Source organism: Enhydra lutris, unplaced genomic scaffold (genome assembly GCF_002288905.1).
Source record: "Enhydra lutris kenyoni isolate GAN:26980312 unplaced genomic scaffold, ASM228890v2 scaffoldscaffold55, whole genome shotgun sequence".
NCBI lineage: Eukaryota > Metazoa > Chordata > Mammalia > Carnivora > Mustelidae > Enhydra > Enhydra lutris.
The window spans coordinates 9,470,335-9,539,513 of record NW_019154139.1 but is presented as its reverse complement, the minus strand read 5'-3'; the positions used below and the strand labels follow the sequence as shown (position 1 = coordinate 9,539,513).

At 54.0% G+C, this 69,179-nt stretch overlaps 3 protein-coding genes across 5 annotated transcripts in view; all 3 read right to left on the bottom strand.

Moving 5' to 3' along the window:
• Positions 1–223: 223 nt before the first annotated feature.
• LOC111157606 (dynein axonemal light chain 4) lies at positions 224–11,757 on the bottom strand. Of its 2 annotated transcripts, XM_022519162.1 has the most exons (5): positions 11,658–11,757; positions 4,053–4,263; positions 2,342–2,425; positions 925–1,023; positions 224–554 (listed from the first exon to the last, which is right to left on the bottom strand). In XM_022519162.1, the coding sequence occupies exons 2-5, from the start codon at positions 4,119–4,121 to the stop codon at positions 327–329; spliced, it is 480 nt and encodes a 159-aa protein (XP_022374870.1). In that variant the 5' UTR covers positions 4,122–4,263; positions 11,658–11,757; the 3' UTR covers positions 224–326. The 2 variants fall into 2 exon arrangements, with proteins under 2 accessions (XP_022374870.1, XP_022374871.1); XM_022519163.1 differs by having other exon boundaries at positions 224–1,023.
• Positions 11,758–22,762: 11,005 nt separating this feature from the next.
• LOC111157470 (neuronal pentraxin receptor) lies at positions 22,763–58,608 on the bottom strand. Its single transcript, XM_022518889.1, has 7 exons — positions 58,486–58,608; positions 46,891–47,000; positions 45,095–46,376; positions 32,204–32,429; positions 29,996–30,243; positions 27,323–27,502; positions 22,763–26,958 (listed from the first exon to the last, which is right to left on the bottom strand). The coding sequence occupies exons 1-7, from the start codon at positions 58,606–58,608 to the stop codon at positions 26,734–26,736; spliced, it is 2,394 nt and encodes a 797-aa protein (XP_022374597.1). The 3' UTR covers positions 22,763–26,733.
• Positions 58,609–64,270: 5,662 nt separating this feature from the next.
• LOC111157605 (chromobox 6) overlaps positions 64,271–69,179 on the bottom strand; it is a 7,301-nt gene continuing 2,392 nt past the window's right edge. The window contains exon 5 of one of the 2 annotated variants that reach the window (XM_022519160.1): positions 64,271–66,395. In XM_022519160.1, the coding sequence (XP_022374868.1) occupies positions 65,391–66,395 (1,005 nt within the window). In that variant the 3' untranslated portion in view covers positions 64,271–65,390. The remainder of the gene's footprint in view (positions 66,396–69,179) is intronic. The other variant, XM_022519161.1, reaches the window with a different exon arrangement.

Here is a 69,179-nt window from a genome sequence, read left to right as displayed (position 1 = left end):
AGGGAGTCTCGGTCAGTGTCCGTGTGGCCCCAGCAACAGCCTGTGACCCCCAGCCAGGACGCAATGGCGAGGGAGCAGGGCCTGGGAGAGCGGGGCTGTGCCTGGGCACACGTTCCAGGAGCCTCGCTGTTCAGCCCGAAGGCTTCCTGGGCTCCCTGGACCCACCACGGCCTCGGGATGCTGAGCCCATCCCCCCAAAACCTCAAGAGGCTATAGATCAAGGTCCATTTTTGGTCACTTTAATTGTAAAAACCAAGACATTTATATAAATAAGACCGCTGTGTAAAATAGGATTCACCCTTCTACTAAAACCCTTCTCCCCACGCTCAAAAAAGAATATAGAAAACCCAGCAGAGATAAGAAGTACAAATTACATGCGGTCCCTGATGAGCGGTAGCCGGCAGGCCAGGATTCCCTGCAAACAGGCCTCGCAGCGAGTGCACTCCTGGCCCCGGAGCCTCGCAGAGGCTCAGTGATGTCCACACCCTCCGCCCCGGGCTACCAAGTGCAAGTACAGGGGTGGAGGCAGGTACAAAAGGCTCACAGCCTGGCAGCTGGGGATGGCGAGAGGAGAGGACCAGGGAAGGCTGCTTGGTCCTCAGGCCAAAGCTGGGGGACCAGGGTGCTACCAGCCCCATGAGATGCAGTGGTTTGTTCAGCCTGGGGTCAGATCGGGGAAGGGGCTTCTGGGGGGCGGGGGGCATCACTTCTCCAGAGGACAAGGGGAGATGCTGCCAGTGTCCCATGAGCAGACAGGCTCCTCCTGGGGCCATCTGCCTATGGCCAATAAAGACCGGAACAGTGACACCTGCCAGCAGTACTGGGCCCTGCGGGGCCGGGGGCTGGGAAGGGGCCGCGTCAGGAGCACTTCCAGACACACACGGCCAGGGCCCCCCCGAAGTACAGGTACAGCAGGTTCTTCACCTCATGTGTGATCTCCAGCCCAAAGCCCTCGCCGATGACCACGTGCCACGAGGAGCCGAACTTCTTGTCCATCGTCTCCTTGATCATCTTGGCAGCGCTCTGGAGTGAAGCGGACGTTCATCAGGAGGGGAGGGGGGGCACGGGTCAGCCCCCTCTCTGGGAATCTTGGCAAGAGAAGAGCCCGATGCCCTACTATTGTTCTCCTGCTCCCAGAACCTTCAGGAAGGGTTTCCACACTGCGCCACATGCACACCCACCCGCCCCGGCCAGGGGCTATTACACAAGAACAGAAGAACAGACACGACCCCAAGCATCAAGAAGACACTGGAAAGGGAGGGGAAGCAGACACTGGTCCGCGGACAGAGCCGTGGGTCCGAGTTTGGGCTCTGCCACGTAGCGCTTGTCTCTGGCGTCAGCAGCGGCAGGCCGCGCTGGGGACAGGACACTGCGCGGCGACGCGCCTGACAGCGCTCTGCAGACTACATGCGACTGTCCGCATTGCGAGCCGCCAGCTTTGTCTTCAGGGAACAGAGAAGCTTTCCCCTAATGGGTTTGAGGGGCTCCTGGAAGAGAAGTTGGACTGCTTCCCTCACTGATGGCAACAGCCCCCACTCCTTTCTGTGCTGGCTCTTTCAAGAAGCTTCTTTTGAGAAGAAGTCTAGGGAGGGGCAGAGGACCTAGCCTTGGAGGGTGCTGAGCGCCCCCCCCAGCGTGCCAGGCGCTTGGCCCGCGCCCCCTCGGCACACACCTCCTCCCAAGTGCCCAGCACGGACACAGCATCTGACTCCCCACTACAGATCAGGACACCGGGGCGCAGAGATGAGAAATGGCTTTTCCCAGGTTAAAGAGCCAGCAAGGGCTGGAGACAGCATACGAACTTAGGCCTGGATGGCTCAAAGCCCAGGCTCTCATCGGCCAGGGCCTGCCTTCCTCTCGGCCGCCATGCTACTTTCTCAGTCATCGCCAGACTGACGAACAACGTTCCTACATCAATGCCTGCTGGCCGTGTCCCCAGCACCTAGAACAGCGACTGGTGTGAGAAATGGCGTTTCACATCTTTTCGAAATGGATGAATGGATACACGAATGGATGCCTGGCTGGGTCCTGTTCTCTACTGGGATGGAGCCAAAGGGAAAAGGTAGTCTATTGGGCAGAGAAACACCTGCCTGAGACAGGAAGCATGGGCAGGGGCATCACGGAGAGCCCTCTAGGGCTGGGTGTGACCAGCAGACCAGTGCTGGGACACAGCACCAGACTCTTCCCTTCCCGGCCTTCCTTGGGCTTCAAATCCTTCTAAGGAAGGTGCTAGCCAGGTCCCATTAGGGCTCTCTGGAGCTGGATGTGGGGACGGGGGCCACTTGATTCACCCACAGGGGTCACCAAAGGCACAAGAGGCCGCCTGTACCAACGGCAATACCTCATTGTTGTTGGAGAATTTCTCACAGGCCGTGACACATAGCTCCATGGTCTCCACTCGCATCTCCTCTGGCATGTCCGAGTGCTAGGGACAGGGCAGGGGGACAAACAGAGAGAAGCTTAGCCCATGACCTGGCCTTGTGGTCTGGGCCTCTCTGTCCCAAGCTTAAGGCACAGATACTGGGGAGCTGCCCCAGAACAGCCCTGGGCGCAGCCCAGAGAGGTGACCCATCTCCAGACTTGGGGCGTGGAGTCCAGTGGAACCAAGCGGGCTCTCACACCCAGGCCCCTCTGCAAGGGCATGAAGCTTCATGAGCACCGCGTTCCAGCCAGCAGCCATGGGGAAGCAGCCTGGCCCGGGCAGGAAAGAGGCCGGTTATGGAAAATACTTTAGAAGCAGGCCCAGAATGCTGCTGGATCTCACTCCGAAAGCCCGAAGAGACACCTCGGCTGCTCTCGATGGTTCTGATTTTTCTTCCCATGGTTGCTCTTTCTCGCCAACTTTGCTGGATCTCCCCTTGACCACCCCGATTGCAGGACAGTCCGGGGCTTCATCTCCACCCCTCTCTCTTCTCCAGCAATCTCCCACCCCATCCTGTGACTCTATCTTCTACATGCAGAGGGTTCCCACATTTTCATTCCCAGCTACAACCTCCTTTGGGGTCTCCAGACTCCGACGTCAAGCTGTCTACTTGACCAGCTCCCTGAGATGTCTAAAAGATAACTCAACTCTCCCCACAAGCATTCCCTTCCTCCACCTTCCTTCTCTTGGTAACTGACACCATTTTCTCTCCTAAGTTCCAGAAAAAGCCAACCCTGGGAGTTATCTTGACTATCACATGCCCTTGTACCTGCCACCCAAGGCGCCAGTGTCTTCTACTGCCTCGACCTTCAAGATCTGTCCTGAGTGCGACCACGTGCACCTCCACACCATGACCTGGACCCAGCCACCCCCTCATCTCTCTGGGCCCCTGCAGTGGCGCCCTCACCGGTCTCTCCACTTCCACTCTGTTCCCTAAAATCCATTCCTACCAAACTGGAGAGAGCTTTTAAAAACATCAAACGGATCCCGTTACTCCTTGGTTTAAAGCATCCACTGTTCACCTTTGAAGTCAGGACAGAATCCACGTTTGTCACTATGTCTGTCGGGGTGGCTGGCCCGCCTGTGAGGCCTGGCCTGTCGTCACTCTGGCCCTCACATCCCGTCATCCATCTCAGCACTCCGATCTTTCTGTTTCTCCAAAATGCTGAGCTCACTCCCACCTAGGGTTTTCTGTGCTCGCTGTTTCCCCTGCTTCAAATGCTCTTCCCCAGATATCCCCAAGGCTACCTCCCCAGCTTTATTCAAGTCAGAGATCAGAGAACTCCTTCCAGAAACTAACCTCTCTCCACTAGCTCCATACACCTGCTTTATTTCTCTCTACAGCACTGATTACCTGAGTTACGTTCCTTAAGCCTCTCTTTCATGTGACCCAGGCCCCTGGCTTGTTCACTGCAGTGCCTAGACTACGTAGTAGGGGCCTAAGGAAAGACTTGTCGAATGAATGAATGGATGACAGAACGAAGCGCTGTTGGCCCCCAGACCTCCAGACCTAAGCCCAAAGAGCCCTTCCTTTCCTCCTCCTGCTGTCCTGCGGGGAATGAGCTCCTTGTCTCACTATGAGGCTGCGCAGGCCCTGCCGGCCGCCCTGCCTCCCTCCCCTGCGGCTTACCCTGACCAGAGGGAAGGTCTGCAGTCGCTTATAATCAGCCTCCTCTTTCTTCCCTTCTGTTTCTCCCATGATCCTTCCACTGTGACCACTGGAGGGAGAGAGTGGGGCTTTCAGGAGGCGCTGGCACGGGCAGTTAAGACACACCCGGGAGATTCAGGAAACAGGCCTTGCCAACTGGGTGGGAGCAGAAAATGTCTTTCCTCAAGGGGTGCTGTAGAAAACAGGAAAAACCAGGAGAGAGAGTTGGCTTTAAACCCATACATCACAAATTAGAAATGTCTCATTGAGAATGTGACACCTCCCCGTCTTAACTCCTCCACATCCTTTTCCAAATGGCCAGCAAGACTGCAGACGGGAGGATGAGTCAACACGAGCTGCTGGGACCGGTAAGAACACACTGGTATGCTGCTAGAAGCCCACACTGTCATTATCAAGACAAATACTGACTGCGGGCCAGGCCGAGGCTGGAGCTGGAGCCGGCACTTAGCAAATGCAGCAAGTCTGCGGGAACCCTGATGCACGTGGGCCTCACTTCCCCGCACACGTGGTTAGGAAGTTAAGTGTCAAGGTCAAGATCGACCGTCCTGGTCTTGTGGACAAGCAAGTACCTCCTTCTATAAGCACCCCCTCTCCGAGCTTTTTAATCTGATTTATAGAAGGAACAGGAGCAGAGATGATCTGTGTCCTCCTGGGCATGGCCAGCTCCCAGCCCAGCCCAGGTCTCCCTGTTCCGGCCGGCTGGTCCAGAAAGTGGAAGGCGTGGGCATTAGTGCTGGTTCGACAGGTCACCAGCAGCGTGGTCCTGGGCCTCCAATGCCTTGGCACTAACACAGGGGTAAGTCACATCTGTCTCTTGGGGCTGTAAGAGATCAGATGAGACAATGTATGTAAAGAGGCTAACACAGGGCCCGGCACGTGGCCACATACATGAGAGAACGTGCGTGCACATGAACCGAGAGGGATAAAGCCTAATACATATGTTTGGATTTTTTTCTTTGCAAATCTAGTTATATAATAACAGATGGGACTTTTCCTAAAGAGAGGAGCCTGGATCCTAAATGTCTGGGAGCATTGCTAGAAATCCTGGTGTTTCTCTTTATTCTACAATTCAATTTATCCTGTAATTCAAAGAACTTTTTCATCTCAGAAGAAGTACTGATCTGGGGCTCCTGGGGGGCTCAGTTGGTGAAGCGTCTGCTTTCGGCTCAGGCCATGATCCCAGGGTCCAGGGACCGAGTCCCGAGTCCCGCGGTGGGCTCCTTGCTCGGTGGGGAGTCTGCTTCTCCCTCTGCCCCATGGGGGAAAAAAAAAGAAGTACTGATCTAAACGCATCTAAACCACCGTGCTATGAACCCTATTTAACCATCCAGGCTGGACAGATACAGCCCGCTAACGTTACTCCAGCATGTCTCACAGTCCCAAATAGGTTTGTTGTCATGGCACAGCCACCAAAGCCGGAAGATGCCTCGCAGAGTAACTCATGGGCAGTGACGATGGGTGACATCTGCTAGGCTTCCGGTCCCTTGCGCCCCGCTGCTGCAGGGACCCCGTGGGGAGGCCTGCACGAATGGAGGCTTGAAGCCATCCCGTCATCGGCCCAAGGTCTCAGCTAGTGAGCAGCAGGGCTGGGGTCTGACTCCCAGCAGGTCTCTGGCCTGTGCCCTCCTCACAGCACTGTCGCCTGGGAGGTGCCCACGAACCCACCTCCAGCCAGCTGCCGTGAAGTACACGTTTGATGTCCGGCCTGTCCGTGACCAGTGTTCTAACGTGAACTCAACCCTTGCACGGCCGAGTGCTGAGCTTTCTGCGCCCCCTTTCCGGGCCACGCCCACCATTTCCTCCCTCTGATGCCTCACAGGCCGTCTGCACCGCCCCATCTGGTGGGCTCCCTCACAGAAGGCTGGGAGCCCGCCACCGACTCCGCCACCCGATTTCCCCGTGGACTGACGGCTCCTCTCCTCTCATCAAGTCTGCGCATCTGGAGTGCTCAGATATTAGCAATTTTTGTCTCTCCACAGAAGCTGGCCATCGACCAGGCACCACCTCATTGTACTTTCTGCTCGTGTTTCCTATTTCACAAAATCCAGGGAATCGTTTGGTCTTTGCTCCTTAATATGGAGGCCCATCTCCAATTCCATCCTCTCTGCCCCGCTTTCTTTCCCCAAGGCCACTTCTTGCCCACCCCCACCCCCACAGTATCCAGGTTCGACAGAAGTGGCGGCCACAGCAATGATCAAAGGCGAAGGGCTTTCAGGTTTGTTGGCCTCCCAAGATTTTCAGCTGCGAATGCTGAACACCGGGTCCTCCACAGCTGCTGGGGCCTCTTCTGCCTAAATAATATTTCAATTCGATCCAATTCCTCCTCGGGGCTCACAAGCGCGGGCCTGGAGTGGCCTGGAAGGGAATCCAGAGGCGAGTGTGGACGTGCGTGCCCTGGGGGAGGGCCAGGGCGGCAGCGGCTGGACTCTGTGGATCCGAGAATACAGAACCCTGATGGGTCGGAGGTACTACCAAAGCCCATTCTTCAGGAACCAAGGGGGAAAGCCACCCAGATAGGTATTTTTTGGAGGCGGTGGGGGGGCAGGGGGCGGGTGGCCTGTGAGCATTTGGAAATGGCAGAGCTCTGCGCACTACTCTCACAGCGGGGCTCTTACCGCCGCCCTGCCATTAGCCAGGACTTCATCAACAAGATCCAAGCACGTTTATGAAGGACCACGATTGCAAATGGCTCTCCCTAACCACTACCTGTACTTCTGGGGATCCAAAAGGGATGAGACTTGCAGAATAAAAAGGAACAGTTATAGATGATGTGCTACCAAATACAGAAAAGTAAGAGAATCTTTTATGATGCCGTATCATTATAGTACAGCTATAGTCATTCCACCGCAATTTAAAACCCGGCTGGAAGAACGCTACCAAAAATAGCGGACCCAGAGGTTTTAATAACCTTATCCATCTTCCATGCAAATGAGTATGTGCCTGACAGCTCCAGGCCAGAAAGAAGTCCCATCAGGCCTAAAAGAGAGTCCTTTAATAATGCACATGTGCCCACGGCCAGGGTCCTGGAATCTGCTGGGTACCAGTCCCAGGACGTCCTGGTGCACCAAGCCCGTAGCAGCTGTGCCTTCTCTCCAGCCTCCAGTTCTCCTCCCCACCCCAGGGCGCCTCCGTGAGCTTCTCCCAGCCTCGCTCGTGTCTGCCTCGAGGCTTCTCCCAAGCAACAGGAGGCACAGACAGGGCTCTTCCTGTCATCGCCTCGAAACAGCCAGTGCCCCTGTCCTGCTGTCTGTGCCTTGTTCTTTTGTGACACTGACCTCAGTTGCTATGTATTATGTCGCTTCTGAAGCATTTCAGAAGAATCCTGAAGAGGCCTAGGGGATGTGAGAGGGATGGGGGAGACAAAGGCCCAAAGTGTCTGCCAGTCCTCTGGGGGTGTCCCCAGCCATTAAATGCCCAGATCACTCCTGGCCTGTGGACCTTGGGGTGCCTCCGGGTACCACAACCAGGATCTGAGAGATGGGAAGACACGTAGAGCAGGACACGGCGGTGGCTGGGTGTAGGCTCCAAGGGCAGGTCTGATTTCACATCGCATGTCTTAGACAAGTGTTTCTCTCTCTAAGCCTTAGTTTTCTCATCTAGAAATTGGGGCTGAAGCACAGACTACTCCAGAGTAAATGTCAGCTCTTGTTACTGGTGCACTTGGAAGGGGACCTGTGAAGTCTTTTTTCTCTCTCTACCTCTATGCGGGCTCATGGAACATCTAAACATTCAGCCAAACCAACCCATACTTACTGAGTTGTCACCCTGCAAACCACAGTATTAGCACAGATGGACAAAAGTCACAAGGAAATTCTGTAGAACAAGTTGGGGCCAGCGCTAGTGGTGTGGGTGCACTGGGTGTTCTCCTTCATGTCTCATTTCACCCCACAACAACCTGTGGGGGCAGCATCCACGCCCCGTTCTCAGATTAGGCACCTGAGGGCTCAGAGAGGTTTGGGGGCTGGCCCAAGGGTACACAGCCAGTAATGACAGAGCCAGGATCCAAACCCGTATCTTCTAATTCTACCTTTTCTACCTATTTCCCCAGTCACAAGCAAGTAGGAGACAGACCGAAATGCAAATAGCTTCACTTCTCAGCATCTCCCAGTCCAGCACCTGTCCAGGCACACCTCCTGCTTCCAGCAGTATCCAGGATACACACTTGTGTACCTTGGTCATCTTCCTGCCTTTCCGGGTAACATCTACCGTCTGCCTTCTGGCAAACACAGAGCAAAGCTGGCAAGAGGAAGAGAGAAGAACCTGAGGGCCTGTGGCCATTCACCCAAGATGATGGTGCGGTCAGGAAACAACATGGAAGATCTGCATTTCACAGATCAGTCTAGAAAGGGGAAAGCAAACGTAGGATTGCATTTTTAAATTATGCTAAGCAAGAGCATTAAACACATTATCTACTAAAAAGGAAGATTTTAATACTTAGAAGGAGATGCTTGCAGAAAAAAGGAGAGTCCTCAGAAAAGCCATTTACCTTTCACAAATGCAGGAGCGCGTATGTGCATGCGCGCGCCCGCACGATGTTGCTGCTGTTGGTCTTGTTTTTAACACTGCCCTTATTTTTTCTCGTTTTACTGAGGTCCAGTGAACGCTTTTGCTATGCCTTAGACTAAGGGGAGGGAGGGAAGACAAAGGAAGGAAGCAGGAAGAGAAAGAAATGGAGAGATGAAGAGATGAAGACCTTTTCTCTATGTGTAACTGATATAATAAGCAATATTGACTCACGTGGTACCCCCTCACCAACATATCCAAATTTGGATGAAATCCCAAACATTTTTTGTCAAGATACAAAGTACAGCAAAAAGTCATAACTGTCACAGCTATTAACTCTACACAAGAACAGACACTTCCCACAGACAGTGGGTTACGCAGTTTCCCACCCCCTCCTTCCCACTCAAGAGAATAGATTTGAATGTAAGGGACTAAGAATGACATTATTACAGAAATAAATTGTGAGTTAGCACTGATTTATTATGTTTTTTGTAAAGATTTTATTTATTTATTTGACAGAGAGAGATCACAAGTAGGTAGAAAGGCAGGCAGAGAGAGAGAAGGGGGGAAGCAGGCTCCCTGCTGAGCAGAGAGCCTGATGCGGGACTCCATCCCAGGATCCTGAGATCATGACCTAAGCTGAGGGCAGAGGCTTAACCCACCGAGCCACCCAGGCGCCCTATTATATTTTTTTATCATTCACAATTTATAATTTCTGTGACATCGCACAACCAGTCACGACTTAGCCATGTGTCGTGAGTCCAGACAATCAATCACCCCGAGGCTGAAGAACCTCATCTATTCTCCTGTAGACACCCCAGAGCACAAAGACCAGTGCCTGGCACAAGGCAGAAGCCCATCAGATATCTATCTTGTTATTAAGTTACATTTCATTTGGCCCCCTGAGAAGGGAGAGGACCTATCAAATCCATTCGATATTTATTGAACACTGACCTTGAGCAAGGCAACAGGATGGACATCCTACATTCAGGATCTTATTTGCTGTCCGCCCCCCACCCCCACCGCCAATAACTCTGTTAGATAGGTACTCTGTTAGACATGACCATGACGGCTGAGAAAAGGAAAGGGACTTTCTACCCAACTAACAAACGGAGGAGCTAGGAGTCCCTCAGCTGTACAGGACTTGAAGATTATGCCTTTTCAATGACTCCACTATAAGCAAGAGACAGTTTCTACTTTCAAGGAGCTTACAATTGGAGAGACCAACACACATACACAGGAACTAACTATGCTTCATGGCAGAAAGCAGTACCTGTCACGAGGCAGATGCAGAGACAGAGAGAGGAGGAGAGTTCTGGAAGGGGCAGGGGTGGGGGAGAGGATAGCAAGAAAAGCTTGGTGGCAGGGGCAACATTTGAGTGGGAATCCTGCCAAGTGGACAAGGTGGGGCAGAGATAAGAACAAACACAGTGACAACCAAGCAGTAAGCTCAAAGCATTTTCTGGGACAGTCCAATGGTCCAGTTTGGCTAGAGGACAGAACGTGGCACAGAAGGGGGAAAGAAGGCTGGGAAAAAATGTTGGGGTTGGGTTGTGGAAGTACAGAAGGGCTCTAAAACCTAGGCTTGAGAAGTGTGGATATTTTTAGTGGGGAACGAGAGCCCCTTTGGTGGTCTCTTGGGGGTTGGTGGCACTGCATTGTTCTCAGACAATTATTCTGGTGGGATGGGTAAACAGAAAAGATTAAAGGTAGGGAACACCAGCTTGGAAGCTACAGCACTGGCTCAGGTGACAGGCATTAAAGACTTGAGCCAAGATGGCAGCTTCAGGAATGGAGAAGATGGGAAGTCCTCGAGGAGGCAGAATCAAAGGAAACGGACAACCGCCCGAATGTGAGGAGCGTGGCCGAGTGAGTAAGACGATGGCCTCGCCACTGAGAAAGACGGGGCAAGTCATGTAGAACAGATGGACAAGTAAAGAAGGGGACCAGTTTGATTTTGGAACTACTGAGTTTACGTGGCTGGTGAGACATGCAGATAGAGGTGTCTTGTGAGGAGGAGGCAATCACCAAATCACGGATCACTGGTCACAGAAGGGAAGCTGTTGAGTCCAACCAGCACAGCAATATAACTTGGGCTACCCTCACCGCCCGCCCCAAAGCATCCCTAACCATTGAAGCCCCAGAGAAAGATCAGAGCAGGAGATCTGGATTTGAGGGTCACATGAAGAAATGACGGCCGACACTAAGGGCACTGGTGACACTTCTCAGAGGGGGAGAATGTGAGGAAGTAAGAGACAAAGGAATTGAAATAACAAATACTAAATTCACACTGGACTGGGCTCTTTACACTTCAATTCCTATTATCCTCGGAATTCCCCAAGGAGATGCCCTATTGTATCCTGATTTCATATAAACTCAGCCTGGAGCCCAGGGAGGTTAGATAACTTGCTAAGGTCCTGTAACTGGGAATCCAAATTGGGTTTGCCAAGTTCTTTTCACTACACCCGGTAACTGAGGATGGGTAGCACATCCTCAGGGAAACCGATAGCTGGGTCAAAGAATCACATCCTAGAACTTTAGAGTTGAAGAGGCCTTCTATTTACGAAGCCAAGCTTCTATTTACAGATGGGGAAACTGAGGCCCAAAGAAGGAGCTGACCAGCCTGGAGTTCTAGCAAGTCACCAACTGTCCAAGTCAAGCGGTCTGAGCCAATGCGACGGCGACCACCCGTCCAGCGGTGGGAGGGGGGAATTACTCCGCGAAACGTGTGTGTTGGGGCGGGGGCTGTGTGGCGGGGGAGATCAAGGTCCTGGGGGGAGCCGGGTCGGGGAGGATGGGGGACCGCGCAGCGGGACGGGGCCTCGGGTGTGTAGGGGAAGGAGCAGCCCACAGAGTCGCCACCGCTAATCTGTCACGGCCGAGTTCGCAGGTCCCCGAAGTGTGGGGGTGGGGGTTGGGAGGATCTGGGACCAGGACCAGCAGGCAGGAGACTGAGGTGGGGCCTCCGCGGAGGCCGAGACTCCACCCGCCCCGCGACGCCATTCTGCCCCGCTTCGGGCCGGCCCTCCCCGCCCGGCTCCCCGCCGCGCCCCGGGGCCTCACCTGCTCCCGCGGGGGCCGGAGCCGGGGCCGCAGCTAGCGCACCCCCGCCAGGGTTGTCAAGGAGCGAAACAAGAGTGTCTTAGCAACAACAAGGAAGTCCTGCCCCCTCACCGGACGTTGACGGGAATTTCACTTTTTATTGGTGAGTAAAAGTGTCAATCAATGTTAAAGGTCCCTACAACGTAAGGCCTGTACGGAAAGGGGCGTGGCTAGAGGCTATGGAGGCGGAGCTTCAGTTATAGTCGTCTTAAGTGGGCCTGAGGAGCCCACGGAGGTACAGAAGTTCGTGTTTCAGAGCAACGAACTTGGACGGGCGGTGTTACCTTGGGCGCATCTTTCGGCCATTTGAAATTACAAATGCAATTTGTTGGTGTCCTGATACTGAGATACTACTTTATTGGGATCTCAGAAGCCTAATAACAGCTAGCGTGACAAAAACTAGGCTTTGCAAGGAGTCTTTCACCAGATTCTCACAATTTTTTTTAGGTAACGGTATTCGTAACCTCATTTGCACTAAGGTTCAGAGAGGTTAAGAAGCGTGTTAAAGGAAAGAATTAAAGAAAAATTCCCTGAGATGGAACCCGGTGCCCTTTCCACGGTAGCACTCCCCCCATACGACTTCCGAGTCCATATGAGACGCTGTACCATCTAATTTAAAGACACAGTTGTCCAGAGCCTGCCTTTTCTTACATTTAGGAGGGGAAATTAATCCGAAAGTATTAGTACAACTAGGGAGAAGGGAAAGGGGAAAGAGAGAAGAAACTGCAGATTCAGTTACTTGATTGGTGGATCAAAGGGTGACTTCGTAATTTCAACATTTCTTCAGGTGAAACCCCACTTCACATTCACTGGTACTTTTTTTTTTAAGATTTTATTTATTTATTTGACAGACAGAGATCAGAAGTAGGCAGAGAGGCAGGCAGAGAGTAAGGGAAGCAGGCTCCCCGCAGAGCAGAGAGCTCCATGCGGGGCTCTATCCCAGGACCCTGAGATCAGACCCAAGCTGAAGGCAGAGGCTTTAACCCACTGAGCCACCCAGGTGCCCCATCACTGGCACTTTCTGGGAACTCAGTCCTGGCCAGATGCTGGTCATTCAGAGAAGAGTAAGATGAGGTTCTTGGTTCCAGAGAAGACACAGTCCAGTGAGGGGCAGCTGTGTACAAATTGATAAGAAGACTTTTTTTTTTTTTTTTTTACCTGTTCTCTGGTATAGGTGTGGGCAAGGTGCTGTTTCTCTCAAAGGAGGGAGTAACTAACTCTCAGAGGAGGTGGTAATTGAGTTTTCTGTGTCTAAGCTGACTAGTAGGCTAATGAGGGTGGGAGAGCACAGTTCACTGGGGAACTGCCAGTGATGCCATGAAGCCTGGGTTCACAGTGAATGTGGTACAGTGGGAGATGACAGTGAAGAGGGTGGGGGTGAAGATGCAGAGGGAAGGAGCGATCACCAGAGTCAGAAGGGGTTTGAATGCCAAGGTCAGGGACTTGGGTAGTCCCTGGGAGTGTTCCCTGGTGTTCTCTTGGGTGAGAGTGGGGAAAGTAGCTGTTGGGAAGTTTCAAGTAGGTGCCCTACTTGAAAGATAGTCAGATATGAGTCATGGAACGATCACTTGGGCGGTGAATATGGTGGAACTCACTTGGAGTGGGTAGACGGAAGGAGGGCACAGTGGGTTTGGTTTTGTGATTTGGCAGCTTGAGGTATGCTCGGCCCTTGGCGATTCCCAAATTGCCTTCCTGGTGCATTCTTAAGGTCCATGGAATGTCTGACTCAGCCTCCAGATTTCCCTAATCCTCTTTGCCAAGTTTCTCCAGGAGATGGAAGTTGGCCTTCGAGGGGGCTGAAGCTCTCGCCTCCGCCTCTCATCCAAACTTCTAAAAGGGGTCTACGTTTGCCATCTTCTGTTTCTCACCTCCTATTCAGTCTTCAGCCCACTGCAATCTGGTTTCCACACCCACGCTGCCGCCACCGAAATTACCTCTTCCATGGTTACCGGTGACCTCCTGAAGAGTGGAATCCAACAGATCTTTATCTCGCTGGACCCATCCCCTCTGGGGGTGTAAGCCTGTCCACCACACCTGTCTTCGTGAAATTCTCTACTTCAGAAATAGTGCCTGCAGAACTCTTTACAATGTGGATTCTAGGGCCCCATGGCATCAGAACAGTGAAGGGCAGGAATCCATGTCACAAGTGCTCCTGGTGCACATTCATAGTTAAGAGTCACTGCTCTGTCATCTGGGGCACCTCATTCTCCTGGATCTTCTCAAACCTCTCTTCCTCTCTGGCTCCTTTTTTCCTTTGCTCTCTGTACCCACCTTGACTCTATTTTCTTCTTACCAAGGGTCTCAAATTTCTTCCTACCCCAGATCACATCCTGATTGACAAGAGTTTCCTTTGGTTACACTTCCTAGGGTATTTACTGAAATTGAAGGTTGGTGCTTTGGGAAAGCCTCTTTGGTGATTCCAAACCCTCCCAGGGAGATATGCCACCCCATGCATACCTTGTTGAGAATTAACTGCCTTAAGTCTTGTCCTCTGGGGAATCTCATCTACTCCCATGGTTCTGTTGTCAATGTCCTAGATTCTGATGGATCTCTCCAGATTAGGCTTCTCGCTGGAGCCCCAGACCTAAACATCCAGCTGCTCCTGGCCATTTCCACCAGAATGTCCCACAAGCCCTTCAAAGTCAATGTGCCCCAAACTGAATTAATCATCTCCCTCCAACTTGCTCTCCCTGTATCCCCCATCTCAATATATGGCACCAAGTTGCTTCCATCAGAAACCAGAGATCATGTCCTTCATACTTACTTCCCTCTGCCATCGCCCACCTTAAGTCAATCAAAAGCCTCCTGATTCTGGTTCCTATGTCCTGATTATAGTCCCTTCTGGCTATCTTCGTGGAACTCCCCATGTGTACAGTATGGAGATCAGTACAGTATGATCCCATCTGTATTATTGCAACAACTTCCTAAAAGAACTCCCTGAGTCTTGCCCTTTTCCAACACATCACCCAAGTCACAGTCAATGTGATGTGTCTAAACCCCAAATTTCACCACTGCATTCCTCTCTTTAACAACTCCTTCCTTTTCTCCTCAGTTCCGAATAATCTGCCAGGTGATATCCAGAGGCCATGACCTATCATTTGAGGCTCCCCCATGGTGTGGCCTATGGGTGCCTCCATCTCTTTTTGCTACTCCTTCCCCTGTGCTCTGTACCCCAGCTACACCAGCCCTCTTGGCCCTCCGCACCCTCCAACCTGTTTCTCACCTTGCCTTTGCTCACACATCTTCTTGGCCACATTCTCTCTCTGGCCTTCCTCCTTTCGGCTATATGAGCCCATACATATTTGGCCTAAATTGTACACACTTGGATTCCATCACTGGCAGCTAGAAGAGACCTCTGTGCTCCCATCTCCTCTGGTGCCTGCTCTTGTCTTTGCTCTTCTCCATGGTTTAATTCTCTGTCTTCCCCTGTGAGCTCTTGGAGAGCAAGAACCTCGTCCCATTGATCTCTAGTGCTCTGTGTTACATACAGGATCTAGCAGAGAGTAGGTGCTTAGTCAATGTTTCATGAACACTTGTATGCAGAAGTGGATAGGATCTCACCCTACTTCAGACTCACCTCTTGTCAATCCTCAAGATTCAGCCAATATTCCAGCTACACCAGCTACACCATTTCATGTACTGCTCCTGCTCCTGCTGTTCAACATGGCTGATGGGGACACCCTGGAATCAATTAGCAATTGGATCAGCTGTGAGTAAGAGAGATTGGAAAAATAGTGACTTAAAACAACATAAATTTATTATCTCTTTTTTTAAAGTAGTTTCCACGCCCAGTGCTGAGCCCAGTGTGGGGTGTGAGCTCACAACCCTGAGATCAAGACCTGTGCTGAGATCAAGAGTTGGGTGCTTAACTGACTGAGCCACCCAGACACCCCATAAATTTATTATCTTATAGTTATGGAGTCAGAAGTCAGACACGATGGGTCTCACTGGGCTAAAAGCAAAGTGTTCCCAGGGCTGCATTCTGCCTGAGGCTATAGGTGAGACTGTTTCTTTCCCTTTTCCTACTTATAGAGACTTTCTGTATTTCTCTGACCCTAGCTCTTCAACCTCCCCTTAACGTCTAAGAAATCTTGTGATTACAGTGGGTCCATCCAGATAATCCAGGTTAATCCCCTTATCTTCTGGTCATATGATTAGCAGCCTTAATACCATCTGCAATCTTATTTCCCCTTGCCATGTGATATAACGTATTTACAGATTCTGGGGATCAGGATATAGACATATTTTGGGGTATCATTTTTCTACCTCCTGTGGCCAGTTTGGGTGAATTTTTCCCATGTAATTAAAAAGAATATCTATTCTTTTTGTTGCTCTGTTAGGTCAAGTTTGTTAATCATTTTGTACAAATTTTCTATACTCATACTGAACTTTTTGTGTGCTAGCTTTATAAGTTATTGAGAGAGGTGTGTTCAAATATCCCATTACAACTGTGGATTTGTCAAATTTACTTTTTGTTTCTGTCAATTTTTAATTTATATATTATGAAGCTGTGTTAATACATATTTTTCTGTCTTTTAAATTTCAACTTATCATATACCAGTTTGACAAGGTTAATATTTTTATTAGTCTAGTTCTTTTTTAATATTTAATGTAATTACCTACTTCCATTACATTTAGGTTTAAAGCAGTCAACTCACTATTCATTTTCTACTTATTCTGCCCTTTTTGTGTTCCTTTTTTCTTTCCCTTTAAGCCTTCTTTTGAATTATTATTCTATTTTTTCTTCTATTGTACTTGTTAGTTACACATTCTTTTACAATCCTTTTAGCATAACCCAGGAAAATAAAATGTTGACCCTAGAGTTATTAAAGTCTAGTATAAAATTAATACTTTTAGTATGTCCAGGACAATGCAAGGAAATTAGAACATTTTAACTGCATTTACCTCTTTCCACCTTTTATTCTGTTGTTATGAATTTTAAGCCTCACAGGAGATAATTGTTATTTTTTTTCACTTGGTGTTAACTTAGATTTAACCACATGCTTACCCTTTCTGTTGTGAATTTCCATGCTTCCTCTCAGGACCATTTTCCCTTTTCTTAAACAATTTCCTTTAGTCTGTCTTCCAGAGAAGCCCTGTTGGTGACAAAACTCATTGGTGATGAATATATTCTTTTTTCTTTGTCTGAACACATCTTTATGCCATCTCTATTTTTTTAAAAGATTTTATTTATTTATTCAACAGACAGAGAACACAAGTAGGCAGAGAGGCAGGCAGAGAGAGAGGGGGAAGCAGGCTTCCTGCCAAACAGAGAGCCCAATGTGGGACTCGATCCCAGGACCCTGAGATCATGACCTGAGCCGAAGGCAGAGGCTTAATTTAATCCAGTGAGCCACCCAGGCGCCCCTGCCATCTCTATTTTTGAAGACTGTTCAATTAATAGGGAATTCTAGAATGGGGTAATTTCAGCACTTTGAAGCTATCATCACTTTATTGTCCTCCTTTATTATTCCTTCTACTGAGAAGGTAGTTGTTATTCCAGACATTGGTCCTTGGAAAGTAATGCATCTTTCTTCTGTGGGACCTTGGAAGAGTTTTCTTTTTGTCTTTGATTTTACATCTGTTTCACCATCAAAGTCCTAGTTGTGGTTTTCTTCGCATTTTTCATGCCCGGTGTTCCCTGAGATTCTTATATCTGTGGCTTCATATCTTTCAATAGCTGGGAGCAAATCTTCAGATGTTAATTCAAATACTCTTTCTGCCTTATTTACTCTCTCCCTTCTGGGGCTCCTTACTTGTTAGACCTTTTCACCATGTTGCTCGTTAATCTTTTGCTTCCCCCACCCTCCCTGCCCCCAGCACTTTGTATTCTTTTCCCTCAGTTTTTGCTCTGGCTCATTTCTTTTGAGATCTCTATTAATAGAGATCACAATTCCTTCTTCAGGTGTGTCCAAACTGCGACTAGACTTATCTGTTGAGTTCATGAGTTCAGTTCATGCATTTTTCAGCTCTGGGATCTCCATTTCATTATTTTTCAGGGTTTACAGTTCTCTGTTGAAATTCTATTTGTCATCTAAATTCTTAAATGTATTAACCATAATTATTTTCAGGTCTATGTTTCACAACTGCACCATATGGATTCCCTAAAGATATCTTTTCAAAATTAGACTTTAATTTTGAGATAATTATAGATCCACATTCTGTTGTAAGAAGTAATACAGAGAGATCTTATGCATCCTTTATCCACTTACCACCGATGGTAGCATCCTGCAAAACTATAGGAGAATATCACAACCAGGATATTGACATTGACGCAATCATATTCAGAGTTCCCATTTTACTTGTACTCGAGTGTGTGTGTGTATTTAGTTCCATGCAATTTTATCATATGTGTGGGTCTTTTGCCTTTAAAATTTTTTCTCCCTCTTGATTTTTCATCATTCAGTTTTGTTTTCAGATATGTCTGATGATGCCAAGCCTTGTGTAACAAAAATGTAATGTGAGTTTGAATGATGTTGTTATCCTTCCTCCAGAGAGAACTTACTTTTGCTTTTGGCAAGATGTTGGTGAAAGAGCCGACACCATAATTCAATCAGTGAATGAGAGGATTGGATGCTGGGATTCAGTCTTTGGAGGGCTGGAATATTTCCAATTTACCTGACTCTCAGAGTATAACTTTTTGGGGTCTCACTGAAAGTCTGGGTCATTTACCGAGAGCCCTTTATCTTGAACTCCAATTTGTAGCTGGAATCTTTACCTCTATTTGTCATACAATTTCTTGAATCTATTAACCAGCTTCTCAACTGTTGCTCTCTGTTCAACTTGGGCATTTGTCATAAGTGGGCAGGTGCCTCAAGAGGAAAACTGTAGCACTCCCCCCCCCAATCAGGCTCACTTCCCTGAGCTTCTGTTCTCCATGGGATCTGGTTAACTCTCTCACCTCTCTTGATGTTTCCATGATGCCTGGAAGTTTCAGATGTGGTGTTTGGTTTTTCTAGATTTTCTCCAGGGGAGAATTAATCTGCAACAGAAATCTCCTACCTCAGCCATTGTTTCTCAAACCAGTGTTTGCCATCCCTGAGAGGTGAAGGGGAATCCAAAATCACAGATCATATAATGCAGCCTCTGAGGGATTGTGCTGGAGTCAGGCAGGATTATATCCCAGTGTTGCCACTTTGCAGCTGGCTGACCTTGGACAAGCACTTCATCTTTCTGTGCCTGTTTTCTAGCAGTACTTCCCTCCCAGGGTTAAATAAACTAAGAGGTGTCAAGTGATCAGAGCAGCAAATGTCTAGTGCATAGTGAGCACTTAATATAGATCAGTTATTAGTATTCAGCAAATACTCAGTAAGCCCCGCTCTGCTAGATGCTGGATACATTGTGTGGTGGGGAAGACAGATACAGTCCCTTCTCTCACGGGGCTGACACTCCGGGTGACTCACAATTAAAAGTAAGTAAACAAGATCATTATCAAAGAGAGGTATGTGCTGTGAAAAGAGTTAAAGAGATGATAGAGAAGGTGACCCTGACAGGTTTGGGTGCAAGATGAGTCAGTAGGGCTCAGTTGCCAATTCTGGGGTCATGGAGGAGAGGACTGAGCAAGCGGCAGAGAGCGACCAGGCAGTGACTTAAGGCTGAGGGGTCAGCAAAACATCTGCGATTGTTGCATGGCAAGCTGAGACCTGAACGACAAGAAGGATTATGTCCCCTGAGAACTAGGGGAAGGTGCCCTCCAGGAAGGAAGGGAGGGAACATATGTAACCTCCCCAGATCTGGCAGTCTGGGGGAACAGAGGGAGGCCTGAGTGTCCCGGAGCATAACTGGGGAAAGGGAGAGAGGCAATGCATGAGACCTGAGAGGTGGGAGGGAGTCGGATCACATAGGGCTTTGTATGGATTTCATTCTAAATGTACTGGCACGCTTCGGAGTTTTGTGAAGGGGAACTTGGACGTATTTTGATGGCAACACAATCATTCTGGGTACTGTATAGAGAATGAATTTAGAGAGAGATTTGCAGGAATACAGTTGAGAGATGATGGTGGTTTGGACAGAGCAGTAGTGGAACTAGAGAGGAGTGAGCAGGCTGGAGATCTGTGGTAGTGGTGGAGTCAGAAGACGGATATGCAAGAGAAAGAGGGAAGTCATCGATAATTCTTGCATTTCTGATTTGAACAACTGGCAGCTCATGAGCCTGTTTAGTAAGTGGGAGCCTGGGGCAGAAGTCGAGGGGGATCGGGAGTTTGCGATATATTAATTTGGAGATTCTTATCAGGCAAGGATTCCTGGTTTGAAAGTCATCAGATGATAACTAAAGCCACGATCCTGGATAAGATTTCCAACAGAGAGTGTCTAAATAGCAAGGATAAAGAGATGCAGTGCTGTGGCCTGGGGTACTGCAGATTTAGAGGTTGGGGAGATAAGGAGGAATCGGAAAGAGCCTGAGAAGGAGCAGCCAGTGAATTCAAACTCTGGTTCTCAAAGTGCAGTCCAGGGACCAGCGGCCACTGCATCGCCTAGCTCTTGTTAGAGGTGTTGAATGTCAGGCTGTGCCCCCAGCCCTGCTGCCTCAGGCACACCAGGGGTGAGGCCCAGACATCAGTCTTTCATTGCACTACAGGCCAAACTAGTGAAATGGAAGGAAAACTGGGGAAACATGTACTTTGAAAGGCAAGAGAAGGAAATCTTAAGAGAAGGAAGGAGTGGTTAATTATGTGTCAGTGCAGCTGCGAGCGCAACTCAGATGAGTACACAGGCCTGGCCGTGAAGTTTCATAATGTGGAGGTCACTCTTGGCCTTGACGAGTGTGATCTTGGTGAGCCGTGGGCGCAGTGGCAGAGTGGGAGCTGGAGAAGGAGTGAATGAGAGAGGGAGGGCGTGGGGAAGACTATGGACCCCGTGTGCAATAAAGGGTTAACTCAGCCAGCTTAGGGTGCTCAAACCCCACCCATTCCAAAGAAAGAACTGGGCCTTGACCAGTGGGTGGTAGATAACTTCTGAGCCCTTCAAATATCCTACCTGATAAGGGTATCTTTGTATACCTTGGGCCATATCAGATGATTTCCTTTGACAAAGTCATTTACAGAAAACACCTGCCTTTTTTTTTTCACCCTGTGTCAGCTTGACCTGTTGGGGTGGGGGCTGGAGCCTGAGTAGTGAGGACTTACAGGTGCTGCATGCCCGCATGACTGACCCCAAGTACAAACCCTGGACACCCAGGCTCAGGTCCCCTTCCCTGGATGATGATTTTCTGCACAGGTGTCACACATCACTGCTGGGGGAAGGAAGCATTGTCCATGACTCCCCCACCCCCACCCCCAGAAGGGACACCTGGAAGCTCACTCCTGGTCTCTCCTGGATTTCCGCCCTAATGTGCCTTTTCCCTCTGCATCCGTTCACCGTAACAAACCATAACCATGAGAAGAACGATTTTTTGGAGGCCTGTGAGCCCTTCTAGTGAGTCATCAAACCTGAGGATGGTCTTGGGGACCCTGCCACACCTGCTTTTGCGAGAAGTCTTGCAGTGATAGGAGCAGAGAAAGAATGAGACCTGGGGGTATGTATTGGCTTGGGGTGGGGGGATTTGGTTTGAGGAGCTAGGAAGACATCATCGCAAGCCCGTTGCAATGATAAGGTAGACAAGGAGGAGTTGGTAACTCAGGAGAGATGTTCTTGAGGCGGCAAGGGGGACGGGGTCCAGGTCACAAGGGCCCAGTAGGAGCAGGGATGACTTGTTCTGAGTGGCAGGAGGGTAGTTAGAGAACGTGTGGGCTCATAGACAGATTTGGTGATGCGATGCTCGTTTTGTTTCCTCAATGGACTGTGGGGTAAGGTCACCCTTGAGCATGCAGGAGGGGGGTTGTGGAGGGCTCTAGGAGGTCTGAGGAGAGAAGAGGTCCGCTTTTTAGCTATTCTGGGTAACAAGTCCTCATACAAGGAAAGTGCTAAGATGGCGGGGCAGGCAGAAACTCCCCTCGGAGATCTCAACACCCATCAGAGCCCTGAGCTTTTCTGCATCAGTGTTCAGCTGGGCAGGTGCTGGCATGTAGCAGGTGGATGGTGGGGATTAAAGCAGGGTTGGAAGTTGCCAGCTGAGTGGGACAGAGGGAGAGAGGGTGTTTGTAAGTAAATCAGCGTGAGAGAGGATAAATAAAGTGTATCTGCCTGCAGCTTAATTTTGCTCTATGGTAAGTAATCAAAAGCAATATTTTAAAACAAATCTGGATTCATTTTGGAGAAGGAAGCAAGCACACGAAGTTTTCAGATAACTCGGTAGACTTCAGATATGGTTTTCCTGTTTCAACGGCTGCTTCCTGCTAGCTATACCCCCTGGTCTTCATGGGGTGAGTTCACTTAGGGAGGGGAAGTTTGGGAAGCTTCGGAAAATTCTGTAAGGCCTGTCCTACTGGCATGACCCTCAGACCTGCTGGATCCCCTGGCATTTTCACAGGGGCTGTCTGAGGACACGGTCCAACTACGAGCAGAAACGGTATTGATGGAACAGGAGGATGGAGGCTGTGTCCCTAAGATGGTGAGGCAGGGAGGGCTGGGGATCAGAACAAGACCTCCTAGGGGAAGGGAAGGGTGTTGCAGGGGTGGGCGGGGGTAGCAGACCCTGACACTGCCAAAGAGGCCAGCCTAGAGGCTAAAGTCAGAGGGTCCAGTAGACTGTGGGGCAGGAACAGGTTGAAATACACCAGAGTCCCTCCCTCTCTCTAGGGCCCAAGGGAGGCGATGCTCTGGGGGTCCAGGCAGTGGGTCCAGTGACTCAGGCAGATTGGGTCTCTGGGAACAAGTCAGGGACCTCATTCCCAGAACTGGGGCACGAGGTGGGGATCGGGTGTTGGGAATGAGGCCAAAACCCAGTTATCAGAACTGGGACACTTTCCATGGGGGACTTGTGTTCTTTACATCCTTCCTGCATAAATCCTGGCGAACGGGGTATGTCTGCGCCAGGGAGCTGGCAGAACGATCAGTGTGAGAGGCTAGAGTGGTGAGGCTACGGAGCACCCAGGTGCCTCCTGTGTCTTTGCCCGCTGCCCTGCCCCAAGGAGCTGCCTCCTTCCAGCCCGCACCCCCAGGCTAGGTCCACCCTTGCAAGAAGAGCCTCAGAGTAAACATTGTTTATTTTGAACATTCAAATTTACAAAAACAAAAAAAGTAACAAAAACCAGGACACATCTCATACACATACACACATACGCACACATGTTGCATCTCATGTCACTTTATGTACAAAACCGGGCGAGGAGAAGGAGGGGATGCGCTAATTTCACAGTGTCAGACAGTTGGACGTGCTCACTCACTGCTCAGCCTGGGCCCACGCAAGCCCCCTCCCCACCCAGCAGGGGCGAGGTGGGGTTTGGTGGGGGGGGGCAGGCAGCTGGGACAGAGGGGAGGAGAATGATCCCATCTTTGGGAGGGGACCCCTTCCCCAGTCTGCTCAAGGCAAGGTGCTGGGAAATGGAGAGGAACCAGGGACCCAGTTCTTGGTTGGGGGGGAGGGACCACTGCATTGTGGAGAGTCAGAAAACTGAGATCAGGTCTCCGGAAGTCCTGGCTGGGTGGCCCCAAGAACCACGCACCCTCCGGGGGCCCCTGCATCCTCATCTATAAAACGAGGCTGGGGCCTCTTGAAGAAACCTTTCTGTCCAAAGCTGTAGGTCATGCACAACTGTGGCAAGATGATCTGTTCCCTCAGGATATTGACTGGAGGTACAGCATGCCACAAAGGGGGGCGAAATCTGGCAGATCAGAGCTGTGAAGCACCTGGCGCAGGGCTTGACCAAAGCAGAATTTTGAGAAAGATCATCTCCCCTCTTCCCTGCCTGGGACTCTTGGGAGACCGTCCAGCTTCCTCTTCCCTTTGGATTCTCCTGGAAACTCGAGCCAGTTGGAGAAGGGCTGAGGCGGCAGGCACACTGCAGAGACCCCTCCACGGCCTCACTCAAGGGGACCCTGGCCCTGGGGCCCGCCCATCCTGGGCCTCTTCCTCCATCACCAACCCTGGAAGGGTAGTGAATGGGATCAAGCACATCTCTTTAGGGCAAAACCCACTGGGAGCAATGATGCTTGAGTCTCACTCCACACAGAGTAGGGGTGCCTGTCCCTTTGGTCCTGGCTATAACCTGCCTTGGCTTGAAGTCTGGACTCCAGCACCTGCCAGCTTATTGACACCGGGCAGGTGACTTAACCTCTCTGTGCCTAGTTCCCTCCCTTGGATCACGGGGCTGAGAACAGTCCCAGCTTTTGTTGTGAGGATAAATGAGATGATGCCTGTGAGGTGCTCAGCACAGGCCTGATGCTTTAAAAAGATGGAACAAACAGACTCCAGCATCACCGCCAGGGTAACTCAAGGACACAAGTGAGCACCGTTTCTAGCTCCTCTTTCCCCATCTTCTCCGCTGTGCCCAGGAGCAGCTGGACAAGACCACAGCCGGAGTCCAAACAGCAGGTGTTCAGCAAAGGTGAAGAACGATCAGTGAATGAAGGAAGGCTGGGGACTTTCAGGTTTTCACCTTCCTGGAATGGAAACGGGCACCCAGGCCACTCATCAATGGCCCAGACTCACAGCCTGCACCTCAAAGCCTCTAATTTGTTCCTGTGCCCTCTGGAGGGCTGGCCAGGGTGACTCAGATGGGGACCAAGGTCCAATGTCTCATCATAACCAAAACAAAGCATAAAGGACTTGGATGGATGCCTCTGGGTGGGCTCAAGTTCTATCCCTTCCCTCCTAGGCCCTTTCTTTCCCCCAAGGCCTCCAGAAAACCTGCTTCCTTAAAACCAGTACCGGAAACCCAATAAAACCTGGTGTCCCCAGAATCTGGGTTCCAAATTCCGCTGTCACCCCAGCAACAGCGTATGTCATTAAAAGATGCATGACCCAGCACTTGGGCTGATGTCATTGGCTGTTACCAGGGCAACCCTGGTCTCAGCAGGTTCTGGCGGAAGCACGCCATCACTGCTGCTTCTAGGGGGAGTTGGGGCCGTTGTGCTGAAAGGTCTATTTGTGCTCTTGAACTGGCAACAAGCATCTGGGGGCTGGAGGCAACAAGTCTTGGGGAGGCGTCCATGGCAATGGGCCCCACAGCCTGCTGCTCTCTTGCCTCCTGCCCCAGGCTGAGTAGTGGTGGGGGGCAGAGATAGGGAGCAGAAAGCGGGGCACATGCATCAGTACCTGCTCGAGTCAGGTAGTCTGCAGCTGCCCAGACACCTCGTCGTAGGTGACCGGCAGAGGGGACACCCGCTTTCCATTCCTGCCAGAGTGCCTGGGGATCACCCTTTTCCTCCCCCTACTTCCTGGGGCGGGGTAGGGTGGCTGGATGCCAAGATATTTGTGTGTTTCATAAAGGAAGATGTTCACGTTGGAAAGCATTCTGACCTCTTTCAAATGTCCATCCTCTCAGGTGAAGGCTGGACGCGAAGACACTCATGGGCAGGCAGTATGGTGTAAGGGGAAAGAGCACTGAAGGAGGTGTCAGAAGCCCTGAGTTCTAGTCCTGGTTCTGCCACATTGTGCTGTGTGATCCTGTGTAAGTCACTTGACCTCTCGGAGCTCTTCCCCATCTATACAAGCAAGAAGTCAGACTGGGTGGTTTTTCTCAGCTTTTACATTCTTCCACTCTCTTGGGGGAGCTGGTGAGGACTCAGGGTGGGGAGCTGGAAACCACCAGCCCTTTCAGACGGGCAAGGGTGCCAGACTGTGGTGGTGGTGGTGGGGGATCCAGAAAAGCTGGTTTTTACAATCTGTGCATGAGGTTGGTCTGCCTTGTCCCTTGCCCTTGCCCCTGACTTTCTGGAGGCCGCTGCTGACCCTGACCCATGCCTAGCCAGATCCCATCTGCTACTTACTCTCAGGATCTGCCTCTGGTTCCTGGGCAGCTTCAGACTTGCCGCATCTGATCCACTTGGAACCACAGACCATCTCACATCTGATCTGGAGAGCTCTCCGGAATGACCAAAGCAAGGGTTACAAATGAGGAAGGCCGAGCCAGAGAGGGCAAGGACTCACAGAAGGCCACACAGCAGGTTAGCAGCCAGGCTAACCAGCAACCATGGGCTTCTTCTCATCCAGTGCTCTGCACATCACTCCGTGCTTCTCCTCTCTTTGCCTACTTGGTTTCTCCCCTCTTTCCCCAGAGGCTGCAGGGCCATGCAGAGGGAATAGGTAATGTGGCTCTGCTGTAACCTGGGTCCCCTGGGCACATGTCTCTGACACAAACTGCTCCTAGCCCAGGCTGAAGTGGCCCAGGCCATCCTCAGCATGGAGAGGTGACCTGCCAGTTAGCACACGTGTGGGTGGGCACAAGGGGTGACTATGGCCTTTGGGCCTCCCAGGGTCTTGTCCCTCAGGCTGGAGCTGGAAGGGAATGTCCTGGAAATCGAGGTGGGGTTGGGCCAGGCATGGAACCAACATTCAAACCACTGCACACATAGAAACGAGGGAAGAGGAAGAGATAAGGTGCAGGAGGCTCCATCAAGATCCCGTGGCCCTTCACTGGCAACGGGTGGAAAGATGGAGGAGGGATGAGTCTGAGTTTCCTGTCTCTATCATCCCCTTCTCAGCTCGGGGGACGGCACTAGAGTCTGTTGTGTCCCTGAAGGGGAAGGGGCCAGGCCTGTTGCATGGGGGACAGGAGGGCAGACAGCCAAGCCTGCCGCTGAGATAATGGGTCCTTCCCTCATACACGACCCTGTGGGACATGCTGTTGAGATCAGTGGAATCAGACATGGCTGATGGGCCAGCGTGGATGGGGGTAAGAGAGAGCTCCAGTGTAATGCTGAGAGGGTGGGCAGTGCTGGGGGGGGGGGCTCTGCTACTACCCCCCTACTAGGCCCTGGACTCACCCCAGGCTTGGCCTGTTGGCTTGAGCTGCTTGTCCCCATCCAAGTGGGGTTAGGGGACAGGCGCTGCAGGGCAGGGCATTCTGGAGGTGTGGGTATGGGGGGGAAACAGGTGGCACGGTCAGGAGCGGGGCGGGAAGGGAGGTCAGTGTGTGGGTAGGCTGAGGAGGGAATGTGTGCCCCCACCATAAGGTCCCCTGGCAGGCAAGGGAGGGACCCTGGATGAGGCAGCCCCTCATGCTTTGGCCCTCCCCTTGCAGACATCAAAGGTGGCCTTTTTTGCACCCCCGAAGGCCTCCACCAGCTTGTCTTCCCAGGGGAGGACGTTGCCCAGCAGTGGCCCGGTACAGTTGGCAATGCCCAGGACTTGGGCAGGTGTCAGGGCGTGGTCCCACAGGTTAAACTGGGCGATGTCACCCACGAAGGCCTGGGTGGCATCAAACCGGCCACCCAGGGTATCCTGGGCCAAGAGAGCAGCAGAGAAAGGAGAGAGAAGAGAGACATGGAGTGAGCCATCGGAAAAGACAGGCAGACAGACTCAATCAAGCCCCGGGTCCTGCTGAAGTCCTGCCCCTGAAGTTCTAGCCCCGCCCCAAGCTCTAGCTCCGCCCCAAGCCTTCAGCTCTATCCCGAGGTTCCAGCCCTTTGGGCAGGTCACTGCTCATTCTGAGTCTCAGTTTGCCCATCTGCAGAATGGCTGGGTCAGACTGAGTGATCATTGCTGTGCTTCCAGGGTCCCTCTACCTAACCGCTCCTTCTCAGGGGCCCTGGGTGAGTGTGACATCTACTCAGGCCTCAAGCCCTCACACCACCCTGAAGCTTACCTGCTCCTGGCCCAGGATGAGGATCCCGTGAGGCTTGATGGGGTGCCAGGCGGCCAAGTTCTCACCAGAGCCCTGCAGCTCCCCGTCCTGGTAGGCAGACCACAGGCCATCCCTCGTGGTCCAGGCGACACAGATGTGATGCCAGCCATTGTCCTTCAGGCTCAGAGGCAGCTGGGCCACCTGGACATAGGTCCCGCAACCCCAGGTCAGAGATGCCACAAGTCCCAAGGCTGGACCAGTGGGGTGGGGATCGGGAGAACTGCGTCCTTTCCAGAAACTGAGCCAAGGCTTGATCCTCCCCTTCCTCTCAACCCTGTGCCTTTCTGACCACTTTTTCCTCTTTCCCCACAACTTAACCAGGCAGCTTCTCTCGGATCACAAGGGACTAGTCAATATTGGTTTTTGGGTGTTTCCAGCTACCTTATTTGCCCCTTCACAGGCCTGTCAGTTCATGTGGGGTGGGAGCCACATCTCACAGCCTCTGAACACCTCACACAACGCCTGGCACACAGCTGGGCTCAGGGAGTCCCAGCAGCCTTGGACTCAGAGCCTGGGCACTGGCATCCAGCTCTGGCTCTGCCACCCAACCTCCTGCAGGACCTTGGGGAGGCTGCTCTCTCTTCCCTGGGTATCAGTTCCTCATGCAAAGGACGCAAAGGTCAAGCAAAGGGAGGCAAACACGTAGCCACCTCTGCCTCATCCACCCAAGGTGGGCACGGCTAACCAGTCATGAACCCAGGCTCAGCCCTGGGATATTTCCTACCACAGTGCTCTGGGAAGCTGCTGGTGATTGATTAGCGTTGGCCTGTGAGATGAAAGGTACTTGCTGCCTGTGGATTTGGGACTCCCGAAGGGCTCTTTCATCTCCTAAGTTCTGTGAGATCGTGCTTTAATGCAACATTCTCTGAGGTCCACTTAGTGCCAGGCTTGTTCTGGACACTGGGGATGTGGATCTGGCCCTAGCTACAAATGAGCTGAGTCTGCAGGGGAGGGAAGAACTTCAGGGACTATATAAGGCAAAATAACCCGGGGCCATTTGGGAGGTCCGGAGGAAGAGGCAGGTGTGGGACAGCAGACATGGTATTCAAACACATGGGGAAGGACAATGGATCTGACTGTTCCATTGCAAGTCAAGGCAAGGTGGGGACACAGCGGGAGCAAAGGCTGAGAGGCTGGAATAAAAGGGGAACTGAGTAATCTGGGAGGCCGACTTTAAAAAGATGCTAAGAGGTTTGTGGAATAGGGCCATTGTGGGCCCTGTCCAGGGTGCTGAATCCTTTCCACGGAGAGCAGAGTGCTGAGCTTGGGCAGGGCCAAGGATGGCAGCCAGGGGGTGAGTGAAGGGGACACGGCAGCAGGATCTAGATGTAGTTCAGCTACTCCAGTCTTCTTAGGACCTACTGGGCTACAAGAGAAACTCACTGTCCCCTGGGCCCATCTCCTTCCTCCTCCTCCTTCAGGACACCCATGAAAGACACCTGATGAGCTGGCTTCTGATGGGTGACAGCCACTGCCTAGCAACTCTATGTGGCTGCGGGCTGGTCATGAGTGGGTGTGATTTGTGGTGTAAAGACCACCATGCCTGCAAATCCCAAAGCAATATGGCAGGTAGAGGAGGATACTGGGGAGAGTGAGGATGATAGGATACTCCCTCTTCTCCTGCTCAATCACATGCCCCTCCCATGCCACTTCCCCCATGTCCTAGTCCTAATCTGTGGACAGGCCCGGGGAGGGCTGTGGGGCTGGGGAAAATGGGTGCCCAAGGCCAGAACAGTGAAGAGGTGAAGAGGAGGTTTCTGCAGCCCAAGACCATGAACCATATCACTGGCCCTTCGCCAGCTGTGTGGCCTGGGCGCATTTTTGCCCTCTCTGAGCCTCAGCTTCTCCATGTGCAAAACAGTGACAATAAGGCTGCCTACCTCCCCGTGCTATTGGGAGGGTCAAGGGTGATAATGTGGGTAAAGTGCTCACTGGCACAGGCCTGGAATGATACCAGCTCACATGTATCAAGCTTGCTAAATGCCAGGCTTGCTCAAAGCCCTTTACATTTTAAGTCACTTCTCACCATGACCCCATGAGGCAGAGACTATTATTTTTCCTTCTTGGCAGATAGGGAACAGAGACACAGGAAGGATAAATGACCAGTCTAAGGTCACCCAGTAGGTAAGTAGCAGAACTGGGGTTTAAATCCAGTATTCAGGCCTGACCGTGGCCCCATTCTACTTTCTGAGTGATGGAAGGGGCAGAGGGGCTGGCCACAGGAGAGGAGTGGGGCGAGGAGTCCACCAGCAATCCTTCCCTAGGTAGGTCCCTGGACCTCATTCTCTTCTCTTCTTGTCCAGGAGAATGAGCAGAGCCCTGGAACAGACCCTTCTAGCCCTGCTCACACAGCTGGGTCACTGGAGAAGGGCCATGAGCTCCCTCTGTAAATGGAAAGGCAATCACTGACAGCCTCTCTTGGCTACAAGCCCCTCTTCAGCCAGCCCTAGGTCTGGTTTGTCTTTGTATCCCCAGAACCCAGCCTGGCACTCAGTAGGCATTTCCCGTGTGCTGACCCTGCTGAGCAGGAGAATGTAAAGGGCCCACATGCTTGGGACCCAGCCCAGTGCAGGGGCTCCTGGAAGGGTAACCCTGCCCCCCACTTTCTGCCCACTCTGCCCAGCCCCCACTCACCTTGTCATTGATCAGCAGTTCCATGGGGTCCTGGCCCGCCTCCAGCAGTACAATCTCATTGGCCTGCCCCGGCACGGAGTAGGAGAAGGGTGTGCCCTGGCCACTGCCATCTGACCTGGAGCGCAGCCACATGCAGACGGTAAAGGCATAGAGCTCGGGTAGCGCCTTCCGCACACGGGCGTACATGTAGTTGTTGCGGATGGGGATGCTGATCTTGAAGGCATCTGGGGGGCTGTAGGCCGAGGACCCTGAGGGGGGTGGGCAAGGCGGACATGGTGGGGTCAGTGGACACTGATTGGGGGGGCAAGGCAGACTCTAGGATGAGGGCTCCTAATCAGTCCCTGGGCAGCTGCCACATGCCAGGTGCCTTCACAACCCTCTCTACCCTGCTTCTGGACACAGAAGGGCTCTGGACCTGAGATGTCCTGAGTTCGAACCCTGCCTCCGCACTTTCTAGCCACATGAACTTCCACAAGTTCAACATCACTGCTCCAGCCCTGGTTTGCTCAGTCAAGTGACATAAATAAGATTTCCTCCCTCCCAGGCTTGTGTGAGGGCCAAGGGGGGCAAACTATGTAAAGGGCCCAGCCCATAGTAAATGCTCAACAAACATGAGCCATGGCAATGGCCATTTTTCTGAATTCTTTGCTTCATTATTTAACAAGCACTGTGCAGAGCCTTCCACCTGGCAGGCACTGCGGTAAGTGCTTTTGTATCCACGATCTCCTTCATTCTTGTGACAACCCTAGGAGGTAGCCACTATTATAATCCTCATTTCACAGATGAGGAAGCCCTGGCACAGAGATTAAGTCGTCTTCTCAAGGCCACACAGCTGGTCAGTGGCAGAGCTGGCATGCAAACAAGATCCTTGGGCAGGGGGTAACGCCTACCACACCCACCTCCAGGGTAGGAGGTCCCCCTCTCTAGCTGGTTGTTGAGGGCTGGTGTTAGGGGTTTAGGGGCTGGTGGACCCAGTTTCCCAGGTCTGGTTGGGGTTAGGGGTGAAGGCTGATGTGCTAAAGCAACATGGGAAGAGAGGAAGGGACTCAGTGCCCCTTGAAACCCATTTCATAGAGGAGGAAGTCAAATCCCAAGAAGGGACACAACTTGCCCATAGGCACACAGACATCCAGTCTAGTTGTCTGCCTCCTCCCTGCCCAGCAGCCTCTGGCGGGGGCATGTCCCCCAATCCCTTAGAAGATGCAGTACAGAGAGGCCGGTGGCAGGACCAAGGAGGGATAAGTTCACCTTTCTTGTCTTTGTGCTCCAGCCAGGATGCTGAATCTGAAACCCACCAGGCCGTGCCTCACCTTCAGCTGTGCCCCTGCTCTGGCCCCTCTACTCCAAAACTGACTCTCCCTCTGCCTTCAGCAACGAGCCCGAGGCCTGCCTCCTTCAGGAAGCTCTTGGATTTCCTATTCCTGAACTCACATCCCACATCTAAGCCAGTCCCCGATAATTGCTCACGATTCCCCCAGTATCCCTAACTTGTCTGTAAGCCTCTTAAGGGTGGTCCTCCCAAGGTTTCAAAGATGAAAGGTCCCTGGGAGCACAGGGACCCTAGATCTCCATATTTCAGATGAGAAAAACGAGGCCTGGGGAGAGGAAGCAAAATTCCAAAGTCACAGAGCAAGCCAGTGATAGCTGTGGAGTTAGGGGCCAGGTCTCCTGAGGCTCAGACCTGGGCACTATCCATGACAGCACATTTCTCAGACTCCTGGCAGTGCCAGGCCCAGGTGCTAAGCAAGTACCAAAATTCTGATTCCCTGAAGGTGCAACTTTGTGGAGCGGTTAAATGCATGGATTTTGGGAAAGTCCAAACCTCAGACCTGGTTTGAGGTCCAGATCCACTACTCACTGGCTGTGTGATGCTGGGCAAGTCACTTGCCCTCTCTGAGCCTCTATTTTCTCATCTGTGAAACAGGGACAATAATAGTATCACCCCCATGTGGTTTGTGAAGGTTAAACCAGCTGATGTGTCAAGTCCTTAGCCCACTCCCAGAATGTAAGGGCCAGAAAATGCTAACGGTTAAGAAAAATAATGATATTCTCCATTAATTCCCTCCTTCTTGGGTTTCGCAGCCTCTTCGCCATCTAGCTTTAGCCTCGGAGAACATAGAAATATTCACAAGTGAATCTGAGACCTTGAGGACCCATCTGGGAACCAAGGCCCCACCTGCTGTGCCCTCTGCGGGGCCCCAGACCCACCATGTTCCAGTCCGGCCACGCGGTCCTGCAGGGCATCCAGCTCCTTCTCCACTTCCTGCCGCTGCCGCTGGCTGCTGTGACTAAGAGCCACACGCTCCTTCTCCAGGGCCAGCACCTTGGCCAGCAGCTGCCCTTCCAATTCGTCCATCTTGGAGTGCAGGGCGGTGGGCACCGCGGGTGCAGGGGCTGTGGCGGTTGAGAAGTTCACACGGGCTGGGAGCTCCTGCTGCTTACAGGGCAGAAGAAAGGGCATGTGAGGTCACTTGGACGGTGGAAGGAAAGAGACACAGGGCTCAGAGATGCCCACCGCCCCTGCTGAGTGATGCCAGGTGAGCCTCAGCTTCCCCAAATGCAAAATGGGGATGGCAATACCAAATTCAGGCAATACCTGTTCAACGAAAGAACAGGTTCTTTCTGCTGCCAGTGCCTAATGGTAAGTTGAAAGAAGGCTGGCTCTGCCCTCAAGAACATCTCTGCCTATGGTTGGGGGGGCAGGGGGCTGGAGGTGGAGAGCTAGAGAAGCTCCCCTGGGTGGTTCTCACCGTGCAGTCAGGGTGGAGAGCCACTGCTGAGTGCTTGAAGGGGTGGACTGTCTTAGTCTTCAATCGTTCACTCGCCGGGCTTCTCTAAGATGGGGCAAGGTTCCGTGGGGGCACTAGGCAGATGCAGGGGCACGAACCAGGGGCTTCTGGAATAGGGCTGTGGTGGTGTGCCCATTCCAGAGCAGCAGGTTAAGGTCATGGGCTCTTATTCAGACAAACCAGGGCTCAAATCCAGCTCCAGAATCAATCTGCTATGTGACCCCCGGTGCATGCCTCCATCTCTCTGAACCCATTTCCTCACATGGAACAGGGACAACTGTACCTATTTAGAAGGGTTGGGGGATGGTCAAGTAGTCAATGCCAATGAACAGAGCCTGGTTATTGCAATAACTGCCCAGGGCGGAGCATTGTAAGCTGGTCTCTGAAAACCCTTATCTTGCCCAGGGGGAGGACAAAGGAGGAGAGGGGGAGGAGTTCCCCCTTCTGCTGTCTCGTGACCCCATCAGGCAGGAGAATTGGGGCAGGGGCTCAAGGGGAGCTCTCCTCCCCCTCTCCTGCTGGAGGAAGCCCCCCATCTGGGGTGGAAGAAGGCAGGGGAGGCTGCCAAGTCCAGACTCTGGGAGGAGCTAGTCTTTGGCAGACATTAATAATTCAGTGAGCTTCTAGGAGCCAGATTAGAACTTCCCTGTCCCCTTGGCTTCCTCCACACTCCCCAAGGGCCCAGGAAGCTCCTGCTCAGTCAGCCCTGGGCCTTGCCCACAGGCTTAGCTCCAGAACAGAGCTCACTGAATTCTCACGATTCCTTCACTGAGCAAGGAATCGGGGAGCACCTACTAGGGGTTGGGCCCTGCACCAGGTGCTGAAGAGACAGTCAAGGGCAGAACCGAAAACCAGGAGCACAACTTAACATTTCCCGATTGCCCTGAGCCTCGCAGGGATGGCCCCTCGGCTTGGGGCGAGTGCAGGAGACCCCTCCCCAGACTCACTGGCCCAGCCCTGGCCCTGCTGGTCGTTTGCTGGATGAGACCGGGCAGATGCCTTTGCCTTGATGTGCCTGGTTTCTAGCCGTGTGAGGAGGGGAAAAATGGGTGTCCTGCCTCAAAGTGCCGGAAGGAGGGGTGGGGATGCCATCGCCTGAGAGATGCTGCCATGACCTCAGGCTAGGGAGTTGGAGGGACTGATACCCCACCTCAGGAGTGGGAGCAGGGGGGCTAACTTCTCTGGTGTCATTTTCCCTCATCTACAGAGGGCTTGGAATGCCCATTTTGCAGACCTGCAGTCAGGATTAAATGGTGGTGTGCAGGACAAGAGCCCGGGCCAAAGCTGGACCACAGGGGCCGCCTTTTTCTGTTGTTGTTGTTGTTTCTTTGTGTTTTGTTTTTTGTTTTGTTTTGTTTTAGCATTTATTTACTTATTTGGAGAGAGAGAAAATGAGAGAAAGGGCATGAGCGGGAGGGGCAGAGGGAAAGGGAGAGAGATTCTCCGGCAGGCTCCCACTAAGCACGGAGCCTGATGCAGGGCTTGATCTCATGACTCTGAGATCACGACCTGAGCTAAAACCAAGAATTGTACACTTAACCAACTGAGCCACCCAGGTACCCCTATAGGGGGTCACCTTTATCCCCCATCACATCCTGCGTAAGAGGGCACAGCCGCCCATCCGTGCTCGGCCCTCCGGGCTGGGGTGCTGGCCAAGTCCGTGGGTCATGGACTGATGAGCACCTCCAGTCCCACGCCTTATACTATCTTCCAATACCCTGTCTGGAGGGCTCCTTCTAACTCCCTGGGTGCCTACGAATCCTAACTCTGGGGCTGACTAAACACAAAGCCTCAGTTTCCTCTTCTGTGAAATAGGGACAATAGGCCCCCCTCCGTCCATCCCCAGGACAGATGTAAGGATGGAAAAGTGGAAGTAACGGGCCCTCCTGGACTGTACTAAAGCCAAATGCAAACTGTGAGCCTTAAGTACATCAGCCAGTGAAGAGCCAGCTACTTCCAGAAACTTCCACTGGCCACAGAAGCCCAGGGAGTGTCAGGGCCGGGCAGCCACTGCATTTAAAGTGGCTGAACTTCCAGGAAATCTTGGGCTGAGGCAATTAGCTCCTAGAGGGCACCCTGTCTTGGTGCCAGCGGGGCCACAGCTGGGTCTCCTGGGCTCCGGCACCCTCGATCCTCAGTTTCCCTCTTTCCATGGTGCCAAGCTTGGCAGGAGGGCCACACGTCTGAATGAGACAGTGTGCCAGGCCCGTCCTTGGCACTGCACGTGTATCTACTCACCAGTCCTCACAGCCGCTCATTTTGGTTGCTACTCTCAGTGACCCCATTTCACAGAGCCGGGAACTGAGGTAGAAGTCCTTTTGAACTTTCTACAGTAACAGGGCTGGCAAAGCTGACACCCTTGGAGCTCTTGGGCAGAGCGTTGTCCTTCCTCAGAGGAGGAACAGGACATCTAGTGCTATTTACACAGATGCCACGGTGAGGGGGAGCCGTGCAGGCTGAGGGAGGCCGGCGTGCAAGCTGTCGTTCTGTCGGAGTCCCTGGCCTTGCCGCTGGCAGGAAGGCCAGAGAGGAGGTGGGCCCTCCAGATCGTGTGCAGCCCCCTCCCCACCCCAGTGTCTGAATCAGAAGAGCATGACTCCCCCCACTTTCCCATCTGCTGCGGGCGCAGGCTGGGCTGCGTGGGCTCCTGGCAGATGCCAACTGGGCCCCTAGCCCAAGATGGGGGGAGGGATGACGATGCTGTCACCCCCACTCAGGTCCCGATGTGGCGGGGAAAGGGGACTCTGAACCCACAGACTGTTGCGCTGGGAGTTTGGGTGGGGTTCAGCGTAAGTATATGGGCCCCAAGCCAGAGCCCGGGGCTCCAGCCCAGAGCAGCGCCAACGTGCTGGGCTCATTAGCACTCGGTGATAAGAATGTGACAGCGGCAGCTGTCCTCATCGTCACGTACTACGTGCCAGGTCCTGCACCGGGGAAGCCTGTGCACACATTTCACAACCCCTCTCGACCATCTGGGGAAATGAGGAGGCCCACTTTACAGATGAGGGAAATGAGACGGTGAGCTGAAATTTCAGGAACCCCAGCCCAGGCCCTTTTGGTTCCAGAAGCTGTTTCCATTCCTCTATCCTTCCCTCACTGTGTGGGTCCCAGTCGGCCAAGTGGGCACAATGCTGGCTGCCCTTCCTTCCTGGGGGCCTAGTGGAAGAGGTTCCAGTGGTCACGAAAAGGCTGGGAGGGTCCCACAGGCTGTCAGACTGCGGTGGGGGTGGGGGGGTGGCCTCACAGAGGGACCCAGAAAGGAGGGACCTGCCTAGGCAGGTGGCTTTGAGGCTGGGAGGATGTTGGGAGGACCCAACCACCTAATCCCCAGCTGGGGTCTGCTCCTTTCCTTCGGGGAACAGAGGGAGGGTGCTGGGGCTCTGTGCACAGCTCACCCCTGCCTGGGCTGCGCAGGGCCCTGTTCCCAGGGCTGCATGCAGGACGAAGGAGGAGAGGCTTTCTGGAGGCACTGTGGGGGCGGCCTCCTCACCTCCCCATCTGACCACCCCCAGTCCAATGTGGATCTGCTGGGCTCACAGCTGAGTTCCACCCCCCTAGTGACCTTGCATAAGGTGGCGTGCCTCAGTTTCCCCAGCAAAAATGTTCAGCAATAGCATCTCAGTGCACCTTGAGAAGTGAGGGAGTCATGACGCCCTGAGGGCAGAGCGTGCGTGGGGGGGGGAAGCGCTGTGTCAGTTATTATTACTAATACTTAAATAGTTCTTGAAGGGGCCCATCCTTCTCCAGCTCCAGCCATAAATCTTTTTGTTTAATCACTATGTTGGGAGAAAAAGCAAGTTACAGAAGAACAGTTAGAGACCATTTGTATGAAGTCGCAGACTCAAAACCAGATCATGAATTTGTAAAAAGCAGGAACAAACCCCGGGGGAGAGATGAATACAAATTTGGGGCAGTGGGGACCCTCTCCTGGGGGGTGGGTGGTCTGGGGCTGGGAGCTGAGAGGCCCTGAGGGGCACAAGCTGGCTGCAAATATTCTGCTTCTTGAGTTTGGGTCTCCGCCTGGATGGCATTCTTTATTCCTTTGTGTTATGTCTGAGATACTCTGCAATGACTTTGTTTAAAAAAAAAAACAAAACACAGGGAGGGGCGCCTGGGTGGCTCAGTGGGTTAAAGCCTCTGCCCTCAGCTCAGGTCATGGTCTCAGGGTCCTGGGATCGAGCCCTGCATCGGGCTCTCTGGTCAGCAGGGAGCCTGCTTCCCCCCTTCTCTCTCTCTGCCTGCCTCTCTGCCTACTTGTAATCTCTGTCTGTGAAATAAATAAAATCTTAAAAAACAAAACAAAACAGGGAAAAATCCGAAAGCAGAGTTTCTGAGGTAGAAGCAAACCCTAAATCTTAATGGTAGCCTCACTTGGCTCCTTGGGCTTCCCTAGTCCAGGCTCCGGTCTCCCGGCCCCTGCACTGACCCTTCTCCACGAGGAAGCCAGTGGCCTAACTGCTTAAAATTCTCCAATAGCTCCCCTCCCCCACCCATAAAGTCCCAGCCCCTCTGATCTCAGCCCTCACTATCCACCTGGGCAGGCTACACTTCCTTCCCACTTAAAGTCCCCAATTGCCCCTCCCCCAGCTCCCTTCCCACCCCAGAGGCTCCATATATGCTGTTCCTTCTGCTAAGAACACACTTCCTTCTCCCGCTGCTCCTTCCCTGGCCAAAGCCCACTCCCCCTCCAGATGGCAGCTTTCCCAACCCCTGATCTAAGATGCTCCAAAGGGAGAGGAAAGAGGGCTTCTGTGGGGGCCTGCAGAGTCTTCCTTCCCTCGGTCTCTCCCTCACTCATCCATTCGCATGTCCACACAGGCTGTGACAACTCTATGTCATGAAGTCAGGCACAACTCTCGCATCAGACAGGCCAGTGTCCTTTCCAGGACCCCACTTCCTAGGTCTGTGGCCCTGGGCCAACTGCTCAACTCCCGGGACCGCCGGTTTCTTCAATTGTAAAATGGGGATAATCATCGTCTCTACGTTTTGGAATATAATTAATGACCGGATGAGGAACGTGTGTGAGGGCCGGCATATGAGATGTGGCTAATCAGTGGGTTTGACCAGAAGGAGTGTTTGCGTCTGCAGAGGGGCAGGAGGGCACAGAGAGCCATACCCGTGCGGTGGTGGGGCCTGGAGTCAGCTGCCCAGAGGGCAGGGACAGGGGCCAGATTAGCCTGCCTCCGTTTCCTCACCTGCCATATGGGGACAGTAACAGCCCCATGGTTCTTGGGACTCGACTGTAAGGCCCCTAGAACAGGCTGGCAGAGAGGGTGCCCTCAGTCCTGCTGTCTCTTCCAGGGCGCCGGGTGCTGTGGCTCCAGCACCTGGAGTGAGGCGGGCGCCCGCCCCAGGCTGTGCTCTCCGCTGCTGGATGGGAAGGCCGACTGGCTGCGGGGACAGCACGCACGCCCTCACGGAAGCGCGGGCTCTGTGGGGCAGCAGGGGTCAGGGTGAGTCCGGACAGGCCTCTCAGAGGGACCTTTTCGCCCTGGGGACTGGCCCAGCAGGCCCCATGTCTCCATCCCACCCCAGTGGGGAGGGTCAGGAGAGCAGGCTGCGGAGGCCAGACTGATCTTTGTCTCTGGGCCCCCAAGGCTGATTTGGAGCTGTAACCAAAAAGCAGATGGGTCTCTGTGTAGCGGGGGGTGGGATGGGGGGTAGTGGTGGTGGTGGTGTGCGTGACAGGTCAGGGTGCTCCGTGAGTGGTGAGGCCAGGAGAAGAATCTCTGAGCATCTGTCCTTCCACCCTCCTGGGCTCAGAGGCCCCAGAGTAAGTGACAGGACACCCCCAACGCCTCTCCCTTCAAGTACTCTCTGTCAAGCTGCCTCACTGAGGTGGCCACAGAATTCCCTCTCAGGTCCAGCTTGCCCGCATACTTCTGGACTCTGGCCAAAATTCTGCAGCAAAAACTCAGCATCTCCCCTACCCGCAGCCCATTTTTACAGAAAATCCTGGCTGTGCGCTGAGCTCAGCTTCTGCTGTGCTGTGTGACCTCGGGCAAGTTACTCAGTGTCTCTAAGCGGCAGCTTCCCCTGGAGTCAAATGAGGGGCGTGTGGGGGCACATAAGTGCTTCCACTTTCTTTGGTTGTCTCAGCCTCTGTCCCCAGAGTTCTGTGGGGACCATGGGCCCAAGACTGTCCCTGGGAGACCCCACCACATTTCCCCTTGGTGAGGAGAACCAACCCCTGACCTCTTTCCACCTCCCACAGGCAAGGACATCACAAAATGGCCAATAAACATAAGAAAAGCTGCTCCAGATCATGAGTCATCAGAGATATACAAATTAAAACCCCAGCGAGTTCACTACACGCCCACCAAAACAGGGAGGGTTTTAAAAATAACCATACCAAGGCTGGCAAGCGTCACGCACAGGTGGGCATGTCGACGCTTACTGCCACTTTGGAAAAGTGTTTGGCATCGCCTCCTCACGTTAAATAAATGTCTCTCCCGGGACCCAGACACCCACTCCTGGGGATGCAGCCAGGAGAAATGAGGGCTTATCGCCACCGAAAGATGTCACAGGAATGTTCACGGCAGCCTTATTTGTCATAACGCCAAGCCAGAAACACCCCAAATGTCCATCCATAGAGGAAGGGTAAGTAAACTGAGGCATATCCATATGTCGAAACACTATGTGGCATGGAAAAAATAACACACCACTGACACAGGCTCGGCGATCCAATGTCAGACATAACATATAACAAAACGTCAGACACAGCAGGGTGTGGCCATCTGAGAACGCTCGTATGAAGTTCAAACCCAGACAGACCACATCTTCGGCGACAGAAGCCGGGGGAGTGGTACCTCTGGGGAAGGAGGGATTTTAGGGGTCACAAAGGAGACTTTGGGGGGCACTGGAAATGTCCTCTCCTCAATCTAGGTGGTGTTCTCACGGATATAGTCATACACGAGTTTTCACTGAGGTGTACACAAGATTTGTGTGTTTCATACGTACAATATATGAGTTCTTACATGTCTGGAATGTAAGATATACCTCCAAAAGGGCCCTGAGTTCTCCCAAGCAGGCTTGTAAGGGCAGGATGGCCTCCTCTCTTGGGAGAAGGGCTGCCAGGGAAAGGGCCCAGGATGACAGCACAAGAGGGCCCCTCCTGGGGTCCGGCCCTCACCCCCATCTCACAGATGGGGAAGCCGAGGATCAGAGAGAAGGAATTTTTTTGAGGTCACAGGCAGCAGGTGGTAGAGCCGGGGTTTGAAACACCAGGTTTCCTGCTAGAGCAAAGGTGTCACGCTGGCAGGAGTGAGGGTTAAGGGCTTCGAAGTACAAGGGGGGGCCGTCGGGGTCTATAGGTGGCTGCTGGGCACTGAGGTTCCACATCCTCAATGGGCAGAATCTCTCTCACTGCACCCCTGCCAGCCCAGTTCACGGCCAGAAAGGCAGGGTGAGGGGAACCAGTCCCCGCTGAGCAGAAGCTGCCACAATGGGCAGCAGTGGAAGAGAAAAGCAAAAGCAACCAATAGAGTTTAGAAAAGGCACCAGGAGATTCTCTACGCCACTGCGTTTATCTGCAGATGTCCCTCAGAAACAGGAGGCATGGGAGTGGGTGGCTGGGGGGCCTTCCGCCCTCCCCCCCCACGTGTAACCCCACCCCTCCCCACACCCACAATTCCTAAGTAGGAAACATCTGCCCAAGAATTCCCAGTTTAGAGCCCAAAGGGTCAGGACCAAATCCAGCCCCTCCTTGCACCCATTTTACAGATAAGAAAATGAAAAAAAAGTCAAGGGAGGTGAAGAGCTTCAAATCACAGGAACTTCATTTGATGCCACCAGCCAGCCTACTTCAGAGACCATTTAGAGCTGGAAGGTCTCTAGAGAACGTCTGGCCCACCGTATCATTGTAGAGAGTGGAAACTGAAGCCCGGGGGCCGGGGGATGGGGTGGTGGGCCTGGCTCCGGTTCCTCTAGAGTCTCTGGCCTTCTATGTTCTTATCTGTAAGATGGGAACCCATACAGCCCACTTCCCAGGGCTGAAGACTGATGAGCTAATAAATATGACCTATTGTTATCTATTTTCAGCAAAGCTCCCACGTGAGCCTTCTGATGATCTTGCCAGCCAGCAGGACAAGCCTTTGAGGACTGGCCCTCCTCACTCTTGCTCTGGGTGTGCTAATGCAGAAATGGCTCAGGGTCATTGACAGGGTCAAATCCAAGCCCCACTGCTGTGTGACCTTGGGTCAGTTGCTTAACCCCTCTGAATGTTGGGTTTTTTTTTCCGTCTGTACAATGGGGAGGAAAATTGTTACCTCCCTCATGGAGAGTTTATGAGGATTAAATGAGAGAATGAGAAGTGCCCGACACATGGTAAGCGCTCAGTGAGTGTGAGCTGTAATCATTATCAAGTTCAGGGTCCCCTGTGACCATCATCAGAGTGTTCCTTATCCCCGTCTTCCCACTCCAAGATGGGGGTAGGCAACCAGCTAGCCAGGCCGGGTTAGGGATGTGGTTTCGGTCAAAGAACTGCGGATTAAATCAATCTTAAAGTTTCATTTTACACATATATTAAATTAGTGCAAAAATGGAACCCCGGAACTTGCGTATATGGCCAGTTGCCATACAGATGGTTCAACCCTTTTGGAAAGTGGTTCTTGGCCACAGCCATAAAAGATCAATATCCTCTGACCCGGTAATACCACTCCTGGGACTCCAGCCTAAAGAAACAATTCAACAGACTTAAAAAGAAAAAAGAAAGAAAGAAAAAGAAAGAAAGAAAGAAAGAAAGAAAGAAAGAAAAAAAACCCAAAACAAAACCCAAACAACTATCTGCATGAAATTGATCCTGCAATGAACATCTAGAAGAAAAATAATTAGGACAATAGACCTGTCCAGCAGCAAGAACAATCAGAGGATTGACGGATGATGGAGCCAGAGTCAGATTCCAGCGTAGTACGGCCGTCATTAAAATGGTAATGACCAGCAACCAGTAACTGGGGAACAATGCCTGCCTCTGTAGAAAGGACCAAGAGGGGCTGCGAAAACAGATACAATGGTGGAATGAAATGTGATTTCTCCCCCAACCGACACCTTTTGACTTTTTTCAATGAACAGCCACAACAATAACACAAATAAAAACACGGGAAGGAAGACAATTTCTTCTAAGCCCTCAAACGTGGCTCTCACTTGAGGCCCCAGGGGGAGGCCTGGGCCAGTGTGGCTTTCCCTCCCCTTTGGTAGAAGGCGGGCGGGGTGAGAGAGGGGGTGATGCAGAGATGTGCGGAGTGGGGACAGGCAGGGATGTGCCCAGGGTTATGGGAGCAGGAGTGCGGCAAGGAAAAAGACTGTGTGATCAGGGAGGGCCTCTGGGAGGTGGTGTCCTCAGAGCAGACTCCTAGATGATGAGTATGGATACTCTGGGGGTAATCTGGACAGAGGCAAGAAGGAACTGGGAGTCTGGCCAGCTCTGAAACGACAGTCTGGAGCAGGCTGGATACTTTGCACCACAAGGAAGCCCCATGATGGGCTTAAGAAAGATCTCCGGGGCTGCCTGGAGGACGAAGGGTGGAGGAGTGTGCCTGGTGGGCTGAGGAGGATGCGGCAGGCATCCAGAGAGATGAGGTCGACTGGAAGGAGGAGAGTAGCGGAGGAGCTTCTCAGAGCACACCTGAAAGGGAGGTTGGCAGGGAACCGGAGTTCAGGTTGGGGCATCTTGAGGGCAGGGGGCCAGTGCGATGTCCAGAGAGAGTTGCTCAGGAAGCAGTTGGATCTATCGGTCTGGAGCTCGGGAGAGAAACCTTGGGTGGACAAAGTTGGTTGGGGCACATGGGTGTTGGAAGCCGCAGGGTGTGGCTGAGTTCACCCAGGGAAAGTGAGAGGAGAGCCAGGCGGGGCATGACCATTAAAGGAGGAGGACCCCGAAAGGGGACACAGAAGCAGAGAGGAAGAAGGAGCAGGTAAGAGGTTTCTAGAAGCCAAGGGCATGGAGGTCTGTAGAAGGGAATGATGGATGGGGTCAGATGTTGGAAAGGCATTCAGCAAGATAAGGACTGAATCATTCCTATTCAACTGATCTACTTCCGTGACGTCCCCAGAGCACGTTCAGTGTGCCTCGGTGTGCGTAAAGGGAGAGAGAGGAGTGGCGAGGAAACAGATCTTGGGAATCCAGGGACATCCTTTTGAGGATATTGGATGAGAAGAGAGGGGAGGAAGGAGGCAGTGGCTACGGGACGCACGTGGTCCTGCTGAGATCAGTAGGCTGAGCCCACAGCAGGACTGTTGGGGTCCAGACCCCATTCCTTCCCAAAGGCCCCACGGGGGCTGGCTCTGGGTGCTGCCAGGCTCCGCAGGCTGACCTGGTGGACCAGCAGAGCCCCGCCCTTCGCCCTTCGTGTCCACTGCACGCAGAAAGCAGCGGGGAGTATGTGCAGGGAAACCAGGGCTCTCCCAACCTGGGAGGCCGAACTGGTGCCAAACCCCAGCCACCAGGATCCCCGCCCCCCAACCTCAGCAGGCTAACTGGAGGGGAGCCCACCCTGCCAAATGCACAGGTGCTGGGGGAACAGGTCCAGGGCAAGCCTGGCTCTGCCAACCCCAGACGTGGGAGGAACCACGGGGGCCATCTGGGTATGGAGGCAGGGGTGAGGGCAGCAGACAAGAGGAAGTTTACTGAGAACTACAGCTTTTTTTTTTTTTTTATATGTTAATAAATTCTCTTTCCTGGGGCACCTGGGTGGCTCAGTCGTTAAGCATCTGCCTTTGGCTCAGGTCCCGATCCCAGGGTCCTGAGATCGAGCCCCTGCATCAGGCTCCCTGCTCTGTGGGGAGCCTTGCTTCTCCCTCTTCCACTCCCCCTGCTTGTGTTCCCTCTCTCGCTGTCTCTGTCTCTGTCAAATAAATAAATAAAATCTTAAAAAAAAAAAAAACCCAAAACCAACCTCTCTTTCCTCAAAGGAGAGTTTGTTCCCATTTTTATTTCTGCTACCTAAAAAATTAGCAATATTATATCTTAATGACAAAAGTAGCAATCACTCACACAGACCGAGCACACACGCTGCCCGACAGTGTTCTGGGCCATTCGCAAGGACTAACTCACTCAGTCTTCCTAACACCTCAACGAGGTAGGTGTTATTATTATTCCCATTTCACAGGTGAGGAAACTGAGGTTCCCCTGCACTGTTGAATTTCAGTGTTTCCCTGATTATCGTCCCGCTCTTGGCTCTCTCATCCTAGAAAAGTCCCAGAATCTAAGAAGGGAAAGGGGATGCTGCTAGCCTTGCAGAAGAGCCCCCTGGGCTTTTCTCCTGCTGCTGTCACTCACCTAGGAGGGCCCTGAGCCCTGGTTTCTCACAGGTAAGTGGAGAGGGGTGACTGGGATGGCCTGGCCACACTCGGATCCCTTGTGGGGTGGGTGCTGACCCCAGCACAGACTCTCCGGAGGGCCACGGGGCCATGGACTCAATGGCCAACCTTTCCCACAGGCCAAGTCTATGCCAGAGCTCGATGTGAAGGAGCCACGAGGAGGGGGAGTCCCTACATTTCCTTCCTTCCAGCCTCTCCTCCCTCTGCCTTTGCCAGCTCCTCTAGGCTGGGGGAAAACATGAAAGGGGGCTTTGGCCTCTCTCTCCCCTCCTCTTTCCACAGACTCAGTTTTGTTGCTAACCCCCTTTGCTGCCATCTGGAAATCATGGATGGCTGGGGGTGCTCAGTCCCCTCTCAGACCCCCTGTGTCTGACCTGACCCAGGGGCTTCCGAAGAAGGTGTGTGGAGGAGGAGAAACCCGCGGGAAGCCCTATTCTCCAGTCAGTCCCCACCCAGAGCTGCTGGCTTCCAGGTACTGGGGGCTGGGCCCGCGCCATCTAAGCTGTTGCCCTTGGGTCTGTGTTCCGAGGCCGAGCAGGGGATACCGGGATGGGAAGCGCTGAGGGACACCAGGATTTGGCTGATGGGACACTCTGGTCCCTGCTCTTCGCAGGACAGCAGCTTCCAGAGTCCCTCGGACAGCGCCTCCTAGCTCCCCGCCCCCACCCTAGGAAGCGAAGGGGACGGGGGCTGCTTTGGGGGTGTCTGCAAGAAACAAACGAAACGGACATCTAACGAGGTCCTAGTACGTGCCAAGCATTTTCACATACCTACATTTCACTAAATCCTCGCTACTTGTGGACGCCGTGACGCCCGTTTCACAGATGCGGAAACTGAGGCTCAGCACAGAGGAGCCTGGAGGAAACGGGGAGGAGAACGAGCCTTCCCCGCGCGCCCCACCCCCGTGCCGGTGTCTCACGGACCGCAGGCGCCGGCCTCCCCTTTCCGCCCCTCGCACACCCCCCGCCGCTGCCCGACGGCGCGCGGCGCTCACCTCGATGCGGTCCAGGCGGTCCCGGAGGGCGCGCACGGCGTCCTCCAGCTGGAGGATGAGAGCCGGCGAGTCCCAGGGCCCGTCGGCCATGGCGTCGCGGCGGGGCCCCGGGTCCTGGAGGCCGCGCGGCAGGCCGCTCTCGCAGCGGCCCAGCTTGCCGGTGAGCTCGCGGATGGTGTCCTGGTCGGCGCGGATGCGCGCCTCCTGCTGCAGCGCCGTCTGGCGCAGCTGCTCGGCCGTGCTCTGCAGCAGCAGCAGCTCCTCCCGCTCGCCGGCCGCCGCGTCGCCCTGCTCGGCCCCCGACGGGCAGGCGGCCGCCAGCGGCGTGCAGAGGAAGCGGCTGAAGAGGGGCGCGGGTGGCAGCGGGTGCGCGCTGGCCGCCGGCGCCCCGGGCAGCGCGGGGGGCCCGGCCGAGCCGCCCGCGCCGTGCAGCGCGCTCAGACCGCGCTGCGGGCCCGGGGACGCGGCGGCGGCGGCGGCCGAGGAGGCCGAGGCGTTGTCGGCGCCGCCGGGCAGCGCCCGCGCCGGGCTGGCCGCCAGGGGCACGCTGGCGATGATGCAGATGACGGCACCGAGGAACGCCAGCATGCCCGCGGCCAGCAGCACGGCCAGGAACTTCAGCGTGAGGCGGGCGGCGGGGGCACCCGAGGCCCCCCGGCAGGCGCGGCGGCGGGGTCGGGGCGCGGGGCCCGGGCGCGCGGGGCCGAACGGGGCCGAGCGGGAGCCGGAGCCCGAGCGGGAGCTGTTGCCGCGGCCGCTGCTGCCGCCGCTCTGAGCCCGGGCGGCGCGAGGAGGAGAAGGCGGCGGGCGGCGGGGAGGGGGAGCGGGCGCGGCGGCCCCGCCCCGCAGGCTCCCCCGGGCCGGCCCTGGCCCAGCCCCGCACCCGTTCCGTGCCGGGCGCCGCGGCCGGGGCGCCGCCGAGATCGTGATCCCGCCGCCTGCACCGCACGGAGGCGGGTAGGGGATAGGGGGCGGCGACCCGGTGGCCGCGCGGCGGGACTCCCGGGGGACCCCCGCCGCACCCGTCCCGGGCTCCCGCCCCCTCCCCGAACCCGTAATGCCGACTGCTACCTGGCGGGGAGCTTGGCTCGTGTCGGGCTCAGGGCCTGGCGAGCTACAAGCTCGGGCGCAGGGAAGCCTCGCGGTGGACACGCTCACCGGGGAAAGGAGAAGCCTGAGGCCCACCGAGGTCGGGTCGCTGTCCAAGGTCACGCAGCCAGGATGCGTTGGAGCAGCACTGGGGTTCAGGCACTTCTGGGGGGACTCAGGTTGTGCGATGGAGCTGGGGTGGGCGTGGGCAGAAGAGAAGAGGTCAGTGTTAGGGGCAGGGGACTGGAGATTTTGAGCCAACCGCCAGCCTGTCACTCCCCGCCTGCGACCTCCTGAAGGAACAGGGTTCACTCCCCTCCACACCCATCAAAAAACTCCCCAAGAACACACACACACACACACACACACACACACACACACACACACACGGCAGAAAAACAAAGAAGCAAAAACTTCCTCTGATCTCAGAAGATAGCAGAAGTTCCCTGCTCTGAGAATCCTTAAGGGCAGGAAACACCAGGGGTCCCAGAGAAGACCCCTCTCCCCACCTCCCCACCGAAGTCTAGAGTAGGAAGGCAAAACCCTGCTGGGCATGTGGACCAGGCACTGGAAGGAACCGGAAGGAATGGGAGTGAGCTGTGGTGTGGGGGTGGCTGAGGAGACTTTTACTTTCTCCTTTCACAAATGTCTATATATATTTTGTTGCAAATTAACTTTGCAATTAAAAACTTTAAAAAAAATCCTACCATCCTCCACAATTCAGGTCCAGCTCCAGTTTTCCATGAGGTGTTTTCTGAGCGGCCTGGGTTCCCCCTGCTGGAAGGGCACTCAGAAGGCTGCGGATGTTGGATTTTTGCTGCAAAGGGTGGAGGAGAGGGGCTGTGGCTCTTGGGAGTCACTGGCCAAGGCCACACCCAGGCCAGTCCTGACCTGGAGTCTGGCCTGTCTCCCTGCCTCACCTGTATTCTTGACTTGAGGAAAAGACACACACTGGGGCTCTGAGCCACTGTGGCTACCTCGTGGTCTCTGCATAGTGCCGGTGGTGGGGAGAAACCAGAACATTTTTCAGAAGGCCACAGTCCTGGGGGACGCTCTTTAACCACTGGGATCCTGCCCAGTGGTCCCTGAGCACATGCTTTTCACACCCCACCCCTCCCCCAGCCCCAGGATGATGCCTGCTGTGCTCCCCAGATCTCTCTGGGTGTCAAGGATCATGAGCTATAACGTGGGAGCCAAGCGAGGGCAAGCTCTATATGATGAACCCCCAGAGTCCCACGTGCATGGATGTGAGCTGGTGCTCGTTGGAGCATTGACCTGGAAACCCCGCCAGGCAGCACAGCCTGGGGGAAGAAGCATCACCCTGATGGAGAGGTGAGCCAGGCTCTCTGAAGACAAGCACAGGCAGAAAGGGGTCTGTGAAGTCCTGCAGGTGCACGAGGCATCAGAACTCCTGGTGCATCTACGCGTTCTGTAAAGACAGAAACACACACCTCACATCCCCAGGAGAAACTGTTGCAGAAAATCCAGACACGCACATGCCAAGCCGAGAGAAGGGGCTGCTGCCAAAGGCAGGGGAGCCACTGCGGCTCAGGCACCAAAGGGTGCCCCTGTTATGTGGCTGCCCCATGAGATTTGGGGACAATTGGATAAATGGGTTCAAAGGCTTGAGTCAAATCTTGTTTAAACTGATCTGTTTTGCCCCGGAATGGCTTTTTAGACCTGTGCTAGGAACACACGGCTCTCCTGCTTCTAAACCCATCAGTGGCTTCCTTGTCCCTTATGGAATAAATTCCAAACCCCTTAAGAGGTAGTACCGTACCACCTAGTGGTCAAGGTCATGGACTCTCTTAGAGCTGGAGGGCCTCCTTTTCACCCTGTTATCAGTTGTGTGCCATAGTTTGCAAGGAGGGTAAAGTCTCAGGCCTTTCCCCATTCTTGACACTCTCTCTGAGCTTCAGTTTTCCAAGTTATAAAATGGGGGAGTAACAGTCATAAGTAGAAAGGCTCCATAAACGCCAGACCTTATTATGCTAGCTTCTCTTGGTTTGTAAGACTGTTGGTAATCTGGACACCGCTCCCCCTTCCAACCTCATCTCCTACTCCGCACGTCTAGAGCAGTATCAGACCAGTGCATATTTCCCTAAGCACACCAGAATGTCCCCTGTCTCTGCCTTTGTTCATGCTGTCTGCTGCCTGGGGTGCCACTCCTCTCCTTCTTCCTAGCCTCTCCTCTATCCCCAACATCCAGCAGGGTAGTTTCTTGGTAAGTATTTGCGGAGCTAGTTCCCCCAACACTGGCTGCTGCTGGAGGCAGAGAGGGGAGGCTAGGACAGGGAGGTCCTGAAACCCATTTCTCCGGGGCTGTGGAAGAGACTGTGCCCCCCCCAATCCTAACACAGAATCCCTCCAGAGATGGCCAGAAACAGATTCTCAGGGGAACTCCCCTCAGACTTGAATTGTCCCCACATTTTCCCTCTAAAGTCTCGCATCTCTAGGCTTTTTATTTCTTACTTATATTCCATTCTTAGGGTAAGGGAATTCTGCCCTAAATGAACAAGTATAGTTATTCATTCAAAAATATATGTTTTGAGACCGACTTTGTGCCAGGCAAAATGCCAGGCCCTGGGAAGAGCTGGAAATAAGACAAACTCGGAGTTTATATTCTAGTGGGGAGGCAAGCAGTAAACAAATGAATAATTAAATAAATGAGTTTATTTATAATAGTCATGAGAACTACAAAGAAAATGTAAAAAGTAATATAGAAAGTTGTAGGCAGTTTGTGTGTGTGTGTTGGTGGGGACAGATTTGAGAAATTGGCATTATTTGTAAGGTTGTCAGAAAAGTCCTGCTTATGAGCTGAGACCTGAATGACCTGAGAAACCAGCTGTGCAGAAATCTGGGGAAAGACTTAGTGTTCTAGGCAGAGGAGACATCTAGTGCAAAGGCCCTGCAGCAGAAATGAGCTTGGTGTGTTCCAGGAACAGAAAGAAGGCCACTGGGACTGAAGAAGAGTGAACTTCAGGGGAGAGAGGAAATCTGGAGAGAAAGGCAGGGTGAAGTCATGTAGGGCTTCACAGGCTAGGGGAGGAGAATGGGTTTGCTTCTAAGCCCAGCTGGAAGGCTTGAAGTAGAGAAGTAACATCACATGGTTTGTGTTTGTAAAAGATCACTCTCATGGTTGTATGGAGACTGGGTCTTATCAGGGTAAGAGAGGAAGCAGGGAGGCAAGCTAGGGGCCCTGCAACCATCCAGGTGAGAAGAATGGAGTCTTGGAGGTTGGATGACCGAGAGAACTGGATGGATCATTTTAGAGGTAGAATTTGCCACTTGGGTCCTCCAGGCAGCAGACACTGAGATGGGGTTCGTTCTACAAGTGGTTAATTGGAGGCTGAGGGCTGTGGGAGCCTCAGACCTCAGTGCAGATCTGACGAAGTCTTGCCCAACCCAACAGGGAGCTCCAGGGTCAAGACTGACCATTAGGGAATCTTGCATCGGGCAGAGATGCCCAGTCCCTAACACCCTTTTCATGCTTGGTCATTAATTGGGAGCTGCTCCAGAAGAAGATGGTTTCAGTTCAGAAGCTGGGGTGAGATCCGCACACAAACCTGCACACAGATGTTTATAGGCACTTTATTCATAGTTGTCAAACTTGGGAGCAAACAAGATGTCCTGCAGTGTGTGAACTGGTACATCCAGACGGAATCTTACACAGCGACGAGAAGAAAGGAGCTATCAAGCCATGAAAAGACATGGAGGAACCTTAAATGTGTATGACTAAGGGAAAGGAGCCAGTCTGAAAAGGCCACATGCTGTATGATTCCACTTTCATGATATTCTGGAGAATTGAAAACTATAAGGACTGTAGAAAGATCTGCGGTTGCCAGGGGTGCCATTGGTCTCAGGGCCCCAAGAGGTATCCACTGTCTCCCTCCTCCACTACCCATTCTAAATACCCCTTGCCCTCTTATTACCTCTGCTGAGAAAAGGTGGGAGGAATATTCCTTCCTTCCTGTACACTAGTGAAGTCCATGGTATAATACATCCACTCAACAAATGTTTATTGAACCAAGATATGTTGTTGTTGTCGTTTTTAAAAGCAGGGGAGGGAGGAAGATGAGGGGGAGGGAAAACCTTCAGGCTACGGCAAAGTCATGTCTAAAAGAATGCGAGAACGCTGCTAGTTTGGCACCTGGTAGTTTCTGCCCTCAGGCACGTGATGGACTTGGGGCTTGAACTCGGGGCTTCGGGTGACCAACTCATTTCAGTTTAGCGCTGCAAGTCCTGTGTCCTGGGAAACCTCTCCATCCTGGGAAGATTGGGCCAGTTGGTCACCCGAGCTCTCTCCAAATCACACATCCCCAGGTGCCCGTACATAATGGGTATCGATCAGGACATGACTCTCCCTCTCCCTGCCTTCCTAAGCCCCCACATTCTTCCCTCCACTACAGCATCTCCCACTTTACCTGTCTCCTGCAAGACCATGAGCCTCTCCAGGGCAGGGCTCTGGGGGACTGGCTCTTGTGGCTACTCAAGCTCCCAGCGAAGGCAGGCAGTTCCTCTTGGGGTGTGTTTGTGAGCTAAAGAACTTCCTTGGGTCACCTGGGTGGCTCAGTTGGTTAAGCGTCTGCCTTCGCCTCAGGTCATGATCCCAGCGCCCTGGAATCGAGACCCACATTGGCTACTTGCTCAACAGGGAGTCTGCTTCTCCCTTTGCCTCTGCCTGCCACTCTGCCTGCCTGTGCTCTCTCTCTCTCTCTCCTTCTCTGACAAATAAATAAATAAATAAAATCTTTACCAAAAAGAGAGCGAGAGCGAGAACACTTCCTTTCCCTGGGAAGTGGGGAAGCAGGGGCTGGGGGACAAAGAGAGCTGCCACTGTACATCCTGGACATCTCCATCCTGAGGGTCCAGTCCCCAGCCAGGGATGGACTGTCCCAGAATCAGAGCTGCCTTAGTCTCTCCTCGTCTGTAAAGTGGGCTCATGGTAACTATCACATAGTGAGAATGGGAAAAGAGCAGATGAGATGTATGTAAAATCTCCCGGGGACTCAAGGTCAAAGACAATTTCTCACCATGTTCTCTTGTATGCCCAGGGCACAACACAGTGCCTGACACTTAGTAAATGCCCCAAACATGCCATCCTTTCCTTATTTATTTCTAGCACATATTAGGTGCCCAGTAAAGGTTAATTTCCTCTTTTACTTTTTTTTTTTTAAGATTTTATTCATTTATTTCACAGAGGGAGGGCAAGTACAAGCCGGGGGAGGAGAAGAGAGAGAGGGAGAAGCAGACACCCCGCTGAGCAAGGAGCCCAATGCGGGGCTCGATCCCAGGACCCTGGGATTATAACCTGAGCGAGAGGCAGATGCTTAACCAACTGAGCCATCCAGATGCCCCCTCTTTTTTACTTCTTTACCTTTATTCCCCAAGGGCCTACAGTGCCTTCCTCCGTCAGCACTTTCTCCTTTCTTGGCTCCCCTCCCATCGCCTTCCTGAACAGAGTGGGGAGTCATTCCGACTAAGGCTCGTATACATCTTCGATCAACATACCCCAGCCTGGGACCTTCCAAGGGAAAACAGGGCTCAGAAATGTTGGCCTATTAGCAGCAAATTCCCCAACTAGGAGCCCGGCCAGAGAGGAGGGGCAGAAGCCAGGGAGGAGAGAGCTTTCCTCTCTGGGGAAGCCCAGAGATTTCCATCCAGGGTTTCTGCCTCCCTGGAAGCAGCAAAAGGAGCCAACCCACCTCTCAGGCTCAGGCAGGAAGCGAGGACATCTGTTCGCAGCTCAGGAGGGGCCGAGAACCAAGGAGGAAGCGGGTGTCCTCCTTGCAGGGGGCCTGGCAGTTGGCTGGAAGGTGTGTGCCTGTAGCCAGACCCAGCCAAGAAAGACCAGGATGAGTGGCTGGCTAGTGAGGCTGTGTCCTCTTTCCGTGGCTGTCTGCGGGCCGGGGTGCGCTCGCTGTCTTGCCATCATTCCGCCAGCCGTGGGCGCTCAGTCCATCCTTCCTGCCCACACTTGCTACTCTGTTACTCACCATGGCAAACCCAGAGTTCCATGTTAGAGTCTTCCCTATTTCCCAGATAAGAATTGAAACTCAGAGAGGTTCTGACGTTTGCCCAGGGCCCCATGGTCAGTGCAGGTATGCTTGGGATTTGAACCTGGACGTTCGCAGACTCCACGTTGCACGTTCTTGCTCTCTCTCCAAGTAGATCAGACCCTGAACAAGGAGGAAATGGCCAAGTACATCCTGGGAGCCTCACACTGCCCTGGGCTCAGTTCATCTCCTTCTCCTGGACCTCCCCCGACCCCGGGGACAGGAGGAGGGGAAGGGCCAGGAACCGCTGGGGCCTGCCCCTGCCCTCGCCCAGGGGGCCCGGCACTGGTTTCTGTTGCAATGATCTGTGACATGTGTTTCCCCCACGAGCCTGAGAACTTCTGGAGGTCTGGCACGGTGTCTGTTCCACATTTGGATCACTGGCACCCAGTGTGTGTTCTGGGTGTATTTACTTCACCCGTGATGGAAGCTGAGGGCTGATGGCCATTTCTCCAGCTCCGCTAGGAAAGACAGTTTTCTGATAACCCCCAGGATTCTGCAGACATAGCTCCTGAAGGCAAGGAAGCCAAGTCTTAGGGCTCCAGGAGTAACCCTTTCTTAACCCATAGGATGGGTATGGGCAGACCTGACTGTCTATGGAGACGACGGAAGGCCTCTAAAAGATAAAAGGTCTCCTTGTGAAGGAGGCTCAGGGACAGGTGGCCACTGAAGGGTCAGAGCCGAGGCTTGTGATGGGGTTAGAGGCAAGGGGGTACCTGGGACCTCACCAGATGACTGCTCATGATGTCTGGCAGCTCCTTCTTAAAATCCACGTGTTTCCCGATCTAGCTCAGGGGACCCAAGGTGATCCCTAGGGAAAGTGGGGGGCAGGTCGGGGAGACTCTCCCAGAAGCTGGAAGAAGGGACCATGCAGGAGAACAGGGTCCAGTGGGCGGTCCTTCTGGCTGGACCCCTGCTCCTGCCCACTGAGTCCGCCAGCCCTCTCACTGGCCCGCCTTGGGATGGGTTGGACCTTGGGTCTCTCTCCTCTAAAGTCTCCCTGCCGCCAGCATTAGCCGCAGCCACTAGCAAATTGCACCCACATACAATTTGTTTTTTTCAGATACAGAAACGGAGATTCAGGGAGGGAAAGGGACTTTCCTGAGATTATACCGCAAGGAGGAAGCATTTGATGATAATGACGAGGTGGTCCTTGCTCTGCTGCTAAGTGCATGATCTCTTATCATCGAAAACCTCACAAAACTCCAATGGAACAGGCATGCTACTATCACCAGCCCCATGGTATGGTTCGTGAGGCCCAGAGAAGTCAAGCAACTTGTTTCAGGTCACACAGCTACCAAGGTGAGAAGCTGCGATTCAAACCCAGACATTCAAGTTCATGACCACTAGGCTACGTGGACTTTCTAGGAGGAAGCACAGTGCAGGGAAGGCTCTTCTGGCAGGCCTGAGCCCGCCGGACTGGGACAGGGGTTAAGGGTAGGGCAGGAACAGCAGAGGGAGGAAAGGGGGCGTGTTTGGAGGTTGAAGCCGTGCACAGGCCCAGAGAGAGCTGAGCTTGGCAGACCGTAGGCAGAAATCATTGTCTTCCCCAGGGTCTGCCTTGTCAACCTGTTTGGTTGACCCCATCTTTCCCACTCTTGGATGAAATCTCAGGCATCTCTCATAACTTTTTCAGTCACTCTTGGGTTTTTTCCCTATTTTTTAGATATTAGAATCATCTGGTTCAGTAGCAAAGCTTTAAGCTCTGTTCAAAGCTTCTCCTTTCCCTCAAGTCTGCCTTAAACTCAAAGACCTGTATAATGAGGAAGGAGGCACTCTTTCTCGTTAAGGGAACTTCTAAAGGTTCTTCAGGGACATCCCCCCATCACTAGGGATCTCCTACCTGCAGTTTCCTACATGGGCAAAGCCTCCCCGGGCTGGCTGGGCTTAGAGTCCCCTTCAGCTCCTGCCTTTCAGGGTCCAACCCAACATGAATCCTTCTGATAGGATCTCATGCCCCTTCCCTGCTTTTCCTTCGACACACACCAATCCTCTTGGGGCAGAGTCCTCATTCAAAATGACCTCAAACCAGCCACTTTCTGCAAGGCTCCCTCTGGGGTCCTGGGAAACGCACTTGCATCCTGGCCCCCAGAGGCTGGGAGGGCAGGCTATTCCCCAAGCAGCTCGGTCTTTGCCTCACAGAGGCAGAAGCAGAAGCCTAGCCAGCCTCTCCACTTTGTCGCTCATCCTCAATCCTCAGGATTCCAGGGGACACATGCCATGCCCTTGGGTTCTCTGAAGCACCCTCGCTTGGCCACACAGCCCTGGAGGGCTGAGGGACCGAGAGCACCTCCCCTTGGCAAGTCTATGCTTTGGAATGGGGGTACTTGGTACCAATTGCCCTCAGCTCTGGGGGTCTGGACTGGAGCAGGCAGCAGGGCTGAGGGGGAAGGGAGGGATTGGAGTGGTATTTCCATTACAGGTCCCTTGGTCGCAGATGCTGGAGACAGGCCAGAAAGGGATGAGTCAGAGACAAGGCACAGGGTTCAGACCCCACCACTGGAAGGCAGTGAGTCAGGCAGCCCATGGGGGCCAATTTGCAGTCCGGAGGCTGGTTTTGAATACGAAGTCTGAGGGTGTCATATCAGGGTAGAGAAGAGGGGTTGAAAGCATGGACTTTGAAGTTAAGGCGTTTGGGTTTCAATCCCAGCTCCACACACAACTTACCAAGGGTGCCACCCAGAGGAAGTGACTCAGTCTCTCTCACCGGTTTCCCTGGCTCCACCATGGGAGCAGTAAACCAGAATGAAACTCCAGTGTGAGGCTCAAAGCCTGGCTCATGGGGCCCTCAGCAGGGTTCCCTACAATCCCAGGAGGAAGAGAGTATTACTCTCATCTCCCATTTTACAGATGGGGAAACTGAGGCACGGTGGAGCCTGAGCAACACGCCGTGGAAGGCCCATACAGTCTGGCAGTCCAGCTCTACTTAGTGTGCCCTCACCTACCAAGCTACACAGAAAGACGTGAGCACAGTGGGAAGGATGACCGCATGGGTTCAAATCCCACCTCTACCACATAGGAATTCATGAGCCGTAACTTCACCTTTCTAGACCACAGAGCCCTCATTTCTATATCATGGGTACTGAGCTCTCTGGGTTGTGAGGATTTAATTAGTTAATCCTTGTAAAGTCCACTCTGTCCGTATTAACTGTCCTTCTTAGAGCAGTTCTGGGTTGGAAGGATGATTAGAGGAAGCCCTTCTCCTCTGTTTTACAGAAGAGGATGCAGAGGCCCCAGAGAGAGTGATTGACGGCACTGAGATCACAGAGTGGCAGAGCTGGGACTCATCCACTGCTTCTCAATGATCTAGAAGCTGTTACGTGGGAGGAGGGCATTGAGAGTTGGTGAGCAAACCCCCGGAACCCCTGGGCGGGAAGTCAGAGGGATGGTCAAGTCCGGATACACAGGTCTGGAAGATATCTCCTCTTACCCAAGAGATGCTTGAACAAAAACCCTCTCAGGCCTCCCAAGAACGCTGCCAAGCAGGGACTCCCGGCTTCCACAACAGCTGAGGGGCACAAGGGCTGGAGAGGGGAAGTGACCCGACCACCGGAACCCAGACAAGAGTCTCCTTCTGGTGACAGGGGTGAAAGGCAGGCAGAGGAGGGATGAGTGTGGAAGAGCAGGTCAGGGCTGATCAGAACAGAAAGCTTCCGCCGGGACTTCGACATGGAAACTGTGCCAAGGGAGCCTGAGAGAGGACGGTCACTTTAATGAGTCCCCGTGGGGGACCATCTACAATTGTCTTTTCCAAAGTGCATCCTGTTGCCTTGATCACAGACAGGAGTATCGGAGCCTTAACAGAGAAGCCCCAGGGACCTCCAAATCCACCCCGAAAGAGTGCGTGACTCATGCTGGGATTTCACACCATGAGATGAGGGGGACAGAAGGCTGGCAGGGGGGGGCCTGTCTTTATGCCACAGCACCAAGAACCCCTGCCACCTGCTTTGTCCCATTTCCATCAGGCCATCATGGCTCTGCATCGATGTTTCCCTCTGGCTCATAAAGGCTAATTGCTAGCAGCTGTCATTTAAATGGAGGCTCATGTCTTTGTCACACTCTGAGCCCAGCCTTGGGAAGAGACAAAGAAGACTTTGGTCTTCTGCTCTAATGAAGGTCATATTCCATCTAGAGGGACCGCAGGGGACCTGTTCCCATCTAGCTTCACATCCGATTGGCTGTGTGCCTCCTATGTGTCTGCCATGTATCCGCATTTTCACACTTACCCTGAGTCTCACTGTTCTATAGAGAGTTCAGAAGTTTGGGGAGGGAGCAAGATGCCGGGCAAAGAGAGACATGGGTTACTATCCAAGTACATAAGGCTTAGCTTTTCAGTTCTCTTTTAACTATTGGTTTTTCATTTAATTCTATAGGAACTGTGATGACAATTTCTTGAAATGTACTGGGATTTGCTTTTTACCATGCCACATGATGTACGAGGAAATGTCTGGAAATCTTCAGTGTGTGCTTGACGGCGGTGTCAGGTTCAAGATTCCATACACGCTGTTTGTAATTCTGCTTTGCATTTGCGGCTGCTTCTTTGTATGTATTGTAATTTTGGATTGCAAGCTCACATTAAGGAGGGTTTTATCTGTGAGTATCACACTGTGGCTTTTGTCATGGGAATGTCCCTCCAGAGAGGCTTGTATTCCCCATTGCCACATGCTCTGTGGGTGTCATGCATCCCACATTTGCTTTGTATGTTAATTATCAGACTCGGTAGTTCTGGAACCACATGGGTAACGCAAATTCAAATCTCAAATTTGTGTTAGTGAAGGTCTAGAGTCATAATTTCTCAAGAGAGACTTCATTTTTGTTTTTCCAACCAGAGCCAAAAATGAGACAATGTCTCTGACAACTTTTTTTTTTTTTTAACCATTTGCCTTTTCATTGAAGACGTGCTTTATTCAGGTGTCTTGGTTTCAGATCTCTTTTGGCAATGGCCAGGGGCCTTGTCTCCCAACCGTATATAGATGTAGACTCCAAGCTCCTTGGTTACCAAGTTCAACAAAGGCCAACACCTCCCCACACCTGTCCCGGTGTCACTGCAGACCCGCCCTGCAGGCCAAAGGATTGACATCTTCTTACCACTCTGAGTTTGGCTTCCTCTTTGTTTATGGTCCTTGAGGATTTCTTTACTATCTTGGAAGGTCAGCTGGGTATTTAACAGAATGTCTGTTATACAGTAGTATCTCTAGGCATTGTGTAACATCCCATTGGAAGCTTCCATTCACCATGCCCAAGTCCTGGGTTCCACTCCTTCAGCCTCTGAGGGACCCTGGTAAACACCCTCCCATACACTGCTTGTCTGACTCACTATCCCCAGCCAACTGCCCCACAGCCTCACCCAGAGGAAAGGCATGAGATTGTTGGGTGGGTGACAGGCAGGGGCTGGGTATCCCAGTGGCCTCTGGAGCAAAGCACCTAAGTCCTAAGTGATCCTTCCCAGGTGTCTGGTGACATCTCAGAGCTGAGCTGTACTTGGGGACAAAGGTTCTTCAACAAAAGGACAGGTTCCTCTAGCAGTCCCTCGGTGAGCAGGAACTTGCTGCTCCAAGTCTCACATCTATGGGTCAAAATCCCTCCTGATTCACACCCAAGGTGTCCCAAAATGCATTCACCCTCCTCCCAAGTCGCCTCCTCCAGCAGGCTCCCCTGCCCGTCTGCCCCGTGAGTGGCACCAACACCCACTCTTTCGCTCACTAGACACCCAGGAGGTTTTCAGAGGCCCCCTCCTGCAAGCACTGCAAGCCAGTCGCAAAATCTTCAATATTCCAAATCTCCCTCACCTCTGGCTATCCCTCCCATCTGCACCACCTCTGCTGTGCCCGGTCTCATTAGTGCTCACCAGGGTCATCTATTCCTCTGTCCCTCCTCTGTTGAGGATGGATGGAGGGTGGGGCCTCTCCCCTGCTGCTTCCCTTGCAGAGCCCCTGTGTGGATCTGGAGTCCCTGAGCTCTCAGAGCTGGAGCCATCTGAAGTCCGAACCGTCAGAAGACTGCGGCCTGAACAAAGGGTGCAGAATGGGCACAGAAGCCTGTGATCTGGCTTGAGGGGGGCTTGCCATCTGGAGGCAACCACGCTGAGCCCCCCTTTTCACTTGAGGCAGAGCTTGATAAGGACAGAAAAATCACTGCACTTACAGCTTTAAAAAAATGATGGGAGTGATTTTGCGAACTTGTCCTTGCCCATCCCCACCGCCGTCCTTCCCTTGTCCCAGCCCTGAGCCTCGCCACATGGCTGACCTGGACCCCAGGCAAGGCCCAGGAATAGGAGGTGAGGCTGGGGGGGCCTGGGTCAGGGGCCACCTGGCAGATGAACCCCATGACACCAACAGTGACGCTGACGCATTTCAGGCAGGGCGTCATGGCCTCTGGGCCGAGTGGTCCTGCCCAGCTGCAAACCAACCCTCCAGTGCTCCTTAAGAAGCAGTTGTGATCACGCTCCCTCAGAGGCAACGAATATACAGAGCTCACTGCTTAGTAACGGCATGCGACAAGGCACTGTGCCTCGTGACAAGGGACGGCAGTGACTCTAAGTCTCTGAAGGCACCTGCCTCACAAGGGCAGCCGCCCTGTGTTCTCAGTCCCAGGGAGCATGCGGCTTGGGGGCAAGTCTAGCCTGGAGGGCAGCCCCTGACATCACTGAGAACCAAGCCACTTTGGCAAATGAATGGATTAACCTAGTCTACCCCACGGGAGCCTGACAGCTCCTCCCTCAAGGCTTCACTAGGCACCAGGGAGTGGGGCAGGTGCCCGAGGTGCAGGTGGGGCGGCGGAGAGAGGGGGATGAAGCTCTCACTGGGGTTTGGCCTGTAGTGGGTGGGCTGAGCTTCCGGCTGTTCTTTCGCTCAGTGTGGATTAAGGACTTTTGGAGAAGAGAACGCTGAACACCTGGCAAGATGACCAGGGGGAGGGAGGGGTGGCTTGGAGTAGATGCCATGGAGAAGGGCCAGCCCTGACTTCAAAGAGGGACACCACATCCCTCGCCCCCTTACCACCTACCTGCCGGGACCAGGGGCAGACAGGGACACGCTTCCATTTGTCCTGCTGGCCCAGGACCAGTTGGATGACTTACTGGATGCTCAGTTACTCCCCGGCCTCCCTGACCCCATCAGTAAGGGGGTGACAACTGGAGAAAAGATGGAGGGCCCAGTGTGTCAGGCGCTAGGCTGTGAGCTGCGGGTTATCATGGGATGACACGCTCCCACCCACAGAGGGACAAGGCCTCAGGTTGTGGACGGGGAGGTGCTGCTGACCATGGGAGGCCCCCCTGAGAGTACCCAAGGACAGTGGGAGGGGCCTGCAGCCCCAGGAGGCTGCCAGGTGGAGGACTTGGGATCCTGAGGGCAAGGTGGGGGGGGCAGTTCCAGCCCCCTGTGGCACTGGTGTGGAAGAGGCAGGGGTGGTGCGCAGGCAAGAACGGAGCCCGGCAGAGCGGTCAGGATGGGTGGGGCTGTGTAGGGTGCGGAGACATCCGAGAGGGGAGACAGTGGGGATTTCATGATGGGGGAGGTACGGGTGCTGTGGGAGGATTCAGGGGGGACACCTGCTTAAGGCCTAGCAAACATGGCTCAAGAGCAGAGGGGTGGGCCCTTGAGGAAGGTATGGGATTGCCCGGGGTGGTGGCTTTTAAATCCACGAGGTTTCCCTGCGTGGGTAGAGGGCACCTTGTGGCTGCTTATCTCATCGGAGAAGGCACCTAAGCACCCAGGAAACATTTCTCTGCACTGGCCTGCTCTCCCAGGCTCTGTGGCAAGAAGCTTGTTAGGGAGGTGCCTGGGTGGCTCAGTGGGTTAAGCCTCTGCCTTCAGCTTGGGCCATGGTCTCGGGGTCCTGGGATCGAGCCCCGCATTGGGATCTCTGCTAGGCAGGGAATCTGCTCCCCCCACCCTCTCTGCCTATTTGTGATCTGTCTTCAAATAAATAAAATCTTAAAAAAAAAAAAAAAAGCAGCAGCTTGTTAGGGACCCAGCCCCACAGGCTCCCTCGTCTGCAGCTACTATAATTCCAAGTGGGGACCGGGGAGCAGGGAGCCGGCAGTGGCAGGCCCTACCCCCTCCAAGGTACCCACCAGCCTGGAAATCCTGCAGTCTCACGGCTTGGGGTCCTCACCCCCAGCTTAGCCCACCTACCGGCTGCAAGGTGGGAGGCGGTGAGCTCGGAAATGGGCCACAGCTGGCAGGCCAGGCCACCCGCCTCCTTACCCGCAGCAGGTGAGGCCTGGCCAGATGTGATGCATGAAGACCACAGGCATGGCGGGAAGAAATGAGACAGACACATCCCCACCCTAGGGGCCAGGCCTTAGCTTCGGAATGTGACAATTTATTTGGGGGGGGGGGCAAAAGAGGCTTTTCACTCCCCCTTCCTGGCATTGATACAACATTGAAGAGCAGCAGGAACTAAACGTACAAGACGAGAGTAATCGGCACAAACCCCCCTCCCCCGGCCCAGAAACAACCGAATCCGGAACAGAACCAAAGCCCACACCCAAAACACGCGGTCTTCTCCACCCGCAGGCTCCAGGAGCGGGAGCGGGCAGGTGGCCTGGGGGGCGGCATCTCCATTTCTGGTCTCCTGCCGCCCGCTCAGTCCCTCTCTCGTACCACTGGAGGCAAAGTTTAGCCAGCTGGCAGCTGGATGGTTGAACCACAGACAAAGGCAACAACACTTCATTTTTAAAATGAGAAAGAGAAAAAAAGAGATGGCGCCCCTCCCCAAATATAGAGCTATATACGTATATTTTCTATATATAGAATTCATTCGTGCACAATTCATTTAAATGAGCTTTTCAAAAATTAAAAAAATTATAAGATACATTTTTTTAGGCCTTTGTTTTTTTAAATTAAAACGAACAAAAAGTGTCCATCTGCACTCCTCCCAAGAAGGGGGGCAGGCCCCAGAACCCTTCGTTCCTTCTACCTTGCTTGGCCTGTTGCAAGAGGTCCCCTGTTAGACCATCAACCCCGTTTGCCTAGCTGAAGCTCTGCATACAGTAGGCACTCACTCAGTGTTGGAGCAGGGTATCAACTCCTTTGAGGAGGGGCAGGGGGACCCTGCAGGCATGGGGCGTGGGGTCCTCAGTCTCCACTCAGCCTGGCCCTGTACTTTGGCATCTTGGTGACTGCCAGCAAGATGGGAGTCAGGCTGGGGAGACCCTCTCCTGGAGTGTTAGCCCCTAAACTCCTTTTTGAATCCGAGAGGAGATGCAGACCAAAAAAAACGAAAACCTTTAAACACTTTCCTTTTCTTTTTAAAAGTGATTCCTTAAACCATACAAGCCCCCAGAGAGGCTGCCTTGGACTAGTGCATGGGAGCCCGAAAGTGGAACTGACCCTATGGGGCTCCACTGTCCGGCGTGGGCCAAGTGCAAAAACAAAATAAAAGCGAAAAAACCCCAAAACCCAAAAAACCCAACCCAACCCAACCAACCAATAAAATCCCAGAAGGTGGGAATGGTGGTGCGTCCACTTGGGTCCCCATGGAGGTTAAAAGGGCTGGTCATGGCCCAGCACCCCCCACCTAACAGGTTCCTCCTCTGGGCTGACCCCTCAACCAGGGCTGCCTGGGAAGGGTGGGGCAGTGGGGGGGGGGGCTGCCAGCTCTGTAGTGGCCTCAACATCCCAGGCTCCCTCCTTTGAATGGGCTTTTCCCAAAACGCCAGAGCAGCTGGGCTCTTCACCCCAGAGAAGCAGCTTTGCCTCCCAGAACCCCAGTTTCCCGGTCTTTTCAATGGGGTAACCCCTCCCACTGTGCCCACCTCACACTGAGGTTGGACCTCAATCATCCCTTCTTTCCAGGAGAAGGATGGGGCTCGTTTTGCCCCGGACCCCTTTGCAGGGCAAGAACAAGGGGGCTGCGGGAGGCTAGAGGCCCCAGTGCCAAAGCCGTCGACCAGCACTGAATCCTCAGCACCCGTCTGGACACCAGCAGTGCTTTATGAAGAGGACTTGGACCCAATACTCCCATTTCACAGAAGGGCACACTGAGGGTCAGAGAGGGGAATAAGACAGGGAGGTGTCCCAACTTCCCATCTCAAATTGGAGACACCAGACCTCACTTGTTTCCTATGACATGTGGATGGGGAAGGGGTGGCATTAAGGGGAGATGACCGATGCCCCAACCAACACTGAATATAGCAGGATATCAGGCTTTGGGGGGTATCTCACGTATAAAAATAAAGCAAACCAGAATGCAACTTCTGCTTGGTAATTAGGCAAACGGAAAAGCAGCAAGGGGAGAGGAAGGGCCTGTAGGAGGCTGATTCGTGCAAGAGTGTGTGTGGGGGGCGGTTATGGGTCCCCGCTCAGAGCCGCCCTGGGAGAGAGGTAAGGAGGGCCCCACTTGCTCTTGACCCTGTGCCCACCTCAAAGCAGTGCGCATGCGTGCCTCTGTGTGTGCTGACACGGAATGGGGCCACATGGCAGAGGGTCAGGGGCAGCAGCCCACCTGTGCAAAGAGAAGGGGCAGGCGTTCCCCTCTCCCCATGGTTACCCCCAATCCCTTAGGGTCACCACCTAAAATTCTCCCAGAATCTACAGCTCCTTCTCCCTGAAGCTTGTATCCCCACCTGGTCAGGGAAGCTCAGGAGTGTTGTGGTTGGGGTGATGGGGAGGGAGGGACCAGATGACCTGACAAGCTGGCAAACGAATGACAGAGAGCAAGAAACCCAACTGTATCTAGTCACCGGCCTTCCTGGACAAAGTCACAAAGGACGCAACAGTGGGACTCCTGCTCACCCCCCCCATCCCCAACCTTCCCCTCAGATCTCAGCTCCCTTCGCTGGGCGCCTGCAGGGCTGGCTAGTTCCCTTGGGACCAGCAGTCATCCTTCCCTTTGAAGGAGGGTAGGTGTGGCGTCTGGGCCCAGGATAGGAGGGAGGTTGCCCCCTGCCTCAGGCAGAGGGGAGAGAGCAAGCAGTGGGCCAAACCCCAAGGACCCGCCCACCAGGCCTAGGCCCTCCGTCCCAGGTCCTAACACCGCCACCTCACCTGTGCAATCACTGCAGTACGAATTTTCTTTAAATATCTCTTTCTCTCCCCTCCCCCCACTCCCACCCTGACCCCATAGGAATCCCACAATATTTTTTTCTATTTCTTTTTTCTTTTTTCCTCTTTTTTTGTTTTTTGTTTTTTTGCAAAACTAATTCTTTCACTTTCCTGTCATAAAATCACCTCTGAAAACACAACTTCTTTACAAAAAAAGTCACGAATGACACGGACTCTCAGGAAAACACATTTCTATGGTCTCTGGAAAACACCTGTAACTGACACCCAGGCAGTCACTCACCTGGGGTGAGGGGTCAGTGGGGGGGGGGGGGACATCCCCTCGAAGGACAGAGGAGAAATACCAGCCCTTATTTGGGGGGAAGCCAATTGGCACTTGGACGGCCACAGAGCCAACACAAAGGGCAGGGTGGGGAGGGGTCTAGGAGTGCCAGCCCCCCAAACCCTGGGAGGGCCCTTGTCCTACATCCGGGGGGTGGGGGGGGAGGGGCAGGGAGAGTTGGAAGAACAAGTCCTCCCATACTCCAGACAAAGGCATTTGCTCCCTAACGGGATTCCCCTTCTGCCTCCTCCTACCTTTGCCATCACGCTTCTCAGTTGGGACACTGCTCGCTGCACACGCCAGGAAGTTCCCTCGAGCCAGGAGCAGGGTTGTGCCACCCAGGCCAGACTGAGACCCGGGGCCGGCCCAGCGGGTGGCCACCCCACAGTGCCCCAGAGCCCAGGTCCCACATACCCTCTCTCTCCTGGAGAGCACATGCCCCTCTTTGGTCACCCCCTTCGGCCTGCCCGCCCTCCCAGTGCCTGACCTAAAGCTGGGGCCCTGGCCTCCGCCACTGGCACAGACCTTTCCGCTCCCTGGCGACAGAGAAGGAAAGCCATCCCAGGCTCCAGAGCCTCCTACTGGTGCCAGCAGGCGGTGCTGTGAGAAGAGTTTCAGCGGTCAGAAGCAAGGCGGCGGTGGGGGGTGGGGGGGGGCGGCAGGAGAGCCTGGGACACCCCCCCCCCCCCCACCCAGAGTGGTTTCCAGGCTTCCTCCTTCCCCCACACGCGGGAAAGGAAAGAAGGGGAAGGCCGGGGCGGGCATCTCCCCTCTCCACCTCAGTCCCCACCGTGCCATGTCTGCAGCAAAAGCCTGGCTGGCTGAGTGGACCCCCTAGGAGGGTGTGGGGGTGCGCACCCCAGCACATTTGGGCTGGGGGGGAACCGGCCTGGGGGCTCCAAAGCAAACTCCTTGGACCTGGACCAGGTCTGGGCAAGGAAAGGTCGGGCCTTCAACAATCACATTCTGAGCAACCCTCAAGGGAGCCACCTGGAAAGCCCTGGGCCCAGCACATATCCAGGTACGCGCGCAAACACGCCGTGGGGCAGCAGGGACGCCCGCCAGCTGGAAGTTTCCACGGCAGATTCTTGTAGCACCTTTGGTTGAGAACTGAAGGGCCCTTTAGCTACTGGGAGGCCAAGGCAGGGTGAGGTCCCCGTCGACCCCTCCCACCTCTGAGATGGGGAGGAGGAAGGAGGCAGGCCGGTGGAGCCTAAGGGGACCTGCTCAGGTCGGGTCCAGGTCAGGTCCAGCAGTGGGCAGGAAAACCCAGGCCTCTGGCCCTGCTCCTGCCACCCTCACTGACCTCTGACTGGGCTTTGCCAACCCTGGCCCTCCTGCCCAGGTCTGGAGGGGAAGGAAAGGGTCAGCGCCCCCAGTGGGAGGGGGGTCTCCCAGGGGCCCCACAGCTGCCGGGTTAGCACCGAGAAATTCAGATGCTGTGCGTGAGAGCTGAAAGCAAGCTGGGGAGACAGAGCAGGATGCGGAGCAGGCAGCTGAACCCCAGGTTAGGGGGCTCCCTGGGAGCCGCCCGGCAGGCCCCACCATGCATGGGCAGGGAGGGTGCCAAGGGCCAAGAAGGACTTCCAAGTGCCCTCACCCCACCCCAGCCCTAACCCGTTCCAGGACTGCCGCTCCCACTGGGCTCGAGGGAGGGGGGGTGCTCCAACTGCCCAGCCCCATCCTGGAGGGGCCACACTGAGCCATTTGAAACAAGCAAAGCACAGGCAGAGGTGTCTGAGGGTGGGGATGGGGGCGGGAGCAAGAGGATGACTTTGGGCAGGAGGGTCCCCCCCAAGCCCCCCTCCTTGGTGGAGCCCCCCTCACTTGCTCACCCCGCCGCTGCCACCACCCCCAGTGGCACCTGCTCCTCCCGCAGCCGCCTTCTCGAAATCCTCGGGGTTGCAGAACTCCTTGATAGTGACTGTCAGAAGGTTGCTGGTGACATCGGTAACAACCACATTGGAGCAGGGGGACATCTCAGGGCGCCAGTCCCCAGCTTCAGGCTCGGAGGCAGCACTGGCAGGCTCGGGGGCCGCGGGCGGCGCCGGGCTGGCGGCAGCAGGGATGTCGGGAAGCACCCGCTTGCCGGTGGCCGCCGCCTCAGGAGGGATGGACAGGTCAAGCACTTCGGGCTCCCGCCAGTCGGGAGCAGTGGGGCTCACGGTCTCAGGGAGCAGCTTGGGGGGCACATCGTGGGGGTCCGATGAGGACTGCGGTGCTGGCGAGGGGCAGCTGGAGGAGCTGGAGCTGCGGGCATCAAAGGGGGCCGCAGGGGCAGCCAGGAGCAGCCCTGGGCTGGGAGGAGCCGCAGGGTCAGCCTTCCCCGCCGGCGGGGGAGGCGGAGGGCCGGGCGGGGGCTTATTGTACAGCGCGAAGGGGCCGAACTTCATGTGGCGGATCTGGGTGCGTAGGATGCTCTCGCTGAACTTCTTGCTCTTGCCGATGACCCGGTTCCTCGAGGGGACCTTGGGGCGAGCGAGTGCTCCGGCCCCCTGCCCAGGGCCCCCGCTGCCGCCCGTGCCCTTGTCAATGACTTTCAGATTGAGGATGATGCGGTTACGCTTGGGCTCCCGAGGCTTCACCTTGCGGTTGATGATGCGCACCGTCTCGGAGAAAGGCGAGATAGGGGGGCGCAGGCCGGGGCTGCTGCCCTGGGGGTCAGGGCGGGGCAGGGGGCGGCGGGACATGCGGTGGCAGCGGCGGATGTCCTTCTTGAGCCGGTGCACAGCCGCGCTGGAGTGCAGCTTGGGCGAGGAGGCGCTGACGCCCGGCTTGACAGAGAAGTGCACATCGCTGATGCGGAGGGCCTCGGCCTGGGCCCGCGCCTGCGTGGCGGGGAGGTGGGGGACGGTGAGCAGGGGTGGGGCTTCCTGTTGACCTCCCCCGGGCGTGCCCCCCCCCCCCCCTGTGCCTCCCCCCCCCCCAACCCCCATCTCATTAAACCATCCTGAGAGCCTGTCAGAGAACCCGCGGGTCTCCCAACCCTGTCTTAGAGACAAAAGGAAAGGGACTCAGACAGGTGAAGCAAAGCGCACGTCTGAGGGCCAGTCAACCCTTGTCCAAGCGGGACTCTAAGTCCTGCTACTTTTGAGGGCCTGGGTCCCTGGGACAGATGGATGGGCAGCTGCCTTGGCTGACACAGGAGTGCCAGCAACCAGGCCACTGCCTGGGAAGAACTCTGCTCTGTGAAGGATCCCAGCCTCGCCGGGCACTCCCCCACAGACAGATTCTTGGTGCCAGAAGGAAGAGGGAGGCCCCTCCCCGCTCCACCCCACACCCCAGGGCCACTGACCTACTTGCAGGGTCCCAAAGGCTCTGTCTGCACTTTCTGCTTCTGGAGAGGCTGCGCCTCCACCTTGGACCTGCCTCCCGGGCTGATCATCCCCTCTGGGACCACCTCTTGACCCTCTCAGCCCCTCCTGTACCCTCGCTGCCCCTCCCACTTCCCCTCTTGGGTCTGATGCGTCTGTCTGCCCAGGATCTGGCTCAAGGCCTGAGGCTGAGCAAATCAGGGCCAACAGATTCCAAAGCCAGCACCTCAAGCCTAGGGTGGAATCTACCCCGCTGAGACAAGAATCTGGTGGGGATGGACCAAGAGGTGGGGCCAACTTCATACCCTGGTACGGGCATACCCTGGCACGGGCGGGGTGGTGGTGTGTGTGGGGGGGAGGCAGGATGGTTGAGCAGGCCTGCGGGCAGCCAGGGAACCTTCCCCGACTCCTGGGCTCAGCTGTACTCCCAAGTGTGAAATCTGTAAGCCCCCACTCCCCCACCGCCGAGTTCAGGGCAGGGGACTCACAGGGTCATATAAACTGCCCCCCACGGCCAGCCCTTCCTTCACTAACAAAGTACTAGAGTCACAAGACAGCTCCGACTCCCAGTACACAGCCTCTCCCCCAGGGGCTGCCCTCCCTGGAGAAGACAAGGGGAAGGCAGTGAGGATGTTGGGGGACTCAGTGTAATAAAAAACGGATGGGGCCTGGAGGAGCACAGCTTAGAGGCACAGGCCTGTCCCAGAGGTGTTGCTAAGACGGACAGGGAAGGCAGAGAGTCCAGTGGGGAGAAGATGCAGTGGTCAAGGGACTAAAAGCAATGGCTGATCGGTCATCTACACACATCCTGGGTCCTGGTAGGGGACACTCGCTAGGCAGTATCTGCCTCAATCCAGGTGAAAGACAGTGGTGGCCGAGTGGGAGGACACACTCCCACGGTCCATCTGTGAGCTCCCCAAGAGTGAGATCTGCTCTGGGGTCTCTCCACCACCTTCCCCACAGCACTAGATGCTTAACTGGTCCCTGTAAGGTAGCCTGGGTGTGCCTCAGACAAAACTAGGTCGTATCTGACCACAGGTCCCCGAAGCAGTGTTTGCGGACTTATTTGCTGAATTAGCAAGGTCTATAGAAGGTGAGAGAAACACTTTTTATGCTATGTGGCCCTTCTGGCCTCGCTTGGAAGGGGTCTCCTGGGGCTGCTTGGCCAATAATCCCTTTGAGCACTAGGTGGCAGCACCTGCGATCCAGCGTGCCCCACGCTGGCGCTGCCCCCTCCTCCTGGGCACCGGTCAGTAGAGCCAGGCCGGGGCTCCCTCACATCCCTTCTCAGACAAAGCCAGGAGGGGGCCAGCCTCAACTTGGCACGGCAAGCAAGGTTCATCCCCAAGGGAGCTTGGGGGAATCTCCACTCTTTCTAATTCCTGCCCCCCCCATCCCCGGAGGGGTTAGCATTCACGCCATCCACAGGCTGCCTGAGCTCTCAGACCTCTGTCCTCCTGGCTCTGCCCAAGTCCAGGGCTGATGGTTCCTGAGACGAGGCAAAAGTGGGCAAACCTCAGACCTGGGACGACACTCTGGCTCAGTGGGCCATCCCCTACTGTCAGATAATACATGCTACCTGCTCCACCCAGCATCTGGCACACAGCCCATACTTGACAAATACCAGATTTCTCTCTCCACAGAGGTGTGGGGACAGGGGATCGATGAGCGATAATCTTTTACTAATACATGGTTTCCAAACCTTTTATGAGGAACACGCCTCACTTTATAGCTTCTAAATATTGTTAAAAAAAAAAAAAAAAAAAAAAGACTGGTTTACCCTTTCTCTTCCTCTTTCCTCCCCAGGCTGAGAATTCTGTGAAGGTAGGATCTAGGTCTGCCTGTGAATTAAAAAGGCCAACCGCAGCCACTGTGTTTGCTGCACTCTGATGGGGTGAGGCACGGCTCTGAGGGGTTGGCCTGTACCATAGACCACAGCACAGTTTAGAGATCTGGAGCCTGCCACTGACTCTCTGTGACCGTGGACCAGTGCCACAACCTCCCTGGCCTTCGTTTTCCTAGGTGTAAAATGGGGCTAAGTCACAACCTACCTCACGGGCTCCCGTTTGCCTTCAGAACAGCTCCGGGCAGAAAGTAAAGGCTGAGTATCATTTGTTTACAAAACACACCCCCTCTTGGCAACCCACAGAGCCATGGGCTCGGGCCAAGATGGTCTCCATCACCCCTTGCCAACATCCACATCACTCTCATAAGGCTCAGGTCCACTCAGCTGCCTCTCCACCCCCTCCCCGACCACCTCTGCGGCCTTCATCGTCTCCTCAGTGTCCACCTTGTCCC

Bases quoted from the DNA above. Each gene is read 5' to 3' on its own strand.
- LOC111157470 (XM_022518889.1), bottom strand. From the start codon at position 58,608: ATGACGCCCTGCCTGAAATGCGTCAGCGTCACTGTTGGTGTCATGGGG. The intron at 46,377-46,890 runs GTAGGATTTTTT...CGCCCACCCCAG, and splicing joins GACCTGAATTGTGGAGGATG to CTCCATCGCACAACCTGAGT. The intron at 30,244-32,203 runs GTGGGTCTGGGG...CACCCCCCTCAG, and splicing joins CGTGGCCGGACTGGAACATG to GGTCCTCGGCCTACAGCCCC.
- LOC111157606 (XM_022519162.1), bottom strand. From the start codon at position 4,121: ATGGGAGAAACAGAAGGGAAGAAAGAGGAGGCTGATTATAAGCGACTG. The intron at 2,426-4,052 runs GTAAGCCGCAGG...CCCTGTCCCTAG, and splicing joins AGACCTTCCCTCTGGTCAGG to CACTCGGACATGCCAGAGGA. The intron at 1,024-2,341 runs GTATTGCCGTTG...GCTTCACTCCAG, and splicing joins AATTCTCCAACAACAATGAG to AGCGCTGCCAAGATGATCAA.